Consider the following 72,089-nt stretch of genomic DNA (forward strand, 5'->3'; position numbering starts at 1 on the left):
ATGTGGGTAGACCTTTCACAAGAAAAGAGTCTTAGTAAGAAATTGTACAGCTTCAGCTTGAAAATGCTTTCCCATTGAGAGATTGGATCCTATGAATGTTCGGATCACTTGAGCTTTACAAGTTTATATTCAAAGTCAAGAGGAATCATTTGGGTAAGTTGCGGTCTTGCTACCTCAAGAAATAGGCCATTGAAAACATTACAAGAAATTGAATACTTAGCAGTGCATAAACCAGAAAATATTGATATTGTTAAAACTAATATGTTGGATACATACTATCCCAAAAGGAATCTACATCTCTAAAATCTATGTCTGCATGAAATAAGTCAACATTACATCTTTCAAACAAAAGTTGAAGAAAAGATAAAAGAGGAAACATATGCAGTAATTGGATGTTATGGATATTTGGTAAAACATGTCAAAGGTAGTCTTATTAACCACAGAAAACTCATCTGCGAAAATCCTGATAAGAGTGAATTTTTCTATTTAGCACTTCTATAAATTTTTAAACCTTGGCTTAGTGAAACAGACTTACTTGGACATTTTGACTGCTATGAAGATTCCTTTAATGTATGTAAAGATAACATTCAATGCACAATTTTCCCTACATATCTACAAATGTTTAATGAACAGTGAACAAGAAAGAACTTCTGCAGCTGAAATAGCTAGAGACAGTTCTCCAGACAGTCAAAGTTCTGTTCCACTAAGTCAAGATAGGATAGGAAAGGATAGGATAGGATGTGAATTTATAGAGCACAAATTGCTGCCCGGAGGCGTCCAAGCGCTAAGATCCACTGGGGCAGCCAATTATATAAAATGAAGCAGCAATAGCCATGAATGAGGTAGAAACTGCAATGCAACAAGCACAACACACTATTACTCTGTTGGAAAACTTAGAAAAACATCTAAATATTCAACAGAAAGAAATATATCTACAAGTGAAAGAACACGTACAACATGGTTTGCTACATGAAAAAAGAATGCCAATGTTCATCATTTAAACCTATTCTAATGTACATCAGCGGTCAAGCTGGAAGAGGAAAACATTTCTTAATTAATGTTTTGACCAGTTATCTACAGAAAACTACAGAATCACATTTATCTTGTGTTGTAACAGTTCCAACTGGATTAGCAGCACACAACATTAAAGGGATTACTTTATCTCGATCACTTATGCTACCTGATGAACATGATAATAATTTGGAATATCATAAACTATCTGGAGAAGCTTCTTATGTAGTCTCTACAGTACTGAAGAAAATGACATTTTTAATCATTGATGAGGTGAGCATGGTCTCAAACTTAGCGCCTACCTTTGTACAGTTAAAAATGCAACAGATTTTAAAAACAGATTATGATGTTCTGTTTGGACACATTTAATTGTTTTGGGAGATCTACTACAACTTACTTCGGTGAATGGACTACCTGTTTCTGAAACACTTGTCCTTGAAGACACTAGAACATCTTTGGGAAATCTTGGAAATGTGAACATTTTGTTACATTTTGAATATAGAGAACTTAATAAGAATATGGGACAAGCTACTGATGAAAATTATGGAAATATTCTTTAAGATATAAGAGTTGGTGTCTTAACGAAACATTGTAAACAATCTTTAGATAGGCGGCTACTAAGGAACTTGTTTACAACTGGAAACACAGCAGCTGAAATAATGTACAATAAGCTTGAAAACACAAGTCTATACTTTGCTTAATGTCTACACTGCAAGAGTGTTCTATATTTAATCTAAACCTTTTGAAACAGGAAAAACAGGAAACAGTGGACATTGACACTATTTATACAATTGATAACTAGGGAGTGTCTATTATTCTGACAGGAAAACTACAGGCTAAATTGCATTCTTTGTAAAAGTCTGTATCTAAAACTGCAGGCTTAGAAAAGACTTTACATGTATGTATAAACTGTCAGATAATTTTCCTGCGTACTTTGAATGCAGAAGACGGTTTATTAAATGGAGCAATAGGAAAAGTGATAGATTTTGTGAAATTTCAGAACAGAGATGGAATAGAATTTTTGATTAAAAATTTTGATCAGATTAAAGAGGTAAGACAAATTGAGCGTTGTGTTGTATGTTTTTTTCTTGTAAAAGATTTGTATGCTCTCAGAAAACAGTTTCCTCTGTCCTTAGCATATGCAGTAACTATTCATAAATGTTAAGGTTTATGTATAGACAGTGTCTTTGTAAATATCGGAAGTACAGTGTTCAAAGAGGGAATGGCATATGTTGCAATATCTTGAGTAAGAACATGGTTTGGTTAGTATTTAATAGATTTTGATGAGAAAAAGGTTAGTGCTGATGCAAATTGTGTAAGAGAGTATAATAAAAGTTTATGCTCCTTATTTAGGTGAATATCCCATATATGAGAAAAGTATAGTCTGTCCAAAAAGGAAATTTGTCAAAATTAGATTTGAGCTTCAAACAAAGAAAACAAATGAAGAGAACCTTGAAGACAAAAATAAAAATAAAATGGAAACTGTTGATGGGGTTGTAGGATTCCAGTTGGAAAATAATTCAGGTATCAACTGCTATGCTAATGTGATTCTGAATGTTGTATTTTATCAAGAAGATCTTCATTGAGAAATCATGGGAAATCATGAAAAACTATTCTGTTCTTTATTACATCATGCATTTCAACAGTTGTTAACTGACAGAAGTAAAATCCATACTGCTTCTGCCGTTCAGCATCTTTTGGATATATGTACTGGTTTACTGACATTTACTCTTTATGTACAACAAGATGACCAAGAACTTCTAATGATTATGCTTAAAGTGTTAGAACATGAAGGAATAAAGATTGATAACGTATTTGGATTAGGTTACAGATGGGATCATAAATATAAGGAGTGTTCATTCCCTACCATCATTGAAATACAAAGAAAAAGATTCAAATGCTTGACGATACCAGATTGCAAACCGGTACCTTTTAACAAATTGAGAGAAACAGCTAATCACAACATGAATTTTTCACATTGTAGATCAGAGATGTTGTCTACATTACATATAGAAAACTTTGGAAAATATTTCATTTTAATGCTTCACCTTTGCAGAGCAAATAGAAGAAAGTTAAAAACGAAAATTAAAACTTTTAATGTCAGTGGACCCAATTCACAGAATAAACTTAAGACTCAATCCTAAATGTACTTCTATTTTGGTATTCACAGAATGCACTTACTACTTTGGGCATTCACAGAATTAACTTACTACTTTTGGTATTCACAGAAGTTAGGATTTTGTCTTAAGTTTGTCTTAAGACAAACTTAAGACAGACCTAAGACAGACTTAAGACAAACTTAAGACAGACTTAAGAAAGACTTAAGACAGACTTAAGACAGACTTAAGACAAAATCCTAACTTAAGTCTGTCTTAAGTCTGTCTTAAGTTTGTCTTAAGTCTGTCTTAAGTTTGTCTTAAGATAAACTTAAGACAAAATCCTAACTTCTGTGAATACCAAAAGTAGTAAGTTCATTCTGTGAATACCAAAAGTAGTAAGTGCATTCTGTGAATGCCAAAAGTAGTAAGTGCATTCTGTGAATACCAAGATTGTAGTAAGTTTAGGATTGAGTCTTAAGTTCATTCTGTGAATTAGGCCCAATATCTATTACAGGAAGAACTTTTAGAGCAGTGGCTATTATTTTCCATGATGGACCTACTACAACATCTGGACACTATACTGTGTATTTAAATTGTAATAAAGGATGGACACATTGCACTGATGCCCACTTGGAATTCAAACCTAGATTGCCTTATGAATTACCAAATTAATATTTGTTATTGTTTAAGCTAATGTTTTGACTACACCATTCAACCAATAGGGAAGATTTGAACAGAACCTAAACAGAAATATAAACTATTAGTATTTATAATTAGTGTTTGGATTATTATTTTGGTAATTGATATTGCATTTAGAAAATTCTGTTTAAAAGGAAATAGTTTATATAATTGTTGTCTATTTTATAACAGATGATAATGAGAGTCTATATTTTGGCAAATGTATATGAGATAAATAATAGAGTTTATGTAGATGAAAAAAGTCATTGACAAAGTGTAGATAGAAAAACACATAGCTACACATATTGAAAATGATGCTTTATGATGATTTTGTTATTTTTTCTACAATGAATTTGATTGTTTTTTTCCCTGCTGTTCAATCATAATACCACATTGAAATCACAGTGTCTGGTGGCGTTAGGTGGAATATATATATATTACCTACTGGCGGTCGCCAGTAGGTATATATAGTTAGGATTTTTTCCCTATGGGATTTTTGAAAATTCTATGTCTAATAACTTTGGCGTTTGTGGACGGAATCGGCTGAAATTTTCAGGAAAATGGCACATTTTGTTTCTGAGCAGCCCCTGAAAATTTGGGGGGGGGTTCGTCAAGGGAGGGCCGAGAAAAAAGGGGGTCCCAAAACGCGTTTTTCCCATGTTAATTTCCATAGGGCGGTTGGCCTCACTTTTAGCCCGAACGGCTGAATGGATTTCCACGAAACTTGGCAAAATTGTAGGGACTGTTAGCCCGATGTGCCTTTGCTAGGTCTCAATATATGTGCTCCAGTAGTTTTTGAGAAATTAACATTTAAAACAAGATATATATCTGTAACAGCGCTCCAGGCTGCACTCCGGTTCGCTTACTTTTCGCGAAACGGAACTTTGAGCGCAGAAAGCTGATTGGCTCTCCGGTGTCTGTCAACATTCTAAACAGTCCGGTGCGGCCGCCATCTTATCTCTCGGTAGGATCGAGAGAGAAGAAGAGGTGAAAAACGAAGGGGGAATTTAATGAAAGGGGGCAAGGTAGACCCCTCTTGACCCCCTAGGAATGATGTTGGGGTTATTAAAGGGTCCCGTGGGGAAAATAAAAAAAAAATGATTTTTCACGGTAGAAGCGCTTCACGGGCCGCGAACTGGGCCGCAAACTGGTAGCGAAACGAGAATTCGCCATTTTGTGCTTCATTTTAATTAAATTACTAGGTATAAGGGGGTGCGGGAGACTTATCCTAAACCCCTATGTTTCATGAGGGTGGCTGAGGAGGCTCATATATGTTGATACATCTCTTCCAGCGGCTGTGCGTGAGCTTTTTATTTTTTTTGCTGCGTGACGTCTATTAACGTTCGATTCGATGGAAATCAGGAAGTGTTGACCGCCAATTTGTCACTGCGATAAAATATTTTGTTATAAATGAATCCTTATTGATAAACATTGTCTGCGCCATCTTGCCTTTTTTCCAATGCCACAATTATGTCGTGCACGGCAGCCATTTTAGATGCCAGGCTGGTCCCAGGCTATCACCTACCCCTGCGGATGTAGTTTATGGCCCCAGCTGTAGAGAATCCAGACATGCCAACCCTCCCGATTCAGGCGTGAGACTACTGATTTCAGTGCTAGTCTCCCGCCTCCCGATTTCTGCAAGCAAAAACCCGGGGGCATATTACCAACAACTAGCGATAATTTTTGTCTCTAACTTGTTTAGAGACAAAAATTATCGCCGCACATCGGCGATTTTTATCGCAGATAAACCTTGCTATTAGCAAGGTTTATCGCAAATGCGATAAAAAACGGCCGCAATGCATGAATATCGCAGAAAAGTCAGCGATATTCATGTATTATCGAGCAAATGCTCTTAGCCATGTTATCCACCTCCCATTGGATAACAGGGCTAAGAACTGCTCAGGGCACTATCACTGACATGCAAAGCGGGGCCCACGATGGTCGCTATCTCCTTTTAGCTGTCACTAACTGGTGTTAGCGACAGCTTGGTAATAGGGAGATAATTTTATCTCAGCTTTCTTGGCTTTTAAAGCCAAAAAAGCGGAGATAAACCCCCTTGATAATATGCCCCATGATTCCTCGGGGGTTTCAGCTGACAGGGCTTGGTATTGTGTTACGTGGTAATTCTTCCAGGAAACGTCAGAGGGTCGATGCAGGGGTTCTAGAAGGGGTGATAAACCATTTAAGCCTCATAAACAAGCGCATGGTCTTTTAAAGATCTGTGAAGTACTCGGGGCGGCGGTGTGTGTGTGTCCTCTTTCAGGAGCGGGCGGGGGGAGGGGGGGGGGGGGAATGCCAGCAACTTCCAGGCTAGGCAGTGTTCAACACTTGCATCACCCTTTCTCTGCCTGCTATTGCGCTCCATGCTTCGGAAAGGTAAGAAAAAGAACGTGCATTTGAGTTTGAAATGTCCGATCCTGTAGCAGTACACTTGCAAAGCCCACACATGACAATAACCCGATTCAAGGCCCCATTCATCCGTTTTAAAAAAAATATATAACACTCCAACAAAGTAAGATTATAAAACTTTATTAACTTTTAAATATAATGAACGGAACAAAAACTGTAAAAACATTTAAACATTTTTCACCAAAAAAAGCAACAATTGTCAGAAGCTGTCTTTTGTGCGAATAGTCCCAAGGCAGCACAACGTGCTGAGTTCTGGACGGCACCCAGGTGATGTCGCCTGGGTACCGCACTGGTTTTGGTATCCTACAACGCTGCTCCGAAAATTGGCGTGGTGCGTCCCGGGTGGTGCGGGGGGAGGCCTCGTCAGTAGCGGTCTGTTGTGCGAATAGTCCCAAGGCAGCAGAACGCGCTGAGATGTTGATGGCACCCAGGTGATGTCCAGTAAACTGCCGCACTGGTTTTGGTATCCTACAATGCTGCTCCGAAAATTGGCTTGGGGCGGCCCGGGGGGGGGGGGTGGGGGAGGCGGCGTGAACGGGTCTCCCCAGGTGGCGGCCATCCAGCTGAGTTGCGCCCGCTCTTGCGGCTACAGCGTCTCGCTCACCATGTTGTTGAGTTGCTCCCACTCTTGCAGTGCAGCGATAGGCGGCTGCCACATGACTCTTAAAATGGCGGACGGCTCTTCGGTTTTGGGCCTGGTCCACTGAAATGGCCCTGGGACACCTTGGAACTCGGACGCTTGCCTGCTAGGGCTTGGGTTCCATTCTCGAAAAGCGTCCCCTCAGCCGTGAAGATTCTACAAAAGTCTTGGGGGCCCCCGACTCCCGCAGGCTTCCGGTGGGGAGCGGCTGCCATGATTGCTCGCGGAATGACCATGACGGAGCTACGAGATGGTGGTGCTCTCATGCTGACGCCAGCTTTAGTCTGAAACATCCAGAAACAAGGTGGGGCTTTCATCGTTTGGGAAAAAAAAATGTTCTAAACCAATGAAAAGTGTTATTTTTAGGTCATATGACCAAGCCTTCCATCTTTAGGAAACCAAAAGTAAAATGAACCAATGAAAAGTTTTATAAACAAGTCACATGACCTGTTATGCGGCATAGGGCTACAAAAAGCGTAGAAAATCCGTTGGCACGTGAGGCGGCGTCAGTAGCGGACCGATGTGCGAATAGGCCGAAGGCAGCACAACGCGCTGAGATCCGGATGGCACCGAGGTGGTGTCCAGCAAATTGCCGCACTGGTGTGGCCATCCTACAATGCTGCGCCGAAAGTCGGCGTGGGGCGCCCCGTTGGCCTGTGAGGTCGCGTCAGTCAGTGGGGGCTGTGCGTCTCCCCCAAGATGGAGGCTCCTCGGCTGCAGTGCGGCGCCCCTTAGCGTTTCACTCGCCGTCCAACTGAGTTGCGTCCGCACTTGCGGCTACAGTAGGCCGAAGGCAGCACAACGCACCGAGATCCGGATGGCACCGAGGTGGTGTCCAGCAAATTGCCGCACTGGTGTGGCCATCCTACAATGCTGCGCCGAAAGACGGCGTGTTCAGCTGAGTTCCGGTCACTCTTCCGGCACAGTGACTCGAACGCGCCGAGATCCGGATGGCACCGAGGTGGTGTCCAGCAAGTTGCCGCACTGGTGTGGCCATCCTACAATGCTGCGCCGAAAGTCAGCGTGGGGTGTCCCGTTGGCTTATGAGGTGATGTCAGTAGTGGACCGATGTGTGAATAGGTCGGAACCAGCACAAGGCGCCAAGATCCGAATGGCAAGTCCTGGATGTTGAGTGCCATAGTTGAGAGTTCTGAGCAGTGCTTGGAAGACTGTCTGAAGCTTATTTGCACCTGCTACAGCTTCACTATTGCCCTGGTGTGGCCAAAGGTCGCACATGACATAGGCGGCCGGCTCCCGAGGTCCGGCTGAACTTTTTTCCTTTTCTTTTCTGCTTCTTGTCCTACAATCCGTTTCATCTGAAAACACGACCAGGTCCCTGAATGTGTGCAGGGGGACGCTATTGAGTGAATGAAAATGGCGGCTTGACACAAAGCTGACTCAAGCGTTGCTGTTGATGCTATACAGACAAAAATTGGTTTTCAGTTTGTACATTCTTCAGGATTTTTTTTCCATCCAAGGCTGATTGAGAGTTTGTAGAAAAATGGCTTCAGATTTTCCACATACTACTCTTCAACATTCTTCCTAAATGTAACAATGTGAAACTCACTAGGAGAACGGCTGTTTATTTTTCCTTTCAAAATGCTGCCAATAATATTTTCTGAATGGAAGACACCATCTTGTAGCATAAAAGGCCGAAAGGGGTTCTGGTCTGGCCGATGGTTGGTGGAGACATTTTGACTATATCTTGGACCTGCCCGGCCTCGCCCAAAATGGCGCCGGTATAAATGGGACTCGTAACTCCTTGTTGTGTACTAGTTGAACAACCTTGATATCACGAGATATGAATGCAGTTTTGATGCTCATGGCGGGCGGGGACGAGAATTGATTGAATATTTCGACATCCCTATTGATATTAAGTTCTGATGTGTTATTGATTACTGTACTATTGAAAGTTCGAATTAACGTCACCCATGGTACTTGCACGCAAATGTATATCTAGATAACTTTTTTGTAAGTGGCCCTGTCGTATTTTAATTACAAAATGTACGTCCACCGATTCCGCAATTGTTAGACACCTTAGTTCTTGCAACCTAATGGCTCGTTCGTTACGTTCCTCCATAATGTAAATGTCTCCTCATCATATACGATTCCAGTTTGCTCCGTGGCCGGCCCACGTGGTTATAGGCCCGTATTTGTATACTGACATTTTCACAATAAAGCTTTTTAAAACAAAACATGGTAGTAGTATTTACATTGGTAACATTTTTACTTTTAGTCACTGTTTTCGAATCAGTAAAAGGCAAGTGAAATAAAGTAGTCCAATTACATGACGGATAAAAGGTATAATATTTAGGAACGCAGTAAAGATAAATGGTCAAGGGCAGTTGTGTTTTTCATTTCTGCAACATAAAGTGATCGATAAGAATATGATAATCAGGCGTATCGGCGACTAAGACAGCAGGCCGAGTCTCTTTTACTCAACGGCTCCGTCATGGAATGAAGAAACGCCCTTTTTCTCGAAAAAGGAATATATTTTACTTGCAGGACAGTTGTAAATTTTCCGGGAAAGTACATTAGCCTGGAATATTATAACATATGTTTAAAAAAAAATAATGTTCGAAAACAATAAAAAGCGTAATTTTTAGGTCATATGACCAAGCTTTACATCATTAAAATAACAAAAGTAAAATGAACCAATGAAAAGTTTTATTAACAAGTCACATGACCTGTTATGCTTACGTTATGCGCTGCGCGCCGCGCCTCGGATCACTTCCGGGTGCGCTAACGCGGCGTGTCATATAACGCATTACGCGACAACGTAGGTCAAGAATATAGTCAAAATGTCTCCACCAACCAGCGTTCGGAACACAACCCCTTTCAGCAGTCCAAAAAGTTCTGTTAAATGACAACAGAGGGGACAGGCAACAAGAACCATCAGTCAAAGAGGGGAGGGCAAGTTCTTCTCTTCCGGGTCATGTTGGGGTGCTACCGAACTGATCGAATTGGTAGTCTACAGTGTTTCTGGATGTTTCAGACTAAAGCTGGCGTCAGCATGAGAGCACTACCATCTCGTAGCTCCGTCGTGGCCATTCCACGAGCAGACATGGCAGCCGCTCCCCACCAGAAGCCTGCGGGAGTCGGGGGCCCCCAAGACTTTTGTAGAATCTTCACGGCTGAGGGGACGCTTTCGAGAATGGGACCCAAGCCCTATCAGGGAAGCGTCCGAGTTCAAAGGTGTCCCAGGGCCATTTAGTGGACCAGGCCCAAAACCGAAGAGCCGGCCGCCATTTTGAGAGTCCTGTGGCAGCCGCCTATCGCTGTACCGCAAGAGCGGGAGCAACTCAACTACATGGTGAGCGAGACGCTGTAGTCGCAAGAGCGGGCGGTAAACAGCTGAATGGTGGAAGAGGCACAGTGTAGCAAAAGCGGGCGGAATGGCAACTGAAACGGTAAAGGGGTGCCCCACTACAGCGTGTCTTCAGGTCAAACGGATTGTGGGACAAGGTCCAGAATAGAAGAGTCATCAAAAGGCAAAAAGTTCCGCCGGACCCCGGGAGCCGGCCGCCTATGTCGGGGGCGATCTCAGGCTACACCAGTGCTATAAGACTTGGGGAGGGGGTCGGAGCCAAGCGTCTTCTCCGAGTCCATGGCCATCACACCGCCCCTCGGGGGCCTCCGTCAAGCTGTTTAGGAAGGTAACATATCACATTGTTTTCAAATGCAGTCAGGTCCACAAACGACACTCACTTACTTTGAGAATAGTGAAGCTGCAGTAGGTGGAAATAAGCTTCAGACAGTGTTACAAGCGCTGCTCAGAACTCTGAACTATGGCACCCAACATCCAGAACTTATGCCATTTGAGAATGGCAGTGACATTGAAGCAACTCAGGGACCAAAACCATTAACGTACTTTCACGTATGAAAATCTTACTTGGGGAGGGGGCAGGAGCGAAGCGCCCCCTCCCAGTCCGCGCCACCACACCGTATGTTGAAAATCTGAAGCCATCGTTCTACAAAGTCAACCAAACTTGGATTGAAAAATCTAGAAAAATGTACAAACTGAAAACCAGTTTTGGTCTGCATAGCATCAGTAGCAACGCTTGCTATCAGAGTGCATGAGTTTCATGCTCGATCGATTGAGCTAGCCGGATCGGGCAATAAAAAGTATAAAATAGTTATGTAAATAGTTATTTAATAAAATGTTTTACCCTGTTTCTTTGCTGGTGTGTTGTCTATATTTTTAATATTTGCATAGGGTTTGTCGTTATTTTGGGCGGGGTGGGTGACGGAGTCGAGCTGTCTTGCAGCCCTCATGGTGTGGAGCTCAGTTCATCTCACTATTTTCGTATTTCTCATGAAGGGTTGTTCCTAATATTTCTATTTTAGCGAGGTCAAAAAGAGATCCAATTAGTGGCCTACTGATTTTGCTCGATTACTTTTATTTTTTTACACGATTTTTCACTATCTGCAAAGACTAAACAGAGTATTGCGACTTTGTGCTTGTTTGTAAATAGAGAATGATCCAAAGAGAACCAATTCTAAAACAGTAAATGCTTGGATAACAATCAATCAAATGGAGAGACAAGCAGGCACGACGGATTACAACGGGGGCAAAGGCCTGCGTTAACTACCGTTCACTATCTGCAAAGAGAGAGTACTACTAAGAGAAAAGAGGGGAGGGGGGTGCAGCGTTCAAAGCACATCCATGTCATGAATGATGTAATATGTGACATCGTCAGCAGTGGATTGCGGGTGCGCGATATATAGTTAGCGCATCTAACTATATATGGAATTTCAATGGTTTTATGCGAGTAAAATAAGGTTTTGTAAATGCAAATCCCTAACTATATATGGCCTAAAACCAATGGTTTTTTCATTGAATATATATATATATATATATATATATATATATATATATATATATATATATATATATATATATATATATATATATATATATATATATATATATATATATATATCAGCCGGTGTCCTCTATTCCACAGAGCAGCCAAAGCGAGGAGGGTCAGCGTTGGGTTTTAAGGACTACAACCCTATGTATCCAGTCATACCAAACTTGTAAATTTTGAAGAAAGCGCTGACACCATGAATCTGAATCCAAACTCGATTTATTTGGTCAGTATCTGCTTAGACGCGTTTCGTCTCGGTTCCCATCAAAACAAGATTTGGGAACGGAAAAAGGGAAAATGAACAACAAAAAGCAAAAACAACAACCAAAAGCAGGAGAAGAAAAAACAGACGGTGGAGAAAAACAAGGCCAAAATCAAAAACAGAACAAAACACAAAACAAAAGATACAGACGCCGCTAATGGAAGAACAAAATAAAATAGATAACACAGTTATTAATCTAACGGACATGGAGCTTAACCCACAAGAACTTGAAATTCTAGCCCTGGGACTATCTTATTGTACAAACACTAACTTTGATTATGCCCAAACCCGAATTGATCTGTTTCAATATGTACGAAAATTAAAATTGCAAAAATATTTCCTGAATGTAAAGAAACGACCAACCACAGAAACTGAACTTTGCGAGAATGCACAACAACTAACAGTGAGGAATATGGAAGCTCTGCAAGACCTAATAGACTTGGAGCAAGACAATATAGGTGAAGGCATAACACCTAGCGGAGCAGCATCATCATTAGAAATGGACATCTGCGCATCAATCAAAACCAATTTTAAACCTAAATCCCAATTTATGCCAATAATGGGCAAAGACAACCTAGACCTTTTCTCAGACAATGTCATTAAAGACCTTAAAAATCTGTCCATACTGAGTACAAAAGAATACTGGAAGGAAAACCAGGATCACAGAAGGAAATACAACAATCTAATGACCAAAATCAAATCGAGATCTGATGTGGTAGTCAGATGGTCTGATAAGGGGGGTAATGTGGTACTGTGGCCCCTCGAAATGTACAACCATGAAGCCCTAACACAACTCCAAGATAAGGATTGCTACATGAGGGTAAGCCCTACTCACAACGTAGGTGTGAAAGAAAAGTATCACAATGAGTTGTACAGATGGAAAGGTATGGGTCTTATCAGTAAAGAGGAATTCAATTATCTGAAAAATGACTATCCGATAACACCTCAACTATACTTAATACCGAAGGTTCACAAGAATGAACAAATACCACCTGGCAGGCCGATAATATCCGCAATTGGCAGCCTCTTTGAAAAAACCAGTATCTTTATCGATTCTTTTCTTCAACCTGAGGTCAAAAAACTCCCTGCCTACATCAGAGACACTAGTGACTTTCTGGCAAAGATCTTTGATGTTGACTGGCATGACAATTACAGATTCATGACACTGGATGTCCAGTCATTGTACACCAGCATCAGGCACCGAGATGGACTCAATGCCATGAAATTCTACCTTGGCAACAGACCCATGGAACTATACCAGCACACACTGATGATATTGGAAATGACAGAGTGGTGTCTGACAAATAACATCTTTATTTTTGACAGACTGCATTATAAACAACTGCAGGGATCAGCCATGGGTACTTGCTTCTCCCCCAGCTATGCGAATCTGCACATGGGCTGGTGGGAGGAGCAGGTCTTGAAAGTCCAACACGGTGACATTATGGCAAACAATGTTGTGATGTACAAAAGATATATTGATGATATCTTCATTTTATGGCAGGGAAGTGTTGAAGAAGCAGAGGGGTTTGCACTGGCTCTTAATGAAAATGTATTGAACTTAAAATTTACATGCAACACGAGCGCTGATAAGATCCAATTCCTTGACTTAGAGCTGTATGTACAAGACAACAAAATACAGACACGCACATACAGAAAACCGACTGCGGGGAATGCTTTGTTACATGCACATAGCTTCCATCCAACACCACTAAAACAGTCGATTCCCTATGCAGAGTGTTTAAGAATGACACGCAATTGTAGCACCCAGGAGGGACTCTCCAATGCCAAACAAGAACTGTTTAACAGGCTAAGAAAAAGAGGGTATACCAACAGCACTTGCAAAAGGGCTGAAGAAAAATGCAGTGGTAAAAGCAGGAAAGATTTGATTTTCCCTGTGACCACAACCAAACCCACCACTGAGACAACCAGCAAAGAACCCCCGAGACTAATAACTGGTTACAACAGATATCACAGTAACCTACGTAAAATCCTGTCTAGACACTGGCCGTTAGTTCGGGGAGACCCCAGCATTGGTGAGTCAGTGGGCACAAGCCCAGCCATAACATTCAGGAAGGCTAAGTCTATGAGACAAGAACTGGTATGTAATGCGCCAGCTCTTAGAAAAAATAAAAATTGGTGGGATGCACAAAAGGGTTTCAAAAAATGCTCAAAATGTAAAGCATGCACCCATGGGGTAAACACCAAGGCAATACAAGTCCCCTTCAGGATTAAACCATATGCTCTAAGAGACGCATTCACATGCAAAACAGACTTCGCAGTATATGTGCTAGCGTGCACATGTGGCAAAAAATACGTTGGGTCCACGATTCATCCAGCACACGTACGGATCTTACAACACCTGCGAGCAATCGCCAATAATGATCCCTCCTACCCGGTTGCCAGGCACATACATGAATGCCACAATGGGAACGCTAAAAACATCCAGTACTTCGTACTGGACAGTATTCCTAAAAATATAAGAGGAGGTAACCGCCCTTTAGCCTTACGCCGTTTGGAGTCAAGGTATATTATACTCCTCAACTCCAAGATCCCTTTCGGCCTGAATGCGGACGAGGCCCTTAGTGTTCATCTATAACCAGTTTAATTAAACACCTCTACGGAGTTTTCCCTTCCTTCCCTCTCTCCTGAGTACCATTCGCTTAACATCTGCAGTTCACCTACAACAAAATTCACGGGGTACCCATGGGCACGATGTGGGCACAATTCCAACACACATGATGTTGAATAGCACAGCACTTAACCACAATGTTTTCACTTCACGATGTTTTGTACACGTCATGATGTTTGTTAGCTTATTGCCTCATTTACCCCTGTCCAGCCACTCTATTTAGAGGGTTATTTTCCCTATGATGTTCCTTCACTCACATACGCGCTACCTTAACGCCAAGCAACATAGATAAATGCGTGTCATTTTTAACACACCAACCTCACGTACCACTCGGCATGGTAGTCCAGGCACGTCCTATCTCGACAGTTAGGCCCACTTGGGCAGCACAGACATTAGGACATGCGAGGTAGTGCGTTAGTGTGGAGATGCTTTTAATGTAATTTAATCCGGCATCCTAACGCGCGCACAACTTACAGCGGCAATCCTTTTGTAACGCGTTTGACTGTTTACACCATAAAACACTCAGACGCGCGATGCAGTACTCAAGCTTGGGGATGTTTTTAATGTATTTTAAAGCGGCATCCTAAACGCGCGCACAACCCACAGCGGTAACCTTATTAGTAACGCGCGTACTGCTTACCTGATTGACGAGCAGGACAGTAAACACAATGTCACACGCCAGGCCGAACCACGCATGTAAAACACAGGCAAACCATGGGGCCTACCAAGTCAGGTCCTTTTATGAGGAACATCTATGGCAAGCACACGGGAAGGCAGTAGCAAATTATGCTAATGATCACATGAGAATTTTCTTTGTCTTTCTCACTAGAGAATCACCTGTTATTTTATGTACCTTAAATGTTAGCTGTGAAATTGAACATGCTACATGACTTAAAGGTTTATAATATTTTATAAACACATTAGGGTGATTTATGACTTTAGTTCATGCTTTACTTAATACTGTATTTAAGTATAATTGTGTCACATGTCTAACACTGAAAAAAGACCTTCCTAACATGCAGGTGAGCCTCATTGTAACCATGGCTACATCCGGTTTGAGCCTGTATGTTAATTGATAGACATGCCCATAACTCGTTTTCATGTATATAAGTAGGATTGAAAAGTAAATGCAGATGTAGTGAACAAGGCGGCAACGCCGAAACGCGTCTAAGCAGATACTGACCAAATAAATCGAGTTTGGATTCAGATTCATGGTGTCAGCGCTTTCTTCAAAATTTACAAGTTTGGTATGACTGGATATATATATATATATATATATATATATATATATATATATATATATATATATTCACTGAAAAAAACATAGGTTTTAGGGGTGTTATAGTTAGCTGGACATTTCACTCGTACAAAACCATTGAAATTCCTCCGTTATAGTTAGTTGTACTAACTATAACTTGCACACCCGCAATCCACTGCTGATGATGTCACATATTACATCATTCATGACATGGTCAGTGACATCACTAATGACATCTCAAATGACATCACTGATGACATCATTGATGACATTATCCGGTGAATGTGGTTTGGTTCGATATTTAAATATGTATTATACATATAGCAATCTGCATTGAAGAATGAGTGGATGTATAAGTGTCTGGATGGAGGATTTAGTAGCAGTGTGATTGACTGTTAAGTGACTAATTTAAAGTGTCTCACTAAATATATGGGTTAGTGATTTAACTGCGTGATGATCTGTATCACTCAGTCTCTTGTTGTGTAAACTACTACATAAGTTGGTTATTAGCTATGTGAAAGTCTATATTAGTTATTAATTAGTTAAGTGAGTATTTGTATGGGATAGTGAATGTGTGTGTGGTTGGGTGGGAGGTGTGTGACTGTCCAAAGATTTGTAAATAGTTGATTTAGTAGGTACATGAGGTTAAGACTATATGGGGATACAGTTGTTTGGGTGAGTGAATCTCTTTATGAGCGTGGTGATGAGTAAATATATTTCTCAATGATACATGTCCAACAAAGTAGAAATATAAAAGGCAGTGTATGTGATAGTTGTTGTATATAAATAAGTATACGTAAGGCTCAGTGATTGTATGAGTGATGATCTAAAACTGTATACTTGTAATAGTGAATTTATAACACACAAAGTATGAGTTACTATCTATATGAATACATTAAGTGGTGTTTGTATAAGTGTGTAGCTTAGTAAATGTAAGTATGAGCAATTGTTTCCATAAGTGAGTAGGATGACTGCATAAGTGAATAGGATGTGTGCTGGTGTGTAATGTCGATGTAGGTGTATAAGTATATTTAATAGTGTTCTATTGATCTTTGAAAGCATCTATGTGGGTTGGTAGAAACTTGTCTCGGTGTGTCAATGGTTTCAAATATGGTACTCCATATGTTATGAGTGTTGAAAGGTTATACTAGTGTATGATGAGATTTATCACATTGTCACATGGATGATGTCATCATTGATGTCATCAGTGATGTCATTTGAGATGTCATCAATGATGTCACTGACCATGTCATGAATGATGTAATATGTGACATCATCAGCAGTGGATTGCGGGCGTGCAAGTTATAGTTAGTACAACTGCCTCAGAGAGGGATTACGCCGGCCGGGCTTTGCTCCGCTGAGGCGTTCACCACCAATTCCTTGCCTGTTTTTTTTTGTGGGTAACGCCGGGCCTCGCTCCGCCGAGCGATTTACCCTCACTACCTTTCTGTCTGGCCGGGCCCAGCTCTGCTGGGCAGGACTACGAATCCCAGCTGCCCCAGCCAGGACGCTGCCACACCTGTGATCCTCTTGCGCTAGGAGGCGCTTAAAGCTCAGTGAGCACTCGAGGACCCTGGTCTGCTTCGTAGAGGGATTACGCCGGCCGGGCTTTGCTCCGCTGAGGCGTTCACCACCAATTCCTTGCCTGTTTGTTTGTTGTGGGTAACGGCCGGGCCTCGCTCCGCCAAGCGATTTACCCTCACTGCCTTCCTGCCTTGCCGTGCCCAGTTCCGCCGGGCAGGACTACGACTCCCAGCTGCCCCAGCCAGGACACTGCCACACCTGTAATCATCGTGTGCCAGGAGGCGCTTAAAGCTCGGCGAGCACTCGAGGACCCTGGGCTGCTTCAGAGAGGGATTACCCCAGCCGGGCTTTGCTCCGCTGAGGTGTTCACCGCCAATTCCTTGCCTGTTTGTTTGTTGTGGGTAACGGCCGAGCCTCGCTCCGCCAAGCGATTTACCCTCACTGCCTTCCTGTCTAGCCGGGCCCAGCTCCGCCGGGCAGGACTACGACTCCCAACTGCCCCAGCCAGGGCGCTGCCACACCTGTAATCATCGTGCGCCAGGAGGTGCTTAAAGCTCAGCGAGTAATCTCGTCCAGCGAGGACGCGCGCGGGACGCGCTGGGCTAAGCCCGGGCAAAGGGCGGGCTGTCTGTGCCCATCAGAGGCCAGAGGAGGCCGGGCTGGGCCACCCCCCTCGACTCCTGGAAAAGGTACTTTGCTTTGAACTTTTGATTTTGGATTGATACCATCACCCCACTAAATACTGATTTGACGGTCTAGGACGACCCAAATATTATACTACAGACTTTTATGTACTGGTGAGAAGGGAAGAAATGTATTTGCTTGTATACTGTGATTTATAACAGGGTGAGCGCAATCACTAGTTTCCCTGGGGAAGACAAGTGCAAGGGGATAGCGTCGTAAGTGCAAATACTAGCATCCCCTCTGACCTTTATTATGTCTAAACCACAAAAAATGCGCTCGTCCACAAGTAAAGCACACTTCCCTTGTACACCTGACTCTGTAGGCTTAGGGCCAAATGTAGCCCTGTCTCGTAAATTAAAACCCACCGCGTTAGACTTGATGCTGAGAAAAGTCTCAGGGGAGATTGAGCGTATGGAGAGGAGCCTGTCCACTTCCCCAATACCTATCCTAGTTACACCCACACAACCTAGGGATCTAAATACATCAGAAATCTCTCAAACTGAGATATTGGGAAACTCAACTGAGGGTATGCCCTGTGCGCAGCTGGTAGTAGAGACAGGGACAGACACCACTAGGGACAGCAATATAGTCTCAGGCAAAACACTCAAGCAATGGGACGGTAGGAAGGGCCAACCTAGAAAAAACAAACCAACCGCTAATACGCATCGACTAACAGAGAATAACGATGTGATCACTGTAGAAGTATCGCCACCCCATTCAGGTCCACCAAGATGGATGGACGAGGTAATTGGAGACCTAAAAAAACACCTCAAAGTCCTCATCATAAGCCAGCTAAAACCAATTATTAGCAGGCTTGACAAAATCGTAAATGAACTGACTAAACAGGGAAAGTCAAAGGGTTCCACGAGTAGTAATGTCACCCCAGACCCTATCCAATCAACCTCTACGCCAGTTGGTCAAATGGTGGGTAAAAACAATTGCATTAGCAATGTGCAATGTACCATTGCTGAAATACATGATTTACCAGAGAGGGGGAATATCCAAAAGGAGAGCAATAAGAACAAAGATAAGGCTCAACAACACATATGTACACAAATGGGTCAACCAGGAAATTTCATAACTTAAGATCTGTCCCAATCAAATCAAATAGGCCACCCACCGAATGATAGACCAGACAACTTTCCGCCACACATAAGCCTGCCCCCCGAAGCATGCCCTTACGTTATTGTCTTTGCTGGGGTACCTGAACTTAGGGCTGCAGAGAAAGAATCACACTCAGAATTGAAAAACAAGATCATCAAATGGCTGAATATACATAGGCCCCCGAAAGGTGGGGAATGTGGGGAGATTCTTCATGTAAGGCAAGCTAATTGGCTAGGTGGTAGAAGGAAAGACGTTACAGGGGACTGTATTTTGGTGAATTTTAGGGACACTAATTTAGTGGAATATATTCTAGGTAACCCAAACAGGAATCAGACCAGTACCATGCGCACCTTACCATTAGGATATTTTTACCCAAGGAGACGGTTCTTTCATACTCAGACCCACTCTAACCATAGTATAGGAAGGGCACCAGCCAGACAATGGGTCAGATTGCATGACCAAATAGGCCAGTTTATTCCAACCTTAGATTACACCCCCAGTGGGCAAACAGATTCAGTCCACTACAATCTCTTGATGAAAATGACTGACTACACCCACTAGGAAATTGCTCAAAAAGGGTGGGTTCAAGAGTGGGTACTGAACACAATGAAAAGGTGACTGGGGAAAGTTGCGAAGTAAAGAGAACGGAAGAGCGCCAAATAACAACGGGAGGAGAGGGGACTATGGGGTGACGAAGCAAAGGAAGTCTGAGCCCAGGATAAATGACCAGGATCCGAAGGGACGAAAATCAACTAGGGCAGGGCTCCTTTTACTGTCTTGGAATATAGCGGGCCTGGGGGGGAAATTTGAAAATAAGGACTGTAGAAAGTACATCTACGGCTTCCACATAATAGCCCTTCAGGAGACGTGGGCGGTTGATCCCTCCCACTACCAGTTAGAGGGTTACAAATGTTTCTTTGTTCCAGCCCAAGAAGGCAGATCGGGCAGAGCAAAGGGAGGGTTAGCCTTCTATGTAGATCTTGACTTAAAAGGCACATGGACACAACCACCCTGGACCTCACATACTCTCCAGGCAGCGCTGTTGCAAGGGCAAGGTCTGAGGCTGTTGATATCAATTTTCTACAACTCAGGGCCTGTAGATGGGAACAACACAGTAATTCAGTAACTAGAGTGTAGATTACACAAAGAAACGGAGCAAAGGAAAGGGGGTGGGGAACCAATTGTCTTGGTTATGGGGGATTTTAACTGTCACCTCTGTCCAAAACTTTTCCCTGTAAGCCCGGGCTGGTCATCCTGCCCGATAGAACGTGGTCCACATTTTGACCATAACAAGGAGGGCATTTCATTAATGAAGTTACTAGATACCTATGCCCTCACACATACAATTGATCTGATGGTCCAGGGACAAGATGGTACTCTTATACCCACATTTAAAGGCAGAGGCTGCTCATCTATTATAGATTTTATGATAATATCTACCTTTGCTAAGGAACAGGTTAAAGAGGTGAGAACGGACTGGAGTCCTTTTAGTGACCACAAGCCTCTAATTCTCGAATTTATATACAATGGTCTCTCAGCAAGGAAGGATCTGGCAGATACTGAGTTACGGCCGACGAACCAGGGAGGACGATTAAGGTGGTCAAAAATCAATGCCCAGGAATTTTATAGAACCCTAATAGTTAAAGGCAACAAACAGATTCAAGATTGTTTAGAACCCACAGTGGAGGGAAGTGAGGTGGTCTCAGCGTTTGAGTCTCTAACCACTCTGGTCGATGCTTTATTGAAAACTAAAGGACCCATAAAGAATTCAACACAACCACATCGGTTTGACACTAGTTGCTCTCGCGCACTGAGAGACCTAAAATGCTGTCTTAAAACTGTCCCGAGGGACAAGCAGAAAATAGCCCTCTGCAAACATAATTATAAAACCAAGGTCAAGCAAAGGAAGACTACGCTCCAAGCAGAAGTATGGGCTGACCTGAGGGAAGCAGGCGAAAACAGGGATTACAATGAATTTAGGAAAATGTTTAATAGGCCATGTTTTCAAGACAGTAGTGCACCTGTAATTAGTACTAATATACTTCCTGAGCAGTGGGTGACCCATTTCAAGGGCCTTTATAAACATCCCAGCGATACAGATCTGGTAGAGGGTTGGGAAGGGGTCCGGCCTACGGAACTAGAATTTTCTTTAAAAGAAATCACCGAGGCTATTCAAGGTCTGACGCGAAACAAGGCCCCAGGGCCTGACGGTACGCCACCAGACCTCTACCTAAGCAACATTGATCTCTGGGCTCCCATTATGACCAGGGTACTAAATGCAGCCATAAAATCGGGACTCCCACGATCTTGGTCTACAGCATTAATTGTCCCTATCTTCAAGAAGAGGAGTAGGGACAATCCTCAATGCTATAGACCAATATCGCTCATTGATGCGGTTTTAAACTGCTTCACAGCATGGACAGAAGAACACCATACCTTGGCAGACACACAATATGGGTTCAGACCGGGTAAATCCACCAGCGATCAATGCCTCAACCTCTATCTATTAGTTGCTAAATATACAAAGGCTAGCAATGGAACAGTTTATATGGGATTTATGGACTTGGCTGCGGCCTTTGATAACGTGAACAGGAATAAACTCTGGGCCCTGATGAGTAACCTGGGGATGGACCCCGGTCTTATGAACATCTTAAAAGAATGACACTGGAACACCACTGCTAAGGTCCGCTTTAAGGCGGGGGGAGTACTGATCCCTTCCCGTGCACTAGCGAAGTGAGGCAGGGATGTATCCTTGCTCCCTTTTTCTTCTCATTGTACATAAACGATTTAATAAGAACACTGGTCGCCCTGAACACCGATTGCCCCAAAACAGGAACGCGTCACATTCCGGTACTGTTGTATGCGGATGACGCGGTCCTGCTTGCACGAACAGCATTGAGCTTGCAATATCTGGTTGACGGATTTGTGAAGTTCATGGAAATTTAGTTCTGACCGTGAACTTGAGCAAATCCTCTGTGATGGTGGCGGGCAAAAAACCCTCTAAGAAATATGTATTTAAAATAGGGGCCCACACTCTAGAAACTGTAACCACCTTTTCCTATTTGGGTCTTCTACTGGACGGGGAGATTAAGTTTGACTCCTTAATTGAGGAAAGGTGTAGAAAACTGGCTAAATGCAAATGGTGCAATATTAAACTTTGCCCGTAGGCTGGGTCGCTGGTCACCAGAACAAGTAATGAATTTATACAGAGCCGTAAGCACTGCAAAGGCTAGCTACGGGGCAGAGGTCTGGGGTTTCAGGGAGGTAAAACAATTACAAGTAGAGGAAGACAAATTCCTCGGTAGGATCCTGAAGACACCTCAGAGCATCCCACCAGAAATTGCACACACTGAGCTAGGGATCCCATATATCACAGATCAGGTAAAGATAAGACCTATCCTGACATGGCTCCGTATTTGGGTAAACCCAGAAGTGGAACTAAGCAGGATCATAGTCAAAGACTGTCTACAAAAAGATAAGTGCCTTCAAATCCCATGGCTAAATTATGTCAAGGATACTCTAGGGTGCATAGACCAGCATACACTTTTCAGGGACCCGACTCTGATCACCCCTTCTTGTAAACAACCAGATCAAAAAACGGTTATTAGAAAAATATGAACGGGACAGATCAAACCCTGACTCAGTAAAAAGATCAGTAGCAGCACATCGATTAGTAAGCAATAGGGAAGGTATGGAACCATATTTATTTCTGATGTACAACCAGCAAGATAGATTTTTAATGTGTCGTTTTAGGCTCAATTTGTTTCCTAATATTTTAGCTTATCCCTCTGGTTTTACCTTAACAATTGAGCAGAAGGGTGCCTGCGGCTGCGACAATAGGTCTCCGCAGGACACCCTTCATTTTGAACTTTTATGTTCATTCTATCGAACCCCTCGCCGTAGGTTTCTTGTGGATATTTTAAAAGAGTTAAATTTCCGCCACACTAAGACTGCATTACTTTTTCTGCAAAGAGCAAATGATATGCACACTTTATTTTCCATTATGAGCTTTTTAAAAGTTGCAGTAAAATTAAGAAAAACGAGAGGTTGAATAACGATGTACAGAACACCATATGTTTTTAATTCTGTAAAATTTGTTTTTCATGTATTTAGGTTCAGAAATGTAAATGATGAATTTTGTATAAATGAATTTTTATGATGGTTTATAATCATCGAAATAAAGATTTACTGAACTAGTACAACTAACTATAATGGAAGAATTTCAATGGTTTTGTATGCGTGAAATGTCCAGCTAACTATAACACCCCTAAAACCTATTTCAAAGGTTTTTTAAATGCTAATTCCTAACTATAACATTTCTGAGACCTATGTTTTTTTCAGTGAATTTCAAAGGTTTTGTAAATGACAATTTTTAAATGTATTGGTATATTTATTTTTTTGATACAGATTTACTACTTTTTTAAACTATTTATTTTTAGATATTTTATTTTTTAAATTACATTACATATTTTTAATATAAATTGGAGAGAAAAAAATAATATTGAAATTCTAATATTGTTTTTTTTAAATTTTAAATTTTTTTTAAATATATTTATATATATTTTATAAAGCAGGCAATGATGTCCTATGGAAGGAAATTCAAGTTACTGTTAAGTACGGTTAGAATTCCTTTTCCGGTTCAGTACTGAGCTCAAAGATGCTGCACTGAGGTCTCTCCTGATAACAGGTAAGTAAATCAGAATTCGTAGTTCGGCTGATTTTAGAGGAATATTTTTAAGTTTCAAAAATCGACACAGAAATTTTTTCAGCAAAAAGCAGGCAATGGTATCCTATGGAAGGAAATTCAAGTTACTGGTAAATACGGTTAGAATTACTTTTCTGGATCAGTACTTGGCTCAAAGATGCAGCAATGAGGTCTAGCACAGTGGTGCTTACTGGAAGCACCTGGTGGGCTAGTTGGCCTCCTCGGAGCCCTCATGATTGAAGGGGAATTTTTTTCCCAACTTAAAATGCACCACAGGGCATGTTTGCACATGTCACCTTAGCCCCGTCCCCTCCCTTCACCACTGTGTAAACGAGCTCTATGGCCGTTCTAAGTTGGGAGATTAAGTCCCCTTGAATCCTGAGGGTCCCTAGGGTCACACTAGCCCACTAGGTACCTCCAATAGGTGCCAAAGGGCTGCGTTGCAGAGAAGTGTAAAAAGGGTCGTGGCCTCTTAACACTTGTCTGCAACGCAGCTACCTGGCGCATACTAGAGATGCCTGTTGCGCTATTTGGCCCTCAGGGACCCTCAGTATTGAAAGAGAATTAATTCCCCAACTTAAAATGCGCCACAGGGTTCGTTTGCACATTTTAAGTTAGAGAATTAAATCCTACTCAATCCTGTGGGTCCCTGGGGGCCAACTACCCACCAGGAACCTCCAGTATGTGCCAGGTGGCTGTGTTGCAGAGAGGTGTAAAAAGGGGTGTGGCCTCCTAACACGTCTCTGCAACGCATCGCCCTGGCACGTTTGCAGAGGGGGAACTAATTCCCCTTGAATACTGGGGGTCCCTGGAGGCCAACTAGCCCACCAGGAACCTCCAGTATGTGCCAGGGGGCTGCATTGCAGAGAGGTGTAATGAGGCCACGCATTTTTTTACACCTCTCTGCAACGCAGCCCTCTGGCGCGTTTGCAGAGGGGGAACTCATTCCCCTTGCATACTGGGGGTCCCTGGGGGTCAACTAGCCCACCAGGAACCTCTAGTATGCGCCAGGGGGCTGCGTTGCAGAGAGGTGTAATAAGGCCATGCCCCTTTATACACCTCTCTGCAACGCAGCCCCCTGGTCCTTTTTCAGAGGGGGAACTAACTCTCCTTACATACTGGAGGTCCCTGGGGGCCAACTAGCCCACCAGGAACCTCCAGTATGCGCCAGGGGGCTGCGTTGCAGAGAGGTGTAATAAGGCCACGCACCTTTTTACACCTCTCTGCAACGCAGCCCCCTGGTGCATACTGGACGTTCCTTGTGGGCTAGTTGGCCCCCAGGGACCCCTAGTATGCAAGGGGAATTAGTTCCCCCTCTGCAAACGCGCCAGGGGGCGCGTTTGCAGAGAGGTGCACTCAGGGAGCGTGGCCTCCTCCCTACCGCACTTTAAATAAAATATATATATATCGGGAAGGGGGCTGTGTGGCCCCCCTCCCAAGGCCATAGTGTGCCCTGAGGACCCCATCCCTGGGGCATGGGCCTTTTTTAAATACATTTTTAAATAGGAGGGGGGCGGCCTTGCCCCCCTCCTATGGCCACTTGTAGCCCCGGGAACTTCATCCCCCGGTGCTGGCCCACTCCGTTGGGGTTCGTGGGGGGTCCCCAAGCCCCCCACGGTCCCTGCCGGCTCCCTGCCTCCTTCAGGAGCCGGCATTGCTTTTCTGCAGGGGGAGCAGCTAACATGCAGAAAAGCAATCCGCTTTGGTTTTTGAAAGAGAGAGTAGGTTTCCTGCATAGCAAGCAGCAGTGTCCCGGGGGTGGGCACCCTGGGACACTGCAGGAGCCGGCTCTGGGGGGTGGCGGTCCCCAGGGCCACCACAAGGATCCAGGAGGGGGTCCTGCAACCCCCCTCCCAACAATTAAAAGCCCCAGGGGGTGGTGGTCCCCGGGGCTGGGGGTCTGTCATGGACCCCCCTATTTTAAATATTAGAGCCTCGGGGAGGTGGCTTTAGAGTCCCCCATCATTATAAACGTAAGCACTGAGGGGTGGTAGTCCCCGGGGCTGGGGGGGACGTGTGCCACCGGTATAATACGAACTTTGCCCTGGGGTTGGCGGTCCCAGGGGAAGTGTGGGGGGATTGGGCCCCCTCACACTTTATTTATATAAAGCCCCTGGGATTTTGCCCCCAGGGACTAATTTACATAAAAGCGCGGGAACCCCGCTTCTTTTTCTATCAGAAGGGTACGCGTACCCCGCGATTTTCAATAAAAATCAAATTTGGGGGGGCCTAGGGGCTCCTTGTGGGACCCCCTGAGCAGGCCTAGGGGGTCAGGGTGTTTCTACCCTGCCCCCTTTTTGCGTTTTTCACATTACTTTTTCTGTTTTCTTGTGCCTTGGTTCTACCGAGGCACAAGATGGCTGCCAACACTTCCTGGCTTGGAGTGTTGAAAGACAGTTTACAGCGAATTAGCATGCAGCTCGTGCTCGTAATGGTACGCTTACTGTCCTCGGACGGTACGCGTACGGTACAACTTCAAATATATCTATGATTTTACTTTTGAGTTTCTCAGGAACTACTGAACAGATTTACACAAAAAGCACAATCTATGAACCAAACTCAACCTTTTTGCCAAATTTGGTGTAATTTCGTTCAGCAGTTGTCTAGAGGTCCCTATGGAAAATTGCATGGGGAAAAACGTTTTGGGACCCCCTTTTTTCTCGGCCCCGCTTCACAAATCACCACAAAACTTTCTGGGAAGGAGCGGAGCTCCCCATCTTCTTTGAGAATTTTGCGAAGATTCGCCAATCAGCGCCAAAGTTATTCCAAATATAATGTTGCGGATTTCCTATGGAAACTAGGTCCTAACTAAAACTACCTACTGCCGACCGCCAGTAGGTAATAAATACACATATTACATATATATGTGCATATATATATTTATTTTTAAAAAGTTATGTATTTTCCTTTTTTAAATAAATGTAATTTAAAAAAATGAAAAATATATTTTTTAATTATTACATATGTATATGTATATTTTGAAGATATATACATATTCAGGAAAAAAACACAGGTTTCAGGGACGTTATAGTTAGAAATGAGGATTTCAAAAACCTTTGAAATTCGGTGAAAAACCCACTGGTTTCAAGGACATTATAGTTAGGGATTGGCATTTAAAAAACCTTAAAAACTCATTGAAAAAAACACAGGTTTCAGGGACGTTATAGTTAGGCTGACATTTCACTTGTACAAAAACAGAGAAATTAGTCCTTTATAGTTATCTGTACTAACTATTACTTGAGCCCCTGCAATGCACTGCTGATGACGTCAAATGTTACATCAGTATGACATTGTGCTGAGCATTTTTTTGTCATTTTTGAGGAAAATATATGTCTGTGCTTCAATCTGCATGGTTTTAAAGTGAACATTTCTAATGTGTGTAGGAAGTATTAGACAGATGACATGGTTAGATTGACATTTGTATTCAACAAATGTGCATGTTCTAGCCTTCCTACCTTGCCTAGAGCATCAAGTATATTCTGTGGCTTAGAGGAAATATTAGTTTCAATTCTTTACTGATTTACGGGAACAGTTCAGACTTGCAATGATTTATTGATTGAAAGTATCTGCTTAGTACTCAGTTCAGCATTACTTGTGTACAGTACGTCAAATATTGTGACTTAAAGCACCAAGGCCAGCACAGATTTCATTACAAGAACGGAGGCTACATTATGCATTGTTCCTTTAATGCAGTCCAAACTGCCGCTTACATCACAATATTAAAAAGTTTCAGAATAGAACAATAGCAACACATGAAAGGCACGAGCAATCAATAAACTGCCACATTTTAATGCGTCTCTAAGCAGATAAGTTAATTTTCCTTCATTACCATTATTCATTTTTATCTCTATTTTGAAGTTCCCTTGTGTGTGGCTTAACCCCACTCCACCCTTCCTACTGCCTCTATACTGATCTCCAATTTACGGAGATCTCCCTGCACCCCCTTCCCTCGTCCCATCCTTGCGTGACTGACCAGATTAACCTGCCTTTTCTATCAGCTTATGTACTATTTCTAATGTTTGAATATATTTAAAGATTTTTAGATGTTTAATCGAACTTTAATATTTAGTTTTTGTGTAAACAGTTATTCTTTAATTTCATCCTTGTTCTACTTCCTCATGCCATAATGTGCTTACCTAATGTCTTTGTTTAACTCTCATTATTCACCTCTTTCCACCAATGCAGGCTGCGCACTCCAACGCGGCTCTAAATCGCTAAATTTTATTATTTCGGATTTCATACACAAGTAGTTATTGTTTTACAAACGTATTCATAAAAAAAGGGGAGTTTAGCAGGAAATCCGCATTTAACTGGCCTTTTCAACATTCTATAACAAAAATAATTATAAGAGAGGAAATATTTTCTTGAAATTCCTTCATCTATAAACCATGTCACTATTAATAGGGAAATCACCCCTAATTATCTTTCATTGAAGGACTTCACCACTTTTTATAAGTTAAAATTTCATATATACCATGTCTGACTCTGACTCAGAAAAGGCTTCTGGCCCTACTCCTAACATAGACAATGAAGCCCTACAAAAAATCCTTCATAAGGAATTTAGGTCATGCATGTTTGAGACCTTAAGTCAGATCATGTCCTCTAAAAAGTCACTCCCTCATGAGGACGAAATCTCAGTAATTCCAAACCCCTACTCTGACAAGATCATTGAATTAAGGGGTAAAAGACTTAAGAAAAGTAAAAATATTGATAAGAGCAATATAGGAGGTACAAACACCTCATCAATTCAGGGAAGTCTTAGCACCTCAACTTCTAATGGAGCTCCTCGCACCTCGAACTCCCAAGGTGCACCTAGCGTCACAACTAATCTGGGTGTACTTAGGAGCACGATACATCTGGGTGTCCCTAGCGGCACAAAATATCATAATGCTCTTTACAATATGGGAGATAACGAACCTAATGATACAGAATCCTAACACAGAGCTGATGAGTATGTCCTTGATCTTGATGGAGATGATTAAGAATTTTACAAACCATGAGAGGAACTCCCATCATCCTCTAAGGATATTATCCTTGACCCCTTAAGGGGAAGAAATGTTTTCCCCAATAAATCTGAAGCACCCAGGAAGTTCCAAGTGGTTCCCTCAGGACCCCATCACAAAATTCATTATAAAAATGGATAAGAAACCTCTTTGAAAGGGATACTAGTAACATCCTAAGAGCTGAATGCTCTACCCCCAATTTGGACCCTGAACTCATTAAATTCCTATTCAACCATGGACATGATCCAAGAAAGGGGATAGAAAAATCCATGAAAGGGTGCCAAGACTGTCTTCTTGACGTACTGGGACCATTAGCCAGAATCCTAGTTTAATAGAGGTCCCATTAGAAACTTTAAGATTTATAAGCACACTCTTTCTTGTAAAAAAGAAAGACAAAGGTTTGAGACCTAAACAAATATTTGGTTTACAGACACTTCAAGATGGAGGGCATCCATCTCTTGAGGGATTTACTTCTAGAGGGAGACTAGCTAGTCAAACTGGACCTAAAGGATGCTTACTTCACCATTCCTATTGTCGAATCCCACGAACCCTTTCCTCAATTTGTCTGGAAAAATCACCTTTACCAATTTCAGGCTCTCCCCTTCGGACTCTCCTCTGATCCTTGGTGCTTCACCAAGGTCATGAGGGCTGTTGCCTCATCTCTAAGAATAAGGGGCATTCATTTATTCATTTACTTGGATGACATTCTGATAATGTCTCAAGATCCTTCACAACTAGCCATAGACCTGAAGACGGTGATGGATCTCCTAGAAAGTTTAGGATTCATAATAGAAAAATCAATTCTGTCCCCTTACAGATCCCTAGAGTTCCTAGGTTTCACAGTAGACATATTGAAATGTCTCCTTTTACTAACTTCCAAAAAGATTACCAAAATCAGGAAGGAAATAAGACGTGTCCTCAAACAGCAAGACTAATCTATTAGAGAACTAGCCAGACTTCTGAGTCTCCTCTCCTCCTCCACCCAAGCAATCTTTCCCAGTCCCCTCAACTGTTGGGCCCTCCAAAGGGTTGTAAATTGTAAATTGATACTTGTATAGCGCAATACTCACCCGCAAGGGTCTCAAGTCGCTTGTACGAATACCGCTGTGGAACCCATCCTGGCTTTCCCTGTGAGGCGTCCACTCCTGGGCACCCCCAAGGTGGAGGCCAGGCATCCTTAGCGTTGTGGGGGCCGTTGTGGAGATTAAGCAAGCTATTGCCCAGAGTTGCAGAGTGGGACTCCATGGTTGGAATAGGCACCGAGGCGAGAATTATCAGGTCCGTGGAATTTTGAGCCCAAGACCCGGCGAGGCGGGGAATTGAACCCTGGTCCCGGGCTAAACCTCTGCATCAGGGTCTGCCGCTCTAACCATTGAGCGTGAGCCCTAAGATCTGGCATCTGGTATAGAGATGGATCTGTCTGGATCAAGAAGCCAAATCGGAACAAGCCTGTTGGCTCAAGAACCCAGACGTGTGGAAAGGAAAAGCAATCTTTGGTTCACAACCAGAGTTTGTCTTAGAATCAGATGCGAGCCTTGATGGCTGGGGAGCTTGCCTTCTCAATCAGAACACTGGTGATATATGGTCACAAGAGGAATCATCTCACTACATAAATGATTTAGAACTAACAGCTGGGCTTTACGCCCTCATGAGGTTCAAACACTCTCTCCAAGGGAGGTCAGTCATTCTGAAGATGGACAATATGTCAGTGGTAGCCTATATAAATCACCTTGGAGGCACCAAATCTGCAGACCTCTCGATTCTAGAAAAGAAACTTTGGATGTTCTGTCTGGAACACAAGATCGCCCTCAAATCGGTATACCTTCCGGGTAAATCGAACATCTCTACAGACTGGAATTCCAGATTCCTGTTAGATCACAGCAATTGGAAACTGAATGTTTCCATGTTCAGTACCCTTAACGAGATTTGGGGTCCTCTAGAGAAAAACTTATTTGCAAGCAGACTAACCTTTCAACTGGAGAACAACTTCAGCTGGATGCCCAACCCGGATGCTCTAGCAGTCAACGCCTTACTACAATCTTGGAAAGGAGCCAAGGTGTACGCATTCCCTCCCTTTTCCATGATTTAGAGAGTTCTTCAGATAGTGAGACAGGGTCAGTGCTTCCTTGTCCTAATAACTCCCTTTTGGGCATCGCAAGCATGGTTCCCCACCACTCTAGAACTAGCTTGCAACATCCCCTTCTTATTCCTAACTTAGAGAATCTTTTTGCAGACGTAGACGGAGGAGTTCATCCCCTAATTCAGAACAGGAGTTTAACCCTTCTTGCTTGGAGAGTGTCAGGAGATCCAATAAAATCTCAGGACTTTCGGCAATGGCTCCAACTCTCCTTAGAGAGTCTTGGGCCCCAGGCACTCACCACAGATATAACAACATATGGAGAATCTGGGTACATTGGTGCCTGGAAAGGAGCCTGGATTCCTTGGAAGCACCTATTGGTGACATAGTTAACTACCTTGTTAAACAATTTGATAAAGGCCTCAGCTGTAGAACTATCAATTGCTATGATTGGCTATTTCTGCTGGTCATGTCCTTGTCAATGGTAAAATGGTAATTACAAATGTCATTGTTTGTAGATTGATGAAAAGCATTCATTTAAAAAGACCTCCTAAGCCTAAATATGAAAGTCTTTGTGATGTCAAACTAATCCTGTTTTCAATAACTAGCCTGTTAATACTCTCCTCAATAGAAAATAACCTTTACATTAAGCTAGCTACTCTACTATGCCTTATCTCATGCAGAATGGTCTCTGATGTCAAAGCCCTGGAGATTACAAATAGATCTTATAACATGTTCGGAGTCAAATTTGAGATTTATAGAAGAACAAAGACTATGTCTGATTCAATCTTTTACCCACGTTTTGATTTATGTCCAAACCTTTGCGTTGTGGACTGCATGAGTGAGTATATTCGCAGAATGTTTGCTCTTCGCCCTCAGGATGTTAACCAATTACTTATATCCTTTTTTAAAACCTACAAAGTCATAACCTCGACCTCTATTGCTAGATGGGTTAAGACGGTTATGAGTTTAGCAGCTATTGACTTAAAGACATTTTTCAAGCTCACTCCCTTAGAGGAGTGCTATGGCCAGTAAATCGCTCTGGTGTAGAGGTAAGTTGGCAGACATTCTCAAAGCTGCTGACAGGTCAAATGCTAACACCTTTGCACTTCATTATTGCAAGCCTGTTAAACATATGTCTGATTTTGTTTTACAAAGCTTCCAACATGCATAATGTTACCTCCGTTCTTGTAATTAAATTGGGATTCTCATATTACAATGAGAAGAGAATCTGGATTTCATTAAAGACATGGAGGCTGAGATTATCCCTCCCATCCCACCCCTTGGTGGTTTTACAATGATTTAATGCTTTTTTTGTTACAGTTTATTACTGTACTTTTTATTAACAGTACTTGTTTCATCTCTTGTTCCTTTAAGCTTTATAAGCTTGACACTAACTTTTACATTCAAGAGATATTTACTTCTTTCTCTTTTCAGGTAACGCTTCTTAACTGTGTGTCGTCTGGCCTTTGGTTTTACCTCGTTCTTCCTTCTCCTTCATCCTGCTCATCAAAAGATCGTTGTGATGTTTCATCAACTTATTTTCCTCCACATTTAACACCTTCAGCGCGGCGCAAATTTTCGCGCTGTGCTGAAGGTTCTAAAGAGCCAACGGGCTCATGACGGAACGGTTCCGTCATGAGCACAGGCCAACCGACGCTCATGACGGAACCGTTCCATCATGAGCATCGAAGGGGTTAAAAGAGGCAGATTGGTGATGGCTCATGCCTTTCATGTGTTGCTATTGTTCTATTCTGGAACATTTAAATATTGTGATGTAAACGGCTGCTTGGACTGCATTAAATGAATAATGCATCATTTCAGCTTCCGTGTCTTTAATGAAATCCAGATTCTCTAGTCCTGGTAATATGAGAATCGCAATTCCTGGCACATAATGGTGGTCTACAACAATCCTACTACAAAGGATTGTGGTCCTGTGATTGCACAATACTCCTCACTGACATAAAAATGGAACAGACTTCACTTCAGACACTGTAGAGCATGATTTGGAATTCTACATTGACATAGGATAGCTGCTTGTTCACGTTGATATATGAAAGCTGTGTATTCTCATTGACATTGGATAGTTGCTTGTCCTCATTGATATGGGACTTCTGCAATGGCTGCTTGTTCACATTGATATGAGATTGCTGCTTCTTCAAAATGATAGGATAGCTGCTTGTTCACATTGATATGGTATAGGTGTTTGTTTACATTTAAATTGGATAGCTGTTTGTTCACATTGATATATGACAGCTGATTTTTCATGTTAATATGATACAGCTGATTGTTGACAATGATAGTTAGAATTCCTGCAGAGTCATGTGTGAGAAAAAAGTTCCCTTAGTAACTGCACAGCAGGCAGCACAGCCCTCCATATCGGGTGATTTTAGAGGTTTACTTGAACCCCTGAAAAGCCTGAGTTAGAGCATCCACCCAGTGATATGTCCTAGATGTTTGTACTGAGTAACTGTACAATACGGAACTGAGCCTCTTCCATAAGATGGCATCTGGGACTTAAGTGAGCCACAACAGGGCCGGAGTTAGAATGTGGACATAGTCTCATGTAATGGAAACTTTTAATCAGCAACTGGACATTGTACAGAAGAATTTCAGTCTATAAGGTGAACTCCACACTTTACGTCAGCTCCTGAAGAGCCTGCCGTAGAACTTCTACACGGTAATAAGAGATAGAGAGTTTACTCTGTATCTGGAAAAGGTACAGCAGAGCCTCCCCTGTAAGCAGTGTGCTCAGCTTTACATGAACATCTGGAGTTCTGAGTTAGAACATCTGTACTGTAATAAGCTGTCGAAGCATGCACCTAGAACCTCAGCTAGACACATCAGTGCCTCCCATATTTTTGTTTAAATCGGTTTATTGTATTTTCCGTGAGACAATATATTAATACAATCCACAATGTTTTGCAATACTTCAATCCTGACATACACAATACCTTTTAATAGAGGAGAATACAATATTTTTGTCATCGGGAAGAGAAGGGAGCGGTAGTTCAAGTTCAAGTTCAGGAATTTGTATAGCGCACTACTCACCCAGAGGGTCTCAAGGCGCTTGGGGGAAGGGGATATGCGGTACATATGCGGGATACCTGTCGGCTGCTGGGATTCCATTAAGCACCTGGAGGACCAGCCTTTAATTTCAGAATTAAACAGTTAATTCTTTAAACGAATTGTGAGAACAACTTTGATGACAAAAAACAATCAGATCATTGGGGCATATCCTCCCCGGCGCGCTTTAGCATTCAATCACTGTGTTTATCATTCTGAAAGGCTCAGCTCAAGCTAAAGATGTATAGGTGGCGATTGCAGCTGCTACCTAGCAGAGGGAGTTGAGTGGCTGTTCCAGCTTCGTAATAATTATGTGTTATGGGCAAGGCAGAGGTGGATGTTCAGCAGTGTGTACCCTGTGTCTTGCGGCTGCGCTCCAGAGGAGGGGTCACTTTCCTGCGGAATGCATTCTTGCTGCTTCCTTATGTAGGTGCTGATGGGAGGTGTTGAGTGGCGGAGGTGTTGGAGTAACTACAAACAACTGGGTGGGGTGCATGTGTGGGCAGAACACTTAGAAACAGCTGGAGTGCAGGTTATATGGCTACAATGGTGTTTGAGGGGTGACTTGCGTATTACTGAGGGGATGGAGGTGCCGCACTTTAGCTAAGGCGGCATGTGTCTGTGTAGGCGCGGCACATAACCATCGCGCACATCGTATGCTGTGTTGGGTTACATGTAGGGGTCTCCATTGCTATTCGCATGCTTTAGGGCTGGTGCTGGGCTCTGGGGCATCATCATTGCTCAAGAGTGCCCATAATATTGTGTCCCAGTTTTCTGCGATTGGGATCTTACAGAGACCCAATGCATCCTCCCTGCGCAGTGCTGCGCTCTCCACTCAGCCCAGATCTGCAGTGAGCGCTTTGAGGACCGCACCGCCGGGGGTTCCGCCTAGTGCCAATGCTTCATGATCCATCTCCTTGCAGTGATCAACCCTAGCACCAGAAAACGAGAAGTAACTCACAAACATCTTTTGTTTGGATATAGGTGTCTGATGCAGGTTCCCCAGGTTAGGGAAATGGTTCCGCCCGTGTAGCGGCTTAGTGCCGCCACTACCAACTCCCAGTACTCCCCCAGCTTCGGCCAGTTCCAACGCATATTTAGTGAGTCTGCATCAGCGGCTTGACAGCGTGGGCAAGCAGCAGCCGCTCCGGTATCCTATTTGTTAATTTGCGCTGGCGTGAGGTATGCCATCTGCGTGATGAAATACTCTATCAGCCGGAACTGCATGTTGCGCAGGACGCCTATCGGACCCTCCAGTACCCTGTCCCATTCAGCATCCATGGTTAGAGATCTTTCTCCCAGTGTGCACAGAGGGAGAGTAAATATGTTGCTGTGTGAGACCGAAGGCCCACCTTGATCTGTCAGTAGATATAGCTTCCCGATTGCTGCCCTGCTATTAGAGGCCTCCAGATGTGCCCTCCCACCAATCTTTACAGTGTTTTGAAAAGGGCATATACAAGAAGATATACAGGTAAATTGGCAAAATAATACAGTAATTATCCTCATTAATGCTACTCGGCCCATGGTGGTCAGGAGGAGTGTGCCCCAGAATGTAATTTCTGACTAGACAGATGTTATTCCCCTACCCAGGTCCCCATCAAGCAGGTCTGCTGAGCGATGGTGCACCTGGATCACCAGATATCTGAATATGTGGTCCTTCCATTCGATGCACGTGCCATCAAGAACATATTGCAGGTCAGGGGAGTCTGCGTCAAATGGGTAGAGGCAGGATGTAGATGCAATAACCACCAGCCCCTACACCATGGCGAATTCTCGTAAGATGTGTTCTACCTCACCAGGGATAGAGAACGTATCCCTCAGGTATAGAAGGAGGTAATCCGCGTACAACGAGATAATGTGTATGTTTTTACCCAGGGGGATCCCTCAGTCCGTAACCATCACTCAAAACATAGCCGCCAGCGGCTCCACCGCAAGCAATACCAGTAACAGAGATAAACCGCATCCCTGTCTGGTACCCTTTCGTACTTTGATGAGAGATGACATATACGGGTCAGTTTTTACCCTCAGCAGAGGGTTGATATACAGCATCCGGACCATCTTCATGAAGGCCTGCCCCAGCCCATAAAGTTGCAGCACCACAAATAGGAAGTCCCATCCTTTGGTGTCAATTGCCATTTCCAGATCTAAGATCAGGCATTCAAGGCCGGACTTCGCAGCCGGGCAAGCGGGCAATTCCCCGGGAGGCTGGAGCCCCAGGAGGCCGGTATTGACACATGGAGGTCGGTTTCAGCCTCCAGGAATGATCGTGCTCATTACCGAGCGTGGCCGCAGCTTGAAAGAGTTGCTCTTGTTCTAGTGCACATTAGCACGTCTGCTAATGTGGGCTGAAATGTTAATTTTTGCCAGGGCTGTTTTAAGTTTCCAGTCCGGCCCTGCAGGCATCCCGCACGGGGCCACTGCCACATACATATTCGCCGACTCTGAAGAATTGGCAAAGGTTTAGAGAGGTACTGTGTGTTATGACGTTGTGCACAAGTGATCACACTAGGGGGTCTAGCTGGTCCACTAACAATTTCGCTAGTACTTTCTAATCAGTGTTTAACAGGGATATGTATATATGTATTTGAGCTTGTAAAGCGCACTGCTACCCGTAGGTTTCCTGGCGCTGTATAACGCTGGGGAACCCGTCCTGGCTTTCCCTGTGAGATGGTCCCTATTGGGCACCCCTAAGGTGAAGCCAGGCATCCCCGGCCTATAAGAGCCTAGATCTATAGGAGCTCAGTCTGGCTTAAGTAGCTAAACCAACCGCACTTCATTCAGTAAGGGTGGGAGGGAGGAGTTGTCTATTGCGGCTGTATAGACCACTTGAAGGGGTGGTGCCAGTATTGTTGTGTTTGCCTCATAGAATTCAGACGATAACCCATCCGGGCCTGGGGTTCTGCCAGTTGCTAATTCCGACATGGCATCCCTAATTTCTTCTGGCTCAATTGGGGCAACTAGCACCTCACACTGCTCCGGTGTGATAGTCGGCAGTTGGATCGCCGAGGGGAATATGTTCAGTCTGGCGTGGTTGGGTGGGCCTGTGGTTTTATACAGGGCAGCGTAATGTTTGGTCATAACCTCATGGATCTCGTGGTGGGTGTATACTGTGGGGATGCTTGCAGGGCGTATGGCATGTATGGGGTGTCTGGGCTACCCCCGGTGTAACAGACAGGCCAAAAATGTGCCAGGCCTATCTGACAGCGCATGCGTAAGTGCTGAGTGTGTTTTGTAGTTGAGGCAGTGCAGTCTTTCAAGGGGCTAATGTGTTCGCTCTGCTTCTCGCACAGTTGTTGTGAGTCCCCTGGGCCTAATGCCTCTTGAGCATCACATGTTAGGAGATCCTGCTTTAGCTACCCTAACTCTCGGGTGTGTTGCATGCACATGTTACAAACCAACCCTATACTGTCCCTTCTGATGACTACTTTAAACTCCTCCCACTCTGAGGAGGTGTTGTGTGTGGTGCCATCATTGTCCTCAAAGTATTGAGTGGCAGCGACTTCTAACAAACCGCAGAACGCAGGGTCCTCCAGTGCTGCAGGCTGAAGGTGCTAGGTGGGAACTGGTGAGGGGGCCAGCCTCCGAACTCAGCTGCAGTATCTGGGGGTTGCAGTCAGAGTGTGTGCGGCCAAGGTAGACAGTAGTTTAATGAGCAGCCGTAGGGAGGAGGAGCTGACAATTCAGTCTAGCTGTGCATGCAGGTCATGCACGTGGGTGTTTGGATGTTAAGAAAGCCAAATGACTGTTAAAGACCAGTGCATAAACCAGTCGCATAGGGCCTGAGAGTTGGAGGAGGCAGTGGTACATGTCAGCAGGGGGAAGGAGCAGTCTAAGGAGGTGTTAAGCACTGAGTTAACGTCACCACCCAGCAACCACGGGATCCTGGACCAAGGCGCAAGCGTGCAGGTGAGTTTTTGCTGGAATGGTGGCTGCTCCACTTTTGGAGCCTATATGGACTCTATGAGAATAGACTGTTCATTTAGCCTGCCTCGCACTAGACCATATCACCCCTCCGGATCAGTGGTCACCTCTTCTGCGATAAATGGAGTGCCAGCTTGGACCCAAACTAGTGACCCCCTCGCCCGGGTGGAAACATTTGTGCTAAACACTTGTCCGAGACAACGCCTGCGAAGTCTAGTGGCCTCCTGCTGTTAGATATGCGTCTCCTGCAGCAACGCTATATTAGCATCTCTATGTTGTAAGGACAAGTATATTGCATAGCACTTAGGTGGAGTTTGGATGCCTGTCAAATTCCATGTAATGACATTAATTTGCACCATACTCGGGTGAATAATGTCCAACTACGGTGCCCCGCCCTCCGCTGACACTCCGGCCTATTGGCATAAAAAGCATGTGAATGCCCAACCTCATGTGGGGTATAATGTAATGTAAGGTGCTATGGAGGGGGTGGAGGAGGGAGAACTGTAGAACTTGAAAATCTTCTGCAGAATGGAGGCACAACGGGGGCCCTCCCAAACCATAGTGCAGATACATTCAGCGTCAAACAAAAAAAATATGGGATTATGAGGCACAGTGGTGGCTTCATCACTGTGTGCTCATAAATTGCCGCTGGTGTGACCCCTGCTAGATGTCAGCAGATGTCGAGGAGTCTTACTGCTTGCCAGATGGATGTAGCACTGTGGTGCAGCGGGGCGGGCCACCACCTGATGCACAGTTCTGCCTAGCCCGGACGTGGCCTATTGGGCAAGAGTTTTTGGGGACAACTACTTTTTATTCCATGGCGGCTAGGGAGGTGTAACTATTATATAGCATCTGTCGAGGCGTCAGGTGCTAAATAATATCGTCAGCACTTTGTGGCATCACGTCAGGAGGATGAGGAGAGTCAGCCCCTCCCGACCACGACTGGGGCTGCTCATCTTCAGCCATGGATTGGTTGGAGTCGATGTCCAATCCACACTATGAGAGGGTCACCCAGTGTTGCAGCAGCCTGTAGGGCCCTCTGCCATTCCGCGATAATTTGCTCTAGGTTGGGAGGAGTGACCTGCGAGGCGGATGACGCTGCCGCCTTGTGTTTGCTATGCTTTCAAAGGCATCTGCTCTTCCAGCCAGGACCAAGTGACTTCGGGAGATTCAAAGAAATGTGTGGTGCTGTGTACCACCACGTGAAGGCGGGCAGGTAACAGGAGGGAGTTGTGCATATTTAGTTCCTGTAGACATTTCTTTACCGATTGGAAAGAGCTTCTGCGCGGTTGGACCAGCGCGATGTAATCTGGGAAGAACACAACATGGACATTGCATACTTTTATGTCTGAGGTCTTCCAGATCTCCAGCAGGATAGCGTCCAGGTCCCTGAAATTGAGGAGTCAGATCAAGAAAGGTTTAGGCAATGCTCCGGGGGTGGGACTCCGGCCTGGAACTCGATGCGCCCGCTCAACAATGAACTGGGCGGGGACAGTGTCCCTTCCGCCATAATGGTCCTTATCCACTGCTCTGCGTAGGACACTGGGTCGCTGCCTTCTGAATCTGCTGGCAAGCCTACCACTCGCACATTGTTGTGCTGTGAACAGCCCTCTTGAGTCTGCACCTTGTTGGCCAGCTTCTTATGATCTGTGTGCAGCAGCGTTGAGTCTATAGCTACTTTATCAATATTCGCTTCAAAGGCAGAGTGGGTTGTTTCCATCATTGCATCCAACTTCCCTACAGCGCTCAGAATCGTGTCCATCTTCTCCGATAGTGATTTGTGTTTTGGGTCATGGTGATCTGTGTTGCTTGTGGCTGTTGCGGTCCCTCTGAGCATGTGGGCACCTGGAGAGAGGTGGATCGCAGTCTGCCATTGACCAGCTGCTGGGCTTTTGGCATATGCTCTGTGAATGTTAACCGTTGAGGCATATGCCACAGATGTATGGTCCAGACGGACCTTTGGTTTGTGTCTCTGCTGCTTCAAATCTAGGCAGGATGTATGAGCAGAAACTTAGCCCTTAAGTCCTGTCACAGAGGGGTTGGCTCGTAGCCTTCACCGGCGGTCACAGTTGCTTGCCAGAGATGGGGAGAAAACTTCTGCGCCCACAACTGGTCGATTCAAAACCCGGACCCGATATGACCCTAGGTGCTAGGTCTGTGCGGTCCCCATATCCGTGCAGCCTTAGTGGATCAGACCACTGTTGGGGGTTTCCCTGCACCAAGTAATCTATGGGCACTTACCCCAAGGCCACCTAGTCAGGAGGGATCAGATGATCCCTGAAGCTAGCACTGGGCTGCAGACCACTCACGCTTCCTGCCCGCAAGGGTACACTTCAATGGGAGGGGAAAAGAGAGCGAAGTTGGCACACACGCTAATGTCCTATTACTTACCGGTAATCTTCATTACTCCTGGTCCCGTTGACCTCGTCCCATTCCTTAAAATATGGAGATAACCATCTCCCTGACAGAAAAAAAGAAAAGGAGCATGCTGGGATACCTTACCTGCTCCCTCCCACTGGGAGTACATAAGCAGTACCAGCCCAGCATGCAGCCTGAAAATACCAAGCCAACAACAGGAAGGCCGGCCGCAAGGAGGGAGGGAGGGAACTAAGGAATGGGACGAGGTCAACGGGACCAGGAGTAATGAAGATTACCGGTAAGTAATAGGACATTACCCCCAGGTCCCTCCTGACCTCGTCCCATTCCTTAAAATATGGAGAATACCAAAGCAGAGAACCCGGCCTTCCGGAACCCCACCAACAACAAGGGCACCAGACCAAAAAACAGCACCCCACAGGCCCGAACCAAGACCCCGAAGGCCAGAAGGGGACAGCCACGCAGAAGGGAGGCACAGAAGCAGAGCCAAGCACCCAAGGGAGCAGGCAGAGGAGCCAAAACCCAGCCCCCCCCCCTCCACGACCAAAGGAAGCCCAGGAGAAGCGCACGCGCCACAACAGAGAACGGAGCCAGGAAAGGGGAAACAACCATCGAGAAACCCCCAAGGGTGAAGCCCCCGGACCCAGGCCGCCAAACAACCAGGGACCAACAGGCCAAACCAGCCCAGAGGACAAGGGCAGAAAAGAACAACCCGCACAGGGCGGACGAGCCGAAGGAACAGAAAGGAACAAAGCAGAGGGACAACCCCAACACAGCATGGGAAGCCCCCAGCCGAACCGAAACCAGGGCATCAACAGGGAACCACAGAGGAACCCGGCCACAGGGCAGGACCAACCAAAGGCCAACCCCTGCAGAGACGCCGCAGAGCAGCTGCACCCAAACGGACAACCAACCGGGAGAAAAAACCCGGCGCCCCAAACACGACCAAGACCGGGGCAAAAACGAAGGCGCAGCCAAGAAAGACAACAAAAGGCCCACACGGAACTAGGGAAACCAAAAACCCCAAAACCGGACAGGAGGAACCGACCCCCAGGAGGAAAAAGGGACACACCACGGAACCACCGAAGGCGAAACCCCAAAGGCAGAAGGCCAACAACAAGGCCCACAGCCCAACCCCAAGAAACCCTCCGAAGAACAGGCAGGACAGCCAGCCAGGAGGCATACAACACCGTACCACCTGGACCCAGAGGGAGAGGCAAAAAGGAACCCCCAACCAGGAAGGGGCACAGGAAAGGCACAACAGCCAACCACAGCCAGACCACCCAGAGAAAGGAGAACCAGAGGAAGGAAGCCCAGAGCCCACAAAAGGGACCCAGCGCCACAGCCAACCGAAGAGAGCGGACCCAGAAAGGACCGAAGACCAACCCAGGACCACGACAAAGCCCAAGAGAAGGAGCAGCCAGGAAAGGAACCCAGCAGAGACCAAAAAACAAGGACCCGAAGCAAAGAAGGGCCCCACAGCACAAAGCCCAACAGAAGCAATCCAAGAGGCTAACCCAGCATCCAAACGCAAAGCGAACAGGACGCCAAAACAGGGACCGGAAAGGCAAAACCAACAAAGGAAGAGCCATGGCCAGCCGAGCACACGGGGAAAAACTCCTGCACCGAAAGCAAAGGACAGGAGCCCAAAGAAGCCCAAGGAGCACCACTCAACAAGGGAGTGGGAAGGGACACCCCAGAACCAACGAGAGAGCAAAGGGCACAGGCCGAAAACAGCCGGCACAGGGGCACAGGGCCAACGCCAGACCCCCCCAAAGCCCCAAAACGGAAGCAAAGCCAACCGCAACCCAAGAGCGAGAGAGGCGGGAAGCAAAAACCCGGCCACACACAAGGGGATGCGGACACCCAAACCCCTCAAGGAGCGAAAAGGCACCGCCAACAGGACAGGGCACAAGAGGGGAAACAGGGCAGCAGGCAAGAAGAAACCCGAGCCAACACCACCTAAAAGGCCAAGACCCACCAGCACAGAGGAAGGGCACAACAAAGACAACCCCCCCCCCGGAAACCAGGGGGAGACCCCACCAGAAGTCAGACACCCCGAGCACGGGGCAAGCTCGAACGGAGCAACAGCGAAAGAGGCAGGCAGGCAGTCATGCAGGGCCGGCACCCAGACAGGCACACACCCCGCACAACCCAACAGAAGGGTAGGAACCAAGGGGCGAAAGGAAAGTACAGAGAGGCCATACACCCGGGAAGACCGACACCCAAAACCCACCAGCAGGGAATGGGCACAGCACAGCCAGGAACGGCAGACAGGGAGTCGCCCAGGGCCAGGCCCACGAAGAACAAGCGTCCACCGAAGGCAAAGCCAAAGACCCAGCGACAAGGCGCCCCCAGGACAGAGAAAGGGCCCAACAGCCCCCCCCCCAACAAGGGAACAAGGGGAGGACACAGGAAACCCGCCGAAAGCCAGAAGGTCCGACCCAAGCAAAGCACCCATAGAGGAAGCAAGAGGCGACCAGCAGAGGAAACCCCAGGAAACCCAGAGGCACGAACCCGGACCGAACCCACAGGAACGCCAGGAACCGAAGGACAGAAGGCTGCAAAGAGCGAGCCACGACCCAGCAGGAAGACACCACACCAGGGACGGCCAGGCAGCAGGAGGACCAGAAGCCACAGCCACAGGGCAACACAGCCGCAGAGCACAGCAAAAGCGGCAAACGACCCAATCCAAGCGGCAAGCACCAGAGGGAGAGGCCGGACGGAAACAGAAAGAAAACCAGCAAGAACCCCGGAACAGAAATCACAGGGATCCGCAGCAGCCGGACAACGAAAGAACAGGAGCCCTGCAAGGCCCAACCGGAACCCCCAAACAGGACACAGGCCAGGGGAACAGGAAGAAAAAGCCCAAACCAAGGCTCAAGGGCAAGCCAACCAAAGAGGCACGCCCAAGGCACACAGGGGAGAACAGAAGCGTCCCCAGAACACAAAAAGGAAACACAGGGAACCAGGGAGCAGGCAGGAAGCGAGAGGGAACGCACACCCCACCAAAGGCACAGATGTACCCACCAGGGGTGCAACAAGGGCAGAGCAGGGGGGCCCGAGCAACAGGGGACCCCCAGCAGCAAAAAAGACGGGCAGGAGAACACCCGAGAGAGCCAAAAGGAGGAGGCCAACCCCCACGAAGCAGGAGGACTCCACCACAGGAGAAAAACCCCAGAATAGAGGAGGCACGGGGAAGACAAACCAAGGCAGCAACAGAAGAGCCAAGGCAGCACAGGAGACCAAGCAACATGCGGACACGAGCGGAGGAAACAGTGCAGGAAAACAGCACCCACCCCACACAACCGCCAGGGAGACGCCCAGAGGACTACACCCACCAGCAACCACCACGGACGGCAGCAGGCAAAGATGGAAACACGTCCAGCAAGGCCAACCCGTCCACACACATCCCAACCGCCACACAGCGCACAAGGACAGTGAACAGGAAAGAAACAGGGAACGCCGAAACACGGCACTTACCAAGGAGGCAGGAAGAGGGCCACAGCAGCACTCCCCCCCTCCCACCCCCAACAGACAGTCCAGGCGCCCACCAGAACACCAGCGCCGGGCAGAGAAGTCCGCCCCGCCGAGGCCACAGCAAGAACCACACTGGCCACAGGCAGGGAGCCAAGGAACCGGCCCAGGAGGAACCTGCAAAAGAAAGACAGCAGGAAAGGCGGACACCAAAGAAAGAAACAGGGACCGCTACGCGGTACTCACCAGGAGGGCAGGAGGAGCGCCCCAACAGCTCACCGCCCCCAAAGAAACCAGCCTAGGCGCCTACCAGGACACCAGCGCCGGGCAGAGAAGGCCACACCACACGCACAGCTGCGGAAGAATGCCAAGGAAACAGCTGCGGGAGGGCGCAGGCCAGACCATCAGGAGGTGCCCCAGCAGCCATTCAACACAGACACCAGCAAAGCAACCAGTCTGCGTCCAGCCGGCAAGGGAAAGCGGCACCCCGGCCAGAAAAGGCACTGTCACACACCCGGGTCCACAGCCCAAAGAAGTAAGACCAGGACAGGAGCATGAGGACAAAACATGTGAGTCGTAAAGGCCACTGGACCACGACCAACCCTGAAAAACAGGGCCATGAAACACCTATCCAGGACATAGCACCCCAGTAGCAGAAGCAGGGAAGCCAGCTCCGGAAATCAAAAGGCAAAGCACGAGCAAGGAAGATGCCTGCCCCAAGCCTTGCCCATGGACCCACTGCAACCAGAGCGAAAGACACGCCACAGCCGTCAAGCAGCATGTCTCAGAGCCCAACGAATCACCTAGAGAGAGCTCGTTAATTGCCCAGACACACAGGAGGGTGAGACACAGAGACACGAACCGGGAGCCCTTTCAGGTCACAAGCCAGCAGCCCCAAAGAATCATGAAAACACTGCAAAGCGGGACTCACCCGCAGCAGGGGCCTCAGCACCAGGAAACGAGGCCCCCACACACCACCGGCTCCAGGAACCAACCAGCGCCAATGTTCCAGCAAGCCACAGGAGCAGCGCGTCTCCCACCCGGCCAAGCTCGGGGAGACGCGCCCAGGCGACCTGGAAGAACAGCGGCATGACGGCGCACCAGCCGCAAAGGGCCGGTAATCCGGAAGAAGCCCCGCGACCCAGCAAGCCAGGCAGGCCAGGAGGCAGACCACCAGGAAGCAGCACCCCTGCCCGCGAAGCCAGGCAGCCGGGCAGGGGAAGCAGAGAAGGACCAGCACGCCACCCCAGCCCAGCAGGAGCGGGCGCCGTCCGGAAGAAGAATCCAGGTAAGGAAAAACATCACAGCATACACGAACAATCCATTCTGTCGGAGACAGAAAAAAGAACAGGCTGCATGCTGGGCTGGTACTGCTTATGTACTCCCAGTGGGAGGGAGCAGGTAAGGTATCCCAGCATGCTCCTTTTCATTTTTTCTGTCAGGGAGATGGTTATCTCCATATTTTAAGGAATGGGACGAGGTCAGGAGGGACCTGGGGGTAATGCACAGGTGGTTCTAGGCCTGACATGACCCCCAGGCCCCACCGGTGTGGCACACCACCCCCCACTCCTCACCTCAGAGGGGGTGCCTGGTCCTCAAGTATTCGTTCACTCAAGCTAGTCTTTTCGGTAGTTTCAGTGGCCACAGTCACAGGGAGAAGATTTAGCATTTACTTGGGTCCACCGTGATGAGAGGTCCAGCTCGCTGAGTCCAGCCACAGAGGGGTCAGCGCATAACCGTAGAGGTAGGAGGGTGCCTACCCTCAGAGACTTCTTAGTGTGCTCTGCATGGGCGCCCTGTTGGGGAGATACAGGAGACTCCAGGCGTCGTGCGGGGGCTACGGGTCTACCCGGCTCCACAATTCCCCACAAAGACTGGGCGTGCCGGGTCTTTATGATGCAGGCAGTTTTCACTGGGTGCCACTGAACAGAGCTTGCAAAATGATAGATCGGGAGAGAGATAGGGCAGGATCTGTACTGATGTTTGACCGCCAGCGGGCCTAGGGTTGCCCTGACCCACGGGTCCCACTGGCGCAATGCCCCACCCCTCCAGCCCTCACCTGTGCTTGGATTTTCAGCCTCTGGGACTCCTCTCAGCCACCCAGAGCCTGCAGCCGAGTTGAGGTTAAAGTCTGTGGCCTCGGGGGAGAGGCACGAAGCTCATGCAGGGTTTCTCTGCAGCTCCTCTAGGCCCTCACCGGGCCGGCCCGGCCTGAATTTCCAGGCCCCCACTGCAATGTCTCATGCCAACTACCGCACTCACGGCAAATCCCACTTTGGCATTTCGGGTCTGTGTCACCAGATGCCTGCCAATAGAGACAGTCAGGGAGCGATCGTACCGCACAGAGTGGGTGGCAGCAGCAAGGGGAGGCCGCCACACTTCCACGCAGTGCATCAGCTTGCAGCTTGGTATTGTCGCTCTGCAGCTTCCTTGTTAAGCAGCATCAACGTGGATGTGTCCTTTAGCCGTGTAAACGGGAATGTCTGCGTGCTGTTTGTGGATGCTGCCTCTATTAGGGGGGATTGAACAGGATAATCCGGGCGTTTACAGTGGAGCTGTTCTAGTGCACGTCGGCCATCTTTGCCGCATGGCCACTCCCCCATCAGCACCTCCCTTAGGATATGTGGTGGAATCTTGCACTCTGTACCTGGACGGGGTACAGCAGAGCAACCCTAGAAGTTCACACGCTTACTTCAGTTGCCACAGAGCATGACTTTGAACTTCTGCTGAGTGACATGTGGTGGAAGCTTGTACTCTGAATCTGGACAGTGTACAGCAGAGCCTTCCCATGACTTCACACCTTTACTTCAGTCTCGGCGAAGGCTGAGTTAGACATTCTGCACAGTGACATGTGATGGAAGCTTGTACTCTATACTAGGACAGAGCCTTCCCTCCAGTGGTTAATTTGTAAAATATAATTGCCAGGGCTCTCCTCAGGGGGCAGCGCTAACAGGAGAAATCTGCTGAGTCAAACTGCCTACTGACTAGAGCCCCAGCACTTATTATTCTGGAGACGACTTGGCCTAATGGCCACATACGCTAATTTTGGAGCTGGGGAACCAGGTTCGAGTCTCAGCATGGCTTAACATCCTGTGATTTTGTAGAAAATCACCTACCTTCCAATGAGTGTGTCCTTAACTGGTGCTATAAGCACCGGTGCTGAGGATTAAGTGCCAGTGCTGAGCACCGGAAAGCACTGATCAAATTAAGCACTGCTTCCCTCTGAGTTCACTCCTTTACTTCAGTCTCGGCGGATCCTGACTGAGACCTTCTGCACAGTGACATGTGATGGAAGCTTGAACTCTGTGCCTTGACTGTACAGCAGAGCCTTCCTTAAGAGTTCCCACCTTTACTTCAGTCTCGGGGGATCCTGACTGAGACCTTCTGCACAGTGATATGTGATGGAAGCTTGTACTCAGTACCTTGACAGTGTACAGAAGAGCCTTCCCTAAGAGTTCATACCTTTACTTTAGTCGCTACGGAGACTCACAGTGACATGTGATGGAAGCTTGTACTCTGTTCGTGGACAGTGTACAGCAGCGCCTTCCCTAAGAGTTCCCACCTTTACTTCATTTGCCATGGAGCCTGATTGAGACCTGCTGCACAGTGACATGTGAGTGACCTATACCTGGACAGAACCTTCCATAAGAGTTCACATATTCACTTCAGTCGCCACGGAGCCTGACTTTGACCTTCTGCACTTTAACATGCAATGGAAGCTTGTACCCAGTACCTTGACAGTGCACAGCAGAGCCTCCCCTTTGAGTTCACACCTTTACTTTAGTCACTACAAAGACTCACAATGAAATGTGATGGAACCTTGTACTTTATACTGAGCCTTCTCTATGAATCTGAACAGTGTACAACAGAGCCACCCTTTGAGTTCACACCTTTACTTCAGTCTTGACGTAACCTGAATGAGACCTTCTGCACAGTGACATGTAATGGAAGCATGTACTCTGTGCCTGGACATTGCACTGCAGAACCTCCCCTAAGAGTTCACACCTTTAATTCAGTTTCTGCAGAGTCTGACTTAGACCTTCTGCACAGTGACATGTAATGGAAGCGTGTACTCTGTGCCGGGACATTGCACTGCAGAACCTCCCCTAAGAGTTCACACCTTTAATTCAGTTTCTGCAGAGTCTGACTTAGACCTTCTGCACAGTGACATGTAATGGAAGCGTGTACTCTGTGCCGGGACATTGCACTGCAGAACCTCCCCTAAGAGTTCACACCTTTAATTCAGTTTCTGCAGAGCCTGACTTAGACCTTCTGCACAGTGACATGAGATGGAAGCTTGTACTCTGTTCCTGGACAGTGTACAACAGAGACTTCCCTAGGAGTTCACACCTTTATGTCATTCGCCATGGAGCCTAATTGAGACCTGATGCACAGTGACATGTGAGTGAAGCTTGTACTCTGTACCTGGATAGTGTACAGTGGAACCTCGCCGATGAAATCACACCTTTACTTCGGTCACGGTGGAGACTGACTTAGACCTTCTGCACAGTGACATGTGATGGAAGTTTGAACTCTGAATGTGCACAGTGTACACCAGAGCCTCCCCTAAGAGTTCACATCTTTACTTCAGTCACTGCGGAGCCTCACTTAGTTCGTCTGCACAGTGAAATGTGATGGAAGCTTGTACTCAGTACCTGGACAGTGTACAGCGGAGCCTCTCCTGTGAATTCACATCTTTACTTCAGTCACTGTGGAGCCTAACTTAGACCTTCTGTACAAGGACATGTGATGGAAGCTTGTACTCTTTACCTGGACAGAGCCTACCTATGAGTTCACCCATTTAGTTCAGTCACTGCGGAGCCTGACTTCGACCTTTGGCACAGTGACATGTGATGGAAGCGTGTACACAGTGTACACCAGAGCCTTCCTTTGAGTTCAAACCTTTACTGCAGTCGATGTGGATCCTGGCTGAAACCTTCTGCACAGTCAAATGTGATGCAAGCATGTACTCTGCACCTGGTCAGTGTACAGCAGTGCCTCCCCTATGATATGCAGTGGAAGCTTGTATTCTGTACCTGGACAGTTTATAGCAAAGCCTCCCATAAAAGTTAACTCCTTTACTTTAGTCACTGCGGAGCCTGACTGAAACCCTCTGCACAGTGACATGTGATGGGAGCTTGTACTCTGCACCTGGACAGTGTACAGCAGAGCCTCCTCTGAGTTCAAACCTTTATTTCAGTCACTGCGGGGCCTGACTGAGACCTCTTGCACAGTGACATGTGATAAAAGTGTGTACTCTGTACCTGGAATTTGTACAGCAGAGCCTTCCCTTATAGTTCACACCTTTACTTCAGTCACTGCAGACCCTGACTTAGACCTTCTGCATAGTGACAAGAAGCTTGTACACAGTGTACACTAGAGTCTCCCGTTGAGTTCAAACCTTTACTGCAAACGATGTGGAGCCTGACCTAGACCTTCTGCACAGTGAAATGTGATGGAAGCTTGTACTCTGCACCTGGACAGTTCACATTAGAGCCTCGCCTAAGAGTTCATTCCCTTACTTCAGTCAAAGCAGACTTACTTAGACTTCTGCACGGTGACATGTGATGGAAGCTTGTACTCTGTAGATAGACACTGTACAGAAGATCCTCCCCTAACAGTTAACACCTTTACTTCAGTCTTGATGGAGCCTGAATGAGACCTTATGCACAGTGACATGTGATGGAAGCTTGCACCCTATACCTGCACAGTGTACCCCAGAGCCTCCCTTGACTTCACACCTTTACTTCAGTCTCAGCGGAGCCTGACTGAGACCTTCTGCACAGTGACATGTGATAGAAGCTTGTACTCTATGCCTTGACAGTGTACAGCAGAGCCTACCTATGAGTTCACACATTTACTTCAGTCGCTGCCGAGCCTGACTTAGACCTTCTACACAGTGACATATGATGGAAGCTTGTACTCTGTATGTGCACAGTGTACAGTGGAGCCTTCCCATGTGTTCACATCTTTACTTCTGTCACTGTGGAGACTGACTTAGACCTTCTGCACAGAAACATGGGATGGAAGCTTGTACTCTGTACATGGACAGTGTACAGCAGAGTCACTGAGTACCTTAATTTGTTTTGGCTGTGTTAAAATTTGTTGCTTGTGTCATCTGCTAAATCTCTTGCTTTCTTCAAAGCTGAGTGAGCACAGTACATTCACAGATAGTCCATTACATTTTCCATTTCTGACTGCAAACTGGAATGAGATTACAAGCCCCAATGCCGGACAAATAAAATGTAGCATATTCTGTCAGGGGCCATGGCCTTGTCTTTGCCCTCTGTGGTATGATCTGGACTGTATGACAAAGCGTCAATGGGGCCTCACATTCACATGCACCCGTTCATCTTGTGATACACATCCGCTGTGAACTAATATGCTCCCTATCCATCGTACTGCATATTAAATCAATAAAGATAATGATAGTAGTAAAATAATTGTATCGACCTCAGGAGGATGACAGCTGAAAGGACCTGCCGGGATCTGAACCTGTGACTGTGAGGTCAAACACCTACCATTACATTGGGTGCCCAAGTTTGGTAGCCACTAAACTTTTGTGTGCCCTCTATTACCAGGAACTAATGCTTTTGTGTCCCTAAAGCAGGTAAAGGCCACCAACCAGCCCTCCATCACCAGGGAATGATAATTATCTGCACTGGCAAGTTGAGAAGGAAGTACAGGTGGGTCTCGCTTTTGAGCTGAGTTGTGTGCTGCCCCTTGCCGCTGGATCATCCTACCCTATTAAAGCACCCTTTGAAAGACTAAGGGAAATTTCATCACACTCTAATCTATCCTTGATAGTTTACATGTGGCTCCTGATGACAAACATTAACTTGTTCTTCTATGTTAGGTTTGTACATTTTAACTCATACACTGCCATACAGAGGACATCTCAAACCAGCAGTGACCCAATAACTTGCAATCTGCATTGTACACGTACTTAGCAGGCGTGTGGATCCACTGTGTTATCATCCTTAAGTCTAAGGTTCCACAGGGGAAAACCTCTGATCCTTCGAGGCAACAATAGCTCCTGACACCATAATATGTTGGGCACATGACACCCCTGCCCAAAGTCCACACCCAGTGTTGCGGCACAGCTCATGGCCCTCCCGCTCTCAGAATACCGCCCAGGGAGTCACGCATTCATATCAAATTGCTATTGTGGTGACTGTGCCGGTGAATCAAGGTGGTAGTCTCCCACCTTGTGACTGTGTAGTGTACCAGGCTAAGTGCAACTTGCCCTCTTTTCATGGTGGGTAGCAAACCACCCCGCCAATCCACTTACTGGGAAGTATGGGCATTGTGCAAATTCGCTGTACCAAATGGTGTTACTCTAGCACCAACCAAAATTGCTGAAACACAACCACTGGAACTGCCCAAAGGCGAACAAAGAGGATGGGCAGTGGGTGGGGGAATGTATAAATACCATTCCCATCCCACTGCCCACTGGAAATGACACTGCACAGGTGCCATACCTAGGAGGGACTCCCAAGAAGGAGGTCCCAGCAGCAGGGTGCAGGGATATGCCTAATGTGGCACTAAGGGGGCCGCCCTCTTACAGGGCCCACTCCGTGTGCCACTGGCAACCCCAATTATTCAGTTGCATCAAGGCACTATAAATTTAGTTTGCCCATATTAATGTTGATTTCATACATGATCTCTAGCGATGAGTAATCAAAATTCTGTCCTACTACATGAGCATGGCGTTCAGCGTTCCTCCATCATAAATTGGTCAGGAGCACAGCTTCTCGACCACAACCACAGGATGACATAATCTGCGCTGGAGTTCAGTTCATCAGTTGCTGGATGATGAAGAGGTCACTTCTTCCTCAGTCAGTGGACATGAGAGTGTCAGCGCAGCAGTCCAGATGACCGGGGATGGGGATTAGTTCATCAGTCTTTTGATGATTGAGGGGTCACTTCTTCCTCAGCCAGTGGACAAGAGAGCGCCAGGACAGCAGCCACAGGCATTGGGCTGGGGTATAGTTCATCAGTTGCTGGATAATGGAGGGGCCACTTCTTCCATGGCCGGTGGACAAGCGAGTGTCAGCGCAGCAGTGCACAGACCCTGGGCTGGGGATTAGTTCATCAGTCTCTGGATGATTGAGGGGTCACTTCGTCCTCATCCAGTGTCATTGGGCTGTGGTTTAGTTCATCGGTTGCTGGGTAATGGAGGGACCACTTCTTCCTCATGCTATGGACAAGAGAGTGCCACCTCAGCAGAACACAGGCCCTGAGTTGGGGTTTAGTTCATCAGTCGCTAGATTATAGAGGGGTCACTTCTTCCACAGCCGGTGGACATGAGAGTGCAAGTGCAGCATCTCACAGGTCCTGGCCCTGCATTAGAAGTGCCCCAGGTTTTAAAGGCTCATGGTATCCCTGGAGTCCTGCAGAAGGAGGCTCCCCAGGCTGCTACCGCAGCAGTTAAGCTTTAATTAATGCACTTGTTTTCTTTGTCATGTTATGCTAACAGCCTAAAAGTTAGTAGCTGTATTACATTCTCCCTGCCAACTCTAATTACGCACATTTCGCTTGCCATTTGATGTCTTTCTTTTCCTTTGGTTACTCAACAAACGTCTGCCAGTAACTTTTTATACCATCATACCAGAGACAGCTGGTCGAGCTCCAGGTTACACAAACGGTGTCCCCCCGCGCTGAGACATATCCAAATGAGTATACTGCTGTCCCTAAGTAGCTCTTGAGCTGTACTTTATTGAGTGTTCGTGAACAGCCAAGTCTTCAGCTATCTGCGGAAAATACTCTCGCTGGGTTCCGTTCTGATGATGATTGGCAAGGTGTTCCAGATTTTTGCTGCTAAGTACCTGAAAGAGCGGGCCCCCATTCGGGCTCTAAATATTCTTGGGACAGTCACCAATGCCATAACCATGGATCTCAGATTTCGTCCTCGGGTACATTTGGTCAGTAGTGGTTGAAGGTATCTAGGACCTTTGTGTGAAAGGATGTGATGGCAGTAGCATATCACCTTAAACACAACTTTCTTCTCCACTGGTAGCTAGTGTAAGGTAGTCAGGGCTTTCTTTGTATTGGTTCTCCTTGGAAGGCTGAGAACCAAGCGCGCTGCTGCGTTTTGAACCATTTGCAATTTAGATAGGCTTTTTTTGGATGCACCTAAATATAGTACATTTCCATAATCTAATTGAGAGGTGATTACTGCATGTACTATGGTTTTCCTGGCTTTAGATGGTAACAGATCTATAACTTTCCTCAGAGATTTCATGGTCCAAAGCACTTCCCCACTACTTTTCGGATCTGATTGTCAAATGACAGTTTGGAGTCAAACCAGATTCCGAGATTTTTCACCTCTGATTTGGGGGGGGGCTTGGCCCAGTACTTCTGGCCACCATGCAGATGACCATATGGTCGATGTCTTACCTACAACCAACACCTCCATCTTATTCCCATTTAACTTGAGGCAGTGGTTTGACATCCAGTCCGCCACCTCCTCTAGACATTTTGTGAAGCGAATAGCTGCCTGATGTTTGTTTTGGGATATCATTACAATTAGCTGCGTGTCGTCCGCATATGACACTATTGACACCTCATGTTTCTCTACACATTCTGCTAGTGGTCCCACATACATATTAAAGAGAGTGGTACTCAGAGTTGATCCCTGTGGGACCCCTTGGGGCAGATGGTAGCTATCCAACAAATGCCTCAGTTGGGCAAGGATTGAAAAATCCAGTAGGTCTGGTTATATTATAAGTAAAGCACTTGTGCATGGATTGGTGAATTTGTGTGTGTGATTGAGTATGAGATAATGTGTGAGGAGTGAGTAGGTGGATGGAGGAGCAAGTGCAGCCAGGTAGAAGAAGGCCTGGGTGAAATTTTATTTGCACTAGTGTCATTTGCATAATTGTGGGAATTTTGCATAATGCTTATTATGCAAATATCCTGAAACTACGCAATAACATCATGTCATGTAATTATGTGCCATTTGTGCTAAAAAATTACAGCGAACAAGCAAGATGTGGCAAAGCGTTACAGCAAATACACAGAAACAACAAAAGACCAGTGGCTGTAGTTTGCAGTGCTTTTGATTTTTTCACACTTTTACAGCAAGAAAATAGTGCCAAATGACAGATTTGCATTTCCTATAATCACACATAATTTGGCATATGTTGTCAACATTCTGTTTGCATAATCAAGTGAAAGCAGTTACAGCAGCCACAGTTCCTCCATATGAGCTGAGGAGCACCGCCCCCACCCCCAACACTGTTGCTCAGAAAGCTGGAAAAATTGATTTAATACCATTTTATTATTCCAGCTTTCTGCCGAACTGAGAGGGGAGAGCCTGCCGGTGTTTCATTGCAGCGGATTGGCTGCAATGACGAGTGGCTCCTTCAGTATAAATTGCTCATGCCAGCTTGTATCGCAACCTTGCTACAGGCAAACAAACATGCATATTTCAACCTTTCTAATCCAGCTGTCTTACAGTTGGAGAGAAGGCACTGGGCCCCAATGCCTTTCCAGCCAATCCGGACGCTTTACTCAAGTTGCTTAACAGCATGAGAGTAGCATCTGGATTAGATAAGGAACTGTGGGACCTCGAGTACGGAGTATCTGGGGCTGGTTATTGGACGTGCGGCAGGTTGAAGAAAAAAAAATGTCTTTATAAATATTTAAACGTTAATTTTTGTGTATGTATTTCCATATTCTGTTTATTCAAGAAAGTGAAACTTTTTAAGTAGTACATCTCCAACAGGCCCTGGTATTTAATTTCGGTGTAGATATTTTTAAGGGTTTCCAGTGTATCCTAAAAAAGTATCTCTTCTTGGGAATGCTCTTGCAATGGGTCTCTCAGGCTTCTTCTGACATGGATATTCCCAGTTCTTTTTTCCAAGTACTGTTGCATGTACTGGAGACTTGACACATCAGTGATCTGCTTGCATTGCATGTATCAGATTAGGATTGAATACAGAGTACAGGAGATGTGACTAGAAGGAAGAGCTGTTTTATTGAATTGATATTAAATAAGATCAGAATTCGATGAGTGGTTGGAAATAGTCTCAAATAGTTTAAAATTTCATTTTTTAGCTGATGAAAAAGAGGTGGGCAATTTTAGGAGCACATGATGGAAGTATCTTACAGTAAATGACTGACAAGATGAATCCACGTTTCTGTCCTAGTAGGCCAGTGTAGGATCTTCCATTGAATCTGAAGGAATGAGTAATGCCATACTGAGAAAATGACAGTCGATTTGTGAATGACTTCCCCATCTTAAGCAGAAATGAGAGAACACAAGCTGGGTCATTTTCACTAATTCAAAGACTCCCTCCTGGATTGTAACCTGTATTTTAAATTAATAATTAGTAAAGAAGACTCAGAGGGGTGTTCAGTTTTTCATAAGACCAAATAGGAGATTCCTAGTCAAAGGGACTTTGTGACTTTATTACACTGAGGAAAATAAACTCTATTTGATAAATCTAGTGAATGGGAAGCCCAGGGCACTTAGAGCTGTAGGAATCTGTATTCAAGTCATTGATATTGTTAATTGTTTTTCAAGGCCCCTTACCAAATTAAAAAAGGAATATTTCCCGAAGAGCATGCGCACTGCGACTGAAGATGGCCGCCCGGCACTGAGACTCCGCACGTCGCTGGACCTTCGACCGGCTCCCTAGCGGCTCCAGTGCCTCCCGCATCACAAGTTTGCTGGATTCCGATGTCAGAACATTACAGCTTTGAAGTGATGTGTCTTGCGCTTTCTGCATCTCACTGGGCACGGAGAAATATGCAGGTTAAGCTCATAGCTTGCTAGCGACCGCCATTTTGTTTTGTTTTTTCTTGCCGTTTTTTTTTAGTATCACCTCAGGTTTCCATATTTTTGAATTTTTGAATGTTGCTTCTAATTATACATTCATGCTCAATTTTTATGGTGACATTTGCTGACTATACTTTGCATTGGCTTACAAAATGAAGAGTCTATTGAGGTGCATTCTGCAGTACAGTTTTGGCAGCTGTCATTTTGCAGCTTGATGGATTTTTCCTGCAGTTCTTCTCCTCATGAATCACTATTGCTACCCTATATTTATGGTTGTTGGATGCCTACATATCATTTGTGATGTCTCTCTCTGTGATGCCAGCTTTCCTTGGGACTTCATCATTTTTGTGGATTATTCTTCCTGAATTACTTCATCACTTTCTGTGTAGCGCTTTTCCTCATTCAGACAATTTTTCTTGCCACTTCATGGGTAGGGGCAGGCGTCTCCTACACCAACATAAGTTGTCAACGAGCACTCCTACCGATTCCACATCCGGAATATCTACATTCAATACATTCTCTTGCTTATCATCTTCGTCTTCAGACTGTGACCCTCTTAAATTTTCAGGACGCTCCTCCAACATATCGTCTAAGGCGTCACTATCCTCCACTACTGGCAAGAGACTCAAGCAAAACCCTCCTTCTCCTCCTAAATCTGCCTGTCCGGTCTCTTTGGAGATGGTTTCGGAGGAATTGCGCACCCATTGCCCATTAATTAAGGAAACCAATTCTCGCCTGCAAATGTTGGATGATTAATGGTCTTCCATGGACTCTCGCATCGCAGCAGTGGAGCATAAATTGGATGATGTTCAAGCTTTATCTTCTAAGGTATCTTCGTTGGAATTAGAGATCTCCCAGCTGAAAAGAGCATCCTAAGACTTGGAAAACAGAAATCGTCATAATAATCTGCGTATTTATGGACTTCCTGAGGGCCTTGAGAGGGAGGATCCAGTCACTTACCTTATGACCTTTTTACCTCCGTTTTTGGAACTGCCTCCCACCACCAAGTTAAACATTCAGCGTGCTCATAGACTTGGTCATCGCCTCTCCTCCTCATCAGCACCTGCTAAACCCTGTGCATATTTATTTTATTTTTGCAATTCACTGACCTTTTGATGGTTCTTAATGCAGATAAGCCAAAAATAACTTGTTATCTCTCAAGATGTCTCCACACTGACTGCTAAACGCCGCAAGGGATTTTTGCATCTCTGTCCTCCTCTTCGTTCCTTAGGTGCAAGATATGGTCTTTTCCATCAATGTCTCTTCAAAGTCACTTTTCTCAACAAGACTTCTACTTTTGAAGACCCAGCTGAGCTTCGAAAATGTATTCAATCCCACTCTACTACGTCAATGGAGACATCTCCCCCTTCGTCTGGTTCTTGAATTTTTATCTCCTAATTATATTGCTATATTTTTCAGTCCATTTCAACTAATTCAGTATTTTCTTTACAGATACAATGTTGCGCTTTTCGTCCTTGTCTTTTATATGTTCATCTCTTCATTCTATTTCTCTTCAAGGCTCTATTATGGTACAGGCATCCTTATATTATTTTTAACATGGGTTTTAACTTCTCCTCTTCACAGGTTTATTACTTCTTCAACCTACATACGTGTTCCATGTTCCCTCCCATGCTCCTAGTCCCTTCTATGGATGTCCTGACGTGTTGGGTTGCCCTGTTGTGTATGCTGTCTTTATTGTCCCTTGCCGCCTCCCATTCTCTTTTGTCCCTTAAGGTACATAATACAGTCGTCACTTGACATATACTGTCTTCTTTTGCTTCTACTCTTTCTTTCCTACCCTCCTTTCCCCCTCTCTCCTTCCTCCTTTTCTTGTCTCCCTCCCGATTTTGGTATTTCTTTGGTTTTATATTGGTGTTTTTTATTTCTATGTGCTATCTATTTTTCATTTGTTTCACTCTTTAATCTCACATGTATATTTGTAATGTTGCTTTGATGCTTTGAGTTCAGAGTTATTTCTTGGAACATGAAAGGATTTATTAATCCCATCAAAAGACAGAGGATATTGTCTTACCTTGCCTCTTACACTCCTGACTTGGTCCTTTTGCAAGACACCCATCCTACAGGACCTGAGGCATTAAAGTTAAAATGAAATTGGGTGGGTTCAGTTCTATACTCCCCTTCTTTGAAAAAGAAAAATGGTGTCATAATTTCATGTCACAAATTGAATTGCAAGGTTATCTCACAAGAGACTGATTCCGAAGGAAGATGGCTATTAGTTAAGTTATTAATACATAATAATATCTCTTTAACGGTATTTAATGTTTATGGGCCTACACATCCAGATTCCTCTTTCTGGCCCCTAATTGCACAGAAATGTATTCAATTTAAAGAGGATTATTTTCTATTAGGAGGTGATTGTAATCAAATTGTTGACCCCTTTGTTGACCGCCAATCCCAAGTCCGCTTCATTCCTCACAAACCACATAAACAATTTCTTGATACCATCTCCCAAGCTCACCTTGTGGATTCATGGAGACTCTCCCACCCTGATTCTCTTGACTTCTCCTTCTTTTCTCCTCCTCACAATTCTCTTTCTCTCTTAGACTATATCTTTCTCTCTCAATCTCTGTCTCAAAATCTTTTATCCTCATCTCTTGAACCTATTGTTATCTCTGACCATGCTCCACTTATAACTGATCTTGATTTGCTTCCACCACACCTCAGATCCACCCGTTGGCGTTTTAACAATTTTCTCCTTCTAGATCCTACGCTTTCCTCTTCCTTTTCTGCATTTGCTAATGACTTCTTTGAACTAAACACCAATACGTCTTCCTCTCCCTATTATCTATGGGATTCCTTTAAAGCCACCGCAAGGGATTTCATTATAGATTATGTTTCGAAGAAGAAGAAACGTTTCATTCAACAACATAAAGCTACCCTAGCCCACATTAAGTCTTTGGAGCATGAGTTCTATACATCATCGAAAGATTCCATGCTTCCAGCTTTGATACATGCTAAGTTAGCATTTAACAAAACTTCTTCGGATAATGCCTCCTCTATTCTCTTACGTAGTAGCGCTCGTTACTACGGGTGTCGCAATAAAGTTGAGAAGCTTCTGGCAAAATATTGGAAAACGCGCAAAGGAACAAACTCTGATTGATTTTATTTACTCTCCAGATGGTTTCTTGCTACACAAAGATCAAGATATTCTTGACACCTTTAAATTGTTCATTATGGGTCTTTATACCCCGGAGTCCACTCCTTCTAATTCTCTTGTCCAAACTTATCTAGACAATATACCATCACCGTCTACCTCCCATCTTAATCTATCATCTAGAGACAGATTTATCTTTTACCGAATTGTCCTCTGCTCTACGACTTTTAAAGAAAGAGAAAACTCCTGGGCCTGATGGATTCTTAGATTAATTTTATTTACATTTTTCCACATTATTACTCCCCAAACTTTTAAGTCTCTTTCATTCCTTTTATCTTTCTGGGAAAATGGAGGGTACCTTTCAGGAAGCCACCATTTGCCTTATTCATAAGGAAGGACTGGATCCCATGTATTGGCAAAACTATCGTCCAATCTCTTTGGTTAATGTAGATTATAAACTAATTTCCAAAATACTTGCACTACGTTTAGACCCTCTTATGCCACACTTGGTTGGTAAAGAGCAGTGTGGTTTTGTTAAAGGTAGACTGACTTCAGATAATTCTCGCCTCTTTCTTAATGTTTTAAATAAGTTTCCATCCCTTTCCACTTCTCTAGCTGCTATTTCTGGCAATGCCGAAAAGGCATTTGATAGAGTAGATTGGCCTTTCTTGTTTTCTGCTCTCAAATGGCACGGTTTTGTCCCTAAACTAATCTCGCTTATTTCCCTATTATACTCAGCTCCTCGAGCATCGGTGTTAACCAACCTTTCCACTTCCTCCTATTTTCCACTTCGGCGTGGAGTTCTCCAAGGTTGTCCTCTTTCCCCTCTACTTTTTGTTCTTACTCTAGAACCTTTCTTATCTCCCAGTCGCAGCAATACTTCTATTTTTGGCTTTTCTTACGGTGATCACCATTTAAAAAGTTCTGCTTATGCAGACAATATTCTTCTTTTTATTTCAGACCCCGACACTTCTATTCTTTCGCTCTTGCGCAAATGTACTTTTTTCCCCTTGTCTCTGGGTGTAAATTTAACTGGGATAAGATAGAAATACTCCCTCTTACCAACACATGCCTTCCACATTCTTTTTCTTCTACTGGTTTCACATGGCATAGTTCCAAAATCAAATACTTAGGTATGTGGTTTTCTAATTCCATTGCTTCTACCATTACAATCAATATGTCTGGGATTCTATCTCGAATTTACAAATTGCTCTCCTCTTGGAATCCTCTCTTTCTCTTATGGTGGGGCCGATTAGACTCAATCAAGATGATGGTTACCCCTATTTTAGTCAATGCCCTCTCTATGCTTCCTGTCCATATCCCTGATTGCTATTTTAAAAAGATTGATTCATGTTTATCCAAATTCCTTTGGAAGAGTAAAAGAGCCAGAATTTCTTTGTCCTCATTACGTAAAGCAAAATCCAATGGAGGTGTTAACTTCCCTGATTTCCGTCTTTATCACAAACTAGCAGCCCGTCCCGACGTTTTTCGGGTATGAATTGCTGCCGGCCAGTAGTATATTGTTTTGTAGGATTTCGTTTTGATGGCATTTCTTATCTGTGACAGGCCTGTGAAACGGTCCGATTCACAGTGCACTGCTGATGCACTTAAGAGTGCGCGTTCAGTAGTGTGTGAACTCGAGTTTCCCTACTTTATTTTTCCTTGCAATATTATATAGCGCGAACTCGACAACATGGCAGGAGCACAATTTACATTACAGAGGAACACATTAATTTGTGATAGGCACGGGAAAACAATGCGATTTGCCTGGAATCACAGGATGTTGAGCTGATGCCGAGATTCGAACGTAGCTCCCCAGCTCTAAAGTTCGCAATTCTAGAACTTGTGGCGGGAGGTGTGTCTAAAAGTGTATGTCATGCTGGCCATCAATGAGAGAGACCTGTGCATTTTTCAAATGGGTGGTAAAAACATATGAGTATGTTGCTGGAGATGTGGGCCCCCGTGCCACCAATGTTTTTACCGGGGAAGGGTAAATACCCATTATTCCGCAACTTTCTTTCCGCATACCATCACTCCGCATACTTTCATTAGGAAAGTACCATGACTCCGCAATGCCATTATAACGCATGGCATTACATTTTGTATGCTTTTACCATGCATGCTTTTACAACGAAATTCGTTGTAAATGCATGAATGGTAAAAGCATGTTTTTTTAAAATGTTTGGATAAGGTAAGTATGGGTATAGGGATATATGTTTTAGGGTGTTTGGGTATTTTAAGGTTTCAGATATAGTGTTGGGTTATGGGGTACAGGGGGAGTTTTAGGGTTTAGGGATAGGTATGGGTTTTGGGGTACAGGGTTATTTTTTGGGTTCAGGGCTAGGTTTGGGTTTTGGGGTATAGGGGTATTTTTAGGGTTCAGGGCTAGGTTTGGGTTTTGGGGTACAGGGGTATTTTAAGGGTTCAGGGCTAGGTTTGGGGTTTGGGGTACAGGGGTATTTTTAGGGTTCAGGGCTAGGTTTGGGTTTTGGGGTACAGGGGTATTTTAGGGTTCAGGGGTAGGATTAGGTTTTGGGGTACAGGGTTGTTTTTAGGGTTCAGGGATAGGTTTGGGTTTTGGGGTACAGGGGTATTTTAGGGTTCAGGGGTAGGTTTGGGTTTTGGGGTACAGGGTATTTTTAGAGTTCATGGCTAAGTTTGGGGTACAGGGGTATTTTTAGGGTTCAGGGGTAGGTTTGGGTTTTGAGGTACAGAGGTATTTATAGCGTTCAGAGCTAGGTTTGGGTTTTGGGGTACGGGGGTATTTTTAGGGTTTAGGGATAGGTTTGGGTTTTGGGGTACAGGGTATATTTATAGGGTTAAGATGGGTTAGTGTTTAAGGGTGTTGGGGTATTTTAAGGAGTAAGGGTGGGTTATGATTATGGGGTACAGGGGTGATTAAAGGGAGCAGGGTGGGATTATTTTTTAGGGTGTAAAGGGTAATAAAATAAAATAATAAATAAAAATAATATGAATAATGCAATTTAAAAGAATGAGGGGCATATTACCAAGCAATAGCGATAATTATCGCTATTGCTTGGTTAGAGACAAGAATTTATCGCCGACCAGTGGCAATTTTTATCGCAGATAAACCTTGGTATTACCAAGGTTTATCGCAAATGCGATAAAAATCGGCCGCAATGCATGAATATCGCTGAAAAGTCAGCGATATCCATGCATTACCGAGCTAATGCTCTTAGCCATGGTATCCACCTTCAATTGGATAACATGGCTAAAACTGCTCAGGGCAGGTGTTAGCTTTTGGAGATATTCGCGCTTAGCGCAAATATCTCCAAAAGTTGGTAATAGGAGATAGCGATGTTAGCGACTGTTTCCAGTCGCTAACATCTTGGTACGCCTACTTTGCATGTCAGTAGTGATACATTTCTCTGACATGCAAAGTGTTCACTATCTCCTACTAGCTGTCGCTAACTGGTTTAGCGACAGCTAGATAATAGGGAGATAATTTTATCTCCACTTTCCTGGCTTTTAATGCCAAAAAAGCGGAGATAAACCCCCTTGATAATATGCCCCTACATTTTTTAATTAAATTAAAAAAATGTGTGTACATATATATATATATATATATATATATATATATATATATATATATATATATATATATATATATATATATATTATAGTTAGGATTATTTTCAATAGGGAAATCCCAACATTCTATTGGGAATAACTTTGGCGCCGGTTAAGGAATCTGCCTGAAAATTTCCTCAAATTTGCCTCGCGGCGCACCGGTCCTTCCCTGAAAGTTTGGGGGAGATTCGTCTGGCGGGGGCCGAGATAAAAGGGGGGTCCCAAAACGTGTTTTCCCCATGTTAATTTCCATAGGGCGGTCGACCTCACTTTTAGCCCGAACGGCTGAATGGATTTCCACCAAACATGGCAAAATTGTAGGGACTGGTAGCCCGATGTGCCTTTGCTATGTCTCAAGATATGTGCTCCAGTAAATTTTGAGTAATTTAGGTTAAACAAAATATATATCTATAAGCGCACCCCGGTACGCTCACCGGGGCGCTAACCAGCGCGCTACGCGAGTTCGCGCGTGGAAAGCTGATTGGCTCTCGGGTGTCTTTCATCATTCCAAACAGTCCGGAGCGGCCGCCATCTTGTGTCTCGGTAGGATCGAGACACAAGAGGTGGCAAAAACAAAGAGGGAAAAGACCTAAGGGGGCAGAGTAGATCCCCCCTGACCCCCTAGGTTTGATGTGGGGGCTATAAAAGGGCCCCACGGGACAAAAAAAACAAAAAACAATTTGCGCGGGGAGAGCGCCCGGTACGCGCACCGGGGAGCGGACCGGGGAGTGTACCATGGGGAAAAAAGAATGACAGAGTTTTAAAAAAAATGTTAGCCTTTTTTTTTTTAATTGGAGGTAGTTCTAAAAAGAACTGTTTTTTTTTCTTCTTTTTGTTGTTTTATATTTTTTTTATGTTTTTTTGAACATTTTGTACTTTTTTTGGCTTTTATGAACTATTTTATATTTTTGTTGTTATTTTTATGGGGAGAAACAAAAACAGGGAATTGTAAACGGCGGCTCAACTGGAGCAAAAAAAAAAAAGGAAAAAATTATTGTTTTTTGGGGCAATTGTGGTTGTCACCAGCATGGTTGATGAGCTTTATGCTTTGCTCACCATAGGTGATGGTCTTGCCACAAAATATACAAGTGATCTTGTATTCCCCAAACTGTGGTTGTATGTTTGGGACCATCTCCCTTGTCTCTGGTCCCGATGGAGTGGGTTGCTTTCTTTTGGAGGTGCTGGGTGAAGAAAGGGGAGGGTTGCTGGCCAGTTCTCCCACCTCTGCCGCAGCATAGTTGTTGGGATGCCTGCGCTGCATGTGCCGAATCATGGTGTTATTGCCAAATGAGTATTTCTTATTAGGGTTCTCCCTTGAAAGTTTAATGCTACAGATTTGGCAAGTCACCTTTGGCGCATTCCCTTTCTTCTGGTCCTTTAGGATGGAAAAAAACTCCCATACAATTTGCTGCTTTGGCCTATATGGGGTATTGTCTTCTGGCAGGAATGTCCTACTCCCCTCCTCCTCCTCCTCCACCTCCTCCTCATCCTCCTCTTCTTCATCTCCACCACTGTGGTGTTGGTGTGGTCCTCTTGGTGGTGGTGGTGCAGATGCCCCAGCTGCTGCTGCTACTGTAGCCATTTTAAAGTACAAAATATTAGTCACAGATCTCCAAACAGGTCTTCCTCAGTCAAAGGACAAAGTCAGAATAAGAAAAAAAGGTGAGGGCTTTCATCATTTGGAAAACAAAACTGTCCTGAACCAATAACAAGTGTTATTTTCAGGTCACATGACCCGGGCTTTCATCATTTGGAAACCAAAACTGTTCTGCACCAATAAAAAGTGTTATTCTTAGGTCACATGACCCGACGCGCTTACGCTACGTGCCCCCAGGCGCGCCCCGTGGCGCGTCGCGTAAGCGCGTCCGATGCTTACGTTGCGCGATCGTATGCGCTCGAGTACTTCCGGGTGCGCTTACGCCGTGCGTATCACGCGGACGCGGCTACGCAATACGTCACGATGATGTTTTCGTTCACTGCAATAGCGCTAACGGGACGCTCACCGGTACACGCCCCGGGGCGCGCCGGAAAACTGCGCTCACCGGTGCACTCACCGGGACGCGCACCGGGAGCGCTCCAGGGCAAAAAAAAACCCATAAATAAAACCATAGGTTTCACACCAGTTATAGTTAGCTGGAAATTTTACTGACATAAAACCATTGAAATTCCAATGTTATAGTTAGTTGGACTCACTATAACAAGGGCGCCTGCAATGCACTGCTGATGATGTCACATATTACATCACTCATGACATGGTCAGTGACATCACTCATGACATCAGTGATGACACCATCCTTGTGACAGAGTGACAGACCTCCTTTCAGTGTGATGTAACCCTTGAAACACATATTCAAAAATAGAAACAAAAATTTTCAAAAAAATAGAGATACCCATACCAGTTACAACAACCAATTCAGTAATACCACCATCTATATACACATCCACTCATTCACCAACAGTTCTATATAGTCACCCATACATATATTCACTCATCATATGTAGTGAAACACCTATACATCCTGTTACACACCGACAGTCATCCAAAAGTTACTCACACACATAATCACACATGCAAATAAACTATTGAACATCCATTTATTTGCATATACAGCTATACACACACTACCACGTTACTTCTAAGGAAACTTACACATACTTACTCTCTTAAACAATCACTTATAGAAACACATACTTATTTAAACAAGAACTCTTTCAATCTCTCACTATCACATATACTCACTTATATACATCAATACTCACATATACTAGATTAAAACATATGTACTGATAAAGACACTAGTGAGACAGTCATTCACTCACTAACACACACACATATACACATGCATCCACCCATACAGTCCTGCACATATGCTGTCTTCAAAACACATACAAACAGTGAGTCAGTCATTGATGCATCTAGTGCTAAGTAACACCCCCACCAAACCATACAGACACTCATACTGATACTAAAAAAAACATCTAATAACTCATATACACACACATGTAGCTACTCACCAACCCATGCAGCCACTTATACACAAAGTGAAACACTGATACAAACATTTAAAGATTTAGACAATACTCGCTAATATATGTATTCACTAAGATACACTTAATAAGCCAGTTAACCTATCAATTTTTTTTTTTAAAAAACATCCATTAAGACACTTAAATAAACATTTATTCTTCCATTGACCTTTACATATACATATTTAAAACATATTTATTTTTCAGAAAGACACACATTCACTGGATGGTGTCATGAGTGATGTCATGAGTGATGTCACTGACCATGTCATGAGTGATGTAATATGTGGCGTCATCAGCAGTGCATTGCAGGCGCACTTGTTATAGTGAGTCCAACTAACTATAACGTTAGAATTTCAATGGTTTTATGTCAGTAAAATTTCCAGCTAACTATAACTGGTGTGAAACCTATGGTTTTTTCAGTGAATATATATATATATATATATATATATATATATATATATATATATATATATATATATATACATATATATATACGTCAAGCGGCGGAGCGGTGAGAGCGCCGGTAAGCCTGATGCTGAAACGATGACATGCCTTTGAAGACGGGCGGAGTGAGCAGCTCGCAACCCACTGGGAGAATACTTTTGAACAACATTCTTTGCACGGAGGCTCACTTGAGGAATACTACACAGAACTACACGGACCATCAGGCCACGGGATGGCCCCGCCCACATGGGCGGTGACTCTTAATTGATTAGTAGGCTGTGTTTCCTGCCGTGCATCGCATTGCTTCAAAAACCTGGCATCCATGAATAAGTGCGCTAGCACGAAACGCGTCGGATCAAGGTGGTTACCTTCTTGCGAAGCCCTTTGTCTGTCAGATAAGCTGTTTCTGCATTAAATGGTGGCAAACTCAAACTTACCGGTGTGGGCTCCTCATTACAGGCGAACTTTGTGATGAATATATATATATATATATATATATATATATATATATATATATATATATATATATATATATATATATATATATATATATATATATATATATTACCTACTGGCGGTCGCCAGTAGGTGTATATAGTTAGGATTTTTTCTCTATGTAACTTTTGAAAATTCTATGTCTATTAACTTTGGCATTTGTGGACGGAATCGGCTGAAATTTTCAGGAAAATGGCACACTTTGTTTCTGAGCAGCCCCTAAAAATATGGGGGGGTTTCGTCAAGGGGGGGCCAAGAAAAAAGGGGGGTCCCAAAACGCGTTTTTAACATTGAGTTTTCCATAGGGCGTTTGGCCTCACTTTTAGCTCGAACGGCTGAATGGATTTGCACAAAACTTGGCAAAATTGTAGGGACTGGTAGCCCAATGTGCCTTTGCTGGGTCTCAATATATGTGCTCCAGTGGATTTTGAGAAATTAACGTTTAAAAAAAATTATTTATCTGTGACAGCGTCCCGGATAGCGCTCCAGTTTGCATACTTTTCTCGTTACGGAACTTTGCGTAGCGAAGCAGATTGGCTCTCCGGTGTCTGTCAACATTCTAAACATTCCGGAGCGGCCGCCATCTTGTCTCTCGGTAGGATCGAGAGACACGAGGAGGAGAAAAACGAAGGGGAAATTTAATGAAAGGGGGCAAGGTAGACCCTTCTTGACCCCCTAGGAATGATGTTGGGGTTATTAAAGGGTCCCGTGGGGCAAATAAAAAAATATTGATTTTTTTGCGGCAGAAGCGCTTTCCGGTTCGCGAACCGGGTTGCGAACAGGTAGCGAAACGGGAATTCGCCATTTTGTGTTTCGTTTTAATTAAATTACAAGATGGAGGAAAAACTCTACACTACATTCATTGGAACCCCTCTGAGGCGGAAAGCTGGAGGTTTTGTTAACTTCTCTATTTTTAAAAATTGTCACTTATCTGCTGTACTTTTAACAACAAAACGCTCTTGCTCACCTGGCTGAAAGCGCTGCTGCTACGCGCTAATTCATACCCCCCACATTCAGGGAAACGCCATCACCGCCAGCGCGCCAAAGGCATAGCCACGCCCACTGTGAGGCCACGCCCACCGACCCTTTACTTAAACGCTCGAAAGCGTAACGATTATCATTCATTGGAACCCCTCTGAGGCGGAAAGCCGGAGGTTTTGTTAACTTCTCTATTTTTAAAAATTGTCACTTATCTGCTGTACTTTTAACAACAAAACGCTCTTGCTCACCTGGCTGAAAGCGCTGCTGTTACGCGCTAATTCAGACCCCCCACATTCAGGGAAACGCCATCACCGCCAGCGCGCCAAAGGCATAGCCACGCCCACTGCGAGGCCACGCCCACCGACCCTTTACTTAAACGCTCGAAAGCGCAACGATTATCATTCATCGGAACCCCTCTGAGGCGGAAAGCCGGAGGTTTTGTTAACTTCTCTATTTTTAAAAATTGTCACTTATCTGCTGTACTTTTAACAACAAAACGCTCTTGCTCACCTGGCTGAAAGCGCTGCTGCTACGCGCTAATTCAGACCCCCCACATTCAGGGAAACGCCATCACCGCCAGCGCGCCAAAGGCGTAGCCACGCCCACTGCGAGGCCACGCCCACCGACCCTTTACTTAAACGCTCGAAAGCGCAACGATTATCATTCATCGGAACCCCTCTGAGGCGGAAAGCCGGAGGTTTTGTTAACTTCTCTATTTTTAAAAATTGTCACTTATCTGCTGTACTTTTAACAACAAAACGCTCTTGCTCACCTGACTGAAAGCGCTGCTGCTACGCGCTAATTCAGACCCCCCACATTCAGGGAAACGCCATCACCGCCACCGCGCCAAAGGCAAAGCCACGCCCACTGCGAGGCCACGCCCACCGACCCTTTACTTAAACGCTCGAAAGCGCAACGATTATCATTCATCGGAACCCCTCTGAGGCGGAAAGCCGGAGGTTTTGTTAACTTCTCTATTTTTAAAAATTGTCACTTATCTGCTGTACTTTTAACAACAAAACGCTCTTGCTCACCTGGCTGAAAGCGCTGCTGCTACGCGCTAATTCAGACCCCCCACATTCAGGGAAACGCCATCACTGCCACCGCGCCAAAGGCATAGCCACGCCCACTGCGAGGCCACGCCCACCGACCCTTTACTTAAACGCTCGAAAGCGCAACGATTATCATTCATCGGAACCCCTCTGAGGCGGAAAGCCGGAGGTTTTGTTAACTTCTCTATTTTTAAAAATTGTCACTTATCTGCTGTACTTTTAACAACAAAACGCTCTTGCTCACCTGGCTGAAAGCGCTGCTGCTACGCGCTAATTCAGACCCCCCACATTCAGGGAAACGCCATCACCGCCAGCGCGCCAAAGGCGTAGCCACGCCCACTGCGAGGCCACGCCCACCGACCCTTTACTTAAACGCTCGAAAGCGCAACGATTATCATTCATCGGAACCCCTCTGAGGCGGAAAGCCGGAGGTTTTGTTAACTTCTCTATTTTTAAAAATTGTCACTTATCTGCTGTACTTTTAACAACAAAACGCTCTTGCTCACCTGACTGAAAGCGCTGCTGCTACGCGCTAATTCAGACCCCCCACATTCAGGGAAACGCCATCACCGCCACCGCGCCAAAGGCAAAGCCACGCCCACTGCGAGGCCACGCCCACCGACCCTTTACTTAAACGCTCGAAAGCGCAACGATTATCATTCATCGGAACCCCTCTGAGGCGGAAAGCCGGAGGTTTTGTTAACTTCTCTATTTTTAAAAATTGTCACTTATCTGCTGTACTTTTAACAACAAAACGCTCTTGCTCACCTGGCTGAAAGCGCTGCTGCTACGCGCTAATTCAGACCCCCCACATTCAGGGAAACGCCATCACTGCCACCGCGCCAAAGGCATAGCCACGTCCACTGCGAGGCCACGCCCACCGACCCTTTACTTAAACGCTCGAAAGCGCAACGATTATCATTCATCGGAACCCCTCTGAGGCGGAAAGCCGGAGGTTTTGTTAACTTCTCTATTTTTAAAAATTGTCACTTATCTGCTGTACTTTTAACAACAAAACGCTCTTGCTCACCTGGCTGAAAGCGCTGCTGCTACGCGCTAATTCAGACCCCCCACATTCAGGGAAACGCCATCACCGCCAGCGCGCCAAAGGCGTAGCCACGCCCACTGCGAGGCCACGCCCATTACATCCATTACAAATGTGTCGACCTCCCCAGCGCAGCGGACGAGCGCAGCGGGAGCGCCTAGGGCAAGCCCGTCTGCGCCCGTCCGCGGCAGACCGGGGCCTGGGGCCATAACCCCTGGTCATTTTCACACTTATTCCATCTCCTCACTGTTGCCACTTAGGCCCACTGACAGCGCCGGACCCGCCCCACCCGCTTTTGTTCTAAAGCGTACCGCTACTCACGGCATTTTGAAACCCGAATTCTCTCTCGGCAAGGCACCTAAGCCTAGGTCCTATGTACCTCATTCTTCTCCCGATGACTCTGAGGCCACTCTCAAATGCCTATATCTTAATACTAGATCCATGGTTAAACAACCATTTGGATAATTTTCTCTTGCTCCAGGCTGAACAACCAGATTTTTTGTTTCTCTCTGAGACTTGGCTTACTGAGGACTCCCTACCCGATATCCTAGCGGCAGTTCCCTCAAACTACTACATTCTACATGTCGACAGACCTGCCGGCAAAAGAGGTGGGGGGGTTGCTGCCATCATTCGCAGCACCCACAAAGTCTCCTCTTTACCATCCCTCGACTTATCAGGAACAGACAACTTGATCTTTAAAAAGGATACTAATACTGGATCATTACTTCTCATCCTTATATATCGCCCCCCTCAAAAAATGCCCTCTTTTTCGGCATCCCTAGCATAACAAATTGCTCCTCTGATAATTGCCCATAACAAAATTGTGTTGCTAGGAGATTTCAATCTGTGGCTGGACTCTGCCGACTCTGACTCTCAGGCCGCTACGCTGAAAGAAACCCTCCTCGATATGAATCTCTCCCAACACATTCACCTTCCTACTCATGAAAAAGGGCATAGCCTAGACCAAATTTGGTCCCAAAACATTTCCTTGGCGATTAAGTCCATCATGCCCTGTGTTTGGTCGGATCATTATCTGATCAACTTTACTATGACCACAGGGAGAAGTAAAAATCCCCTGCCTATGCCAGGAGGAAAAACCAGAAGGTGGAAGAATGTTGATGTCCCCGCTCTCATTGGCTCACTTACTTCCTCCCTTCCCTCGTTTGATCAGGACATCGAAAAGATGGAAGAGGCTTTCTCAGGGTGGCTACTCCAGGCTGCGGACGCTCACGCCCCCTGTACCTTGTTTAGCCGCTCCCGCCCCAATGACGCCCACAGGTGGTTTACACCTCTTTTGAAAGCTCACAAACTTGAAGTCCGTCAACTGGAGCGAAAGTGGCGCACAGCCTACTCAGAACAAGATAGGACCAATTACTGTAAGGCTCGCAAAAACTATCAAAAGCTTATTTTAAAATACAAAACCGACTATTTCTCGGATAAAATTCTTAAAGCTCAGAATCAATCTAAAGAACTGTTCAACATTGTGGAAGATCTTAGTACCAGTGACAGAACCTCCCTCCCGACAGTTCCCACTCAGGAACTTTGTAACTCTTTAAACTCCTTTTTCTTTGACAAAATCTGCACCATTAAACAAAACATTCCCACCACTCTGCCCTCTGCCCCCCTTACATCCTGAAAGAAGTGGGTACCAGCATCCCTGGGGGTCTACTTCCCATGCTGAATGGTTCACTTGCTCAGGGTAAAGTTCCGAACAACTTTAAAAAAGCCCTCCTTATTCCCCTCATAAAAAAGGCAGGAGCCAATCCATTAGACCCACTCAACTACAGGCCCATATCTCTGCTGCCATACTGCGCCAAACTCCTGGAGTCTCATGTATGTGACAGCATCTCCACATTCCTTGAAAAATCGGAATATCTTGCACCTAATCAGGCTTTGTTTCTGAGCAGCCCCTAAAAATATGGGGGGGTTTCGTCAAGGGGGGGCCAAGAAAAAAGGGGGGTCCCAAAACGCGTTTTTAACATTGAGTTTTCCATAGGGCGTTTGGCCTCACTTTTAGCTCGAACGGCTGAATGGATTTGCACAAAACTTGGCAAAATTGTAGGGACTGGTAGCCCAATGTGCCTTTGCTGGGTCTCAATATATGTGCTCCAGTGGATTTTGAGAAATTAACGTTTAAAAAAAATTATTTATCTGTGACAGCGTCCCGGATAGCGCTCCAGTTTGCATACTTTTCTCGTTACGGAACTTTGCGTAGCGAAGCTGATTGGCTCTCCGGTGTCTGTCAACATTCTAAACATTCCGGAGCGGCCGCCATCTTGTCTCTCGGTAGGATCGAGAGACACGAGGAGGAGAAAAACGAAGGGGAAATTTAATGAAAGGGGGCAAGGTAGACCCTTCTTGACCCCCTAGGAATGATGTTGGGGTTATTAAAGGGTCCCGTGGGGCAAATAAAAAAATATTGATTTTTTTGCGGCAGAAGCGCTTTCCGGTTCGCGAACCGGGTTGCGAACAGGTAGCGAAACGGGAATTCGCCATTTTGTGTTTCGTTTTAATTAAATTACAAGATGGAGGAAAAACTCTACACTACATTCATTGGAACCCCTCTGAGGCGGAAAGCTGGAGGTTTTGTTAACTTCTCTATTTTTAAAAATTGTCACTTATCTGCTGTACTTTTAACAACAAAACGCTCTTGCTCACCTGGCTGAAAGCGCTGCTGCTACGCGCTAATTCATACCCCCCACATTCAGGGAAACGCCATCACCGCCAGCGCGCCAAAGGCGTAGCCACGCCCAC

Source organism: Lissotriton vulgaris, chromosome 7, assembly GCF_964263255.1.
Source record: "Lissotriton vulgaris chromosome 7, aLisVul1.2, whole genome shotgun sequence".
In the NCBI taxonomy this organism is placed as follows: Eukaryota; Metazoa; Chordata; class Amphibia; order Caudata; family Salamandridae; genus Lissotriton; species Lissotriton vulgaris.